The sequence below is a fragment of the Coenobita brevimanus genome, chromosome 21 (assembly GCF_032717465.1).
Source record: "Coenobita brevimanus isolate Jiangsu-jjx chromosome 21, ASM3271746v2, whole genome shotgun sequence".
NCBI lineage: Eukaryota > Metazoa > Arthropoda > Malacostraca > Decapoda > Coenobitidae > Coenobita > Coenobita brevimanus.
The window spans coordinates 30,311,503-30,383,591 of NC_136974.1; positions in this window are offsets into that span (position 1 = coordinate 30,311,503).

Consider the following 72,089-nt stretch of genomic DNA (forward strand, 5'->3'; position numbering starts at 1 on the left):
TTCTCACTAGTGCAATATTCTGGTGTTAATACAGTGTTACATCTCAGCATTCAATATGGAGAGATGGCAATTTTAAGCCGAGTTACACTAGTGCAATATTCTGGTGTTAATACAGTGTTACATCTCAGCATTCAATATGGAGAGATGGCAATTTTAAGCCGAGTTACAGGAGAGTACAGTTTGATGCTCTCAACACAGGTCACATGGCAACCCATGGAGGCGCAGGTCAGGGGCAGGGGATATTTTCTCTCCCTCTCTCTCTCTCTCTCTCTCTCTCTCTCTCTCTCTCTCTCTCTCTCTCTCTCTCTAATTAAAGAAAAGAGAAACCAGGAGAGATAATGTTCACTTTACGCGTCCTGAACAAAAACTGCTTTCCTGATGGGTAGGGTGAAGGGTAATTACGGTGGCAGTTGAGTCAGTGGTAAGCAAAAACAAGACTAGCAAGGTAACAGAGCTGTCAGGGGCGGGACGATATGGGGAAATGGAGTAGTGAAGGGGCAGGGGGAGAGGTGGGGAGGGCAGTGGGGAGAGGGGAAGGGAGGGGGAGGGGAGGGAAGAGGAGTTATAGTAAACAGACAAAAACTGAGCTACTGTATTCTTCTCTACCAAACCCCTTCAGCCCGATGACGTACCTGTGATTTCATTCTCCCCACCGCCAGACGATTTACTGGGGAGGTTAAATATAGTCTTCAATTTCCTCGTCACTACAAACCTCCCTCCTAAGCTGAATAAAATCGTCTGGAGGTAGCTAGAATGAAAAAATAAACATAAAACGTGTCATTTGATTGGAGGCATAAAACTGCTATCTCGCCATCTTAAATGCTGACCTATGAGAGAGAGAGAGAGAGAGAGAGAGAGAGAGAGAGATTAACACCTGATTATGTTGGGCTGGTAGTCACAAAGAATCGTTAAAGCCGATCTATGACAAAAGATTATAACCAGAGTAACTCGCTAGTCATAGAAAGTGTTATGGAAGGGATGTGGAGCCGTTGTACTATTTTATTCTGTCACTGAGCTACAAGGAATAAGAACAAAACGACGGATATACTCAGCCAAATTAACTCTCAGACACCTACGACACACCGTCAGCTGAATAAAATCGTCTGGCGTTAGCTGGAATGGAATAACAGAGTTGTCCCGAGCGTGAGGTTAACTTAGCCTAAAAATGCCATCTTCTATCTCGACTACTGAGCTACAACAAGACATCAGCATTTAAATATGGTGCTACTCAATCTCCTATCTTGACTACTGTGCTATAACAAGACAGCAACACTAAATATGGTGCCAATCAGTCTTCTATCTTGACTCCTGAGCTATAACATGGCTTTAACACTAAAATATGAAGCCAATCAGTCTTCTATCTTGACTACTGGGCTATAACATGGCTTTAACACTAAACTACGGTGCTAATCTCGATAAAGTACTAAAGAACGGATGTGTTGTCTAAGTACTGTCTTATTCTGCAAAGAGGCTACACGAAATAAGCAGCCAAACAATGAAAATCCAATGTAAATTAATCACCTCACTGGTTGGCACAACTCTAGTATCTTATCCCAGGTGACCCCAGGCGATTATAGTCAGCTAAGGGTGGGTCATAGGAGCCTGAGAGAGTTAAGGTGTACGGACCATATTCCAAATGCATCTACTTAACAATTATGGCATGGCCGTCACTTTCCTTCCTGTCGCATAATATCAAAGAGCACTATCTATGAGCAACAAATAAATAAATGAATAAATAAATAAAAACTTCATACCAAGTCTCTCTCAGCTTTGGAATACTGGCCAGCAGAGGAATGTGAGACGTAGAAGAGGTGAACTACTAGGCGAACTTTTGTGGCCGACTGTCGTAAGGTGTAGCGAGGTGGGCTGACAAAGACAAATGGGTTACAATTAAGAAGACCTAGAACAAGAATGGTGAAAGGGATTTTATTAACCCCCTCATGGTTGCGCCTTATCTTGTAATTATTCTAGCTAAGGGCAGGCAATTTTTTCCACCTGAGAGGGAATCATTTCTCGTCGGTATAGGAAACTCCCTAACACTTCTTCCTTACAGGTTTATTTTTGGATATGGGTGATTAGTATGTACGTCGTGTATGTAACGTGAGGTGGTACTGGAAGGATTTATGTAACATAGAAGAGGACACTAAGGTGTAATGAACAAAATAAATCGCTTAGGGAAAGGGGTTAGGGAACCTCCTTAACCTTCAAGAGTACGGGCCTTGGAGTGTTTTAAGAACTACAGAAGGGAGTGCTAAAAGGAACATTCAGGGTGGTCCATAAATAGCACTCTTGTATCTTATGTGTTGCGGGCACGGCTCAGTCTGCTGGTGGGAAGACAGACATTTAATGTGGAGTCACAGTTTTTAGTTTTATGTATTCTATTTATTTGTTTATTTATTTATTTATTGCAAACATGTTCGCCGTTTTAGCTACACGAAACTGCTAGCAATGCTCTGCGATCGTCACTAGCGTGTTTTGTTGTCACGCTGCCTAAACAACAAGGAAAGAAGGCAGAGATCATAATGGATACCAAAGTGGGAGAAACTGACATACTGTTTTGTGGTCTCCAATCGGTGTTGTACCTCTATCATCCAAATAATTAATACAGTACAGGTAGAAGATAAAAAAGTGGCCATGGTGAAATGTGTCTAAACGCTGTCTGCATCTGGTCAACGGAGTCCGATCAATGATTTTACACCACCAGAAAAAATCCAAAGTGATTAATACGCAAAAGACTTTCACTTTACTATAATCATATACATCATATTCTAAAGGATTTTTTTGTTTTCGCAGCTACAAAATTAATATTAAGTTCATTTCAGCACTAATCACAGCAACAAAGCTCACCCAGCCAACTGCTATCCGTTTCTCGCAGCAGGCCAACTCTCACTTCTCATAGGTCATTTTGGTTAACGTGTAGCAAAAGTGTTTAATATGCCTGCCGAAAGTGCTCAATGCATCGCCAAATTTAGACTGCAAAAGTGTGATTAATATGACAGGCAAAAGTGTTCAAAATATCGCCAAATTTAGACTGCAAAAGTAGTTAATATGTTTGCCAGAAGTGTCGAGCGTAACGCCAAATTTAGTTGTTTCTTAGGCAGTCTAGCCGAACAGCCCCGGGTCCCTAAGGAAGGCCACGGCCGAGACCGGGCTTTCCTACAGAGCTCTCAAGAAGTGTATGCTGTGTTGTTGGCGCAGGCGACTGTGTGCAATGCAGTCTTCCATAATGTGTTTGATAGTATGGGATGCTGTGTTGCATCCTGGACAGGCGTCAGCGACGGAGTCATCTAGCCTCTTCTGATAACTCAAGAGGGCTGGATGATGCCTACATCTCAGCCTGGCAAGGTGGACCCTGTCCTTATGAGGGAGGTAGGATTCAGAAGGGTGGATATCAGGAGGCCGTGCTTGCAGCTGTGTGTTGTCCTTAAGTGACTGAATGGAGCGGCGAGTGATATGAGTATGGATATGCTTCTGGAAGCTGGTTTGAGGCGGGCGAGGGGGAAGAGATGACAATATTTGTGTATGATATCGTGTGCTTGGTGTCGTTTTGATGTTCCCTGGTGTGTGTGAACGTGCTGCCGTGTAGTGTAGTGGATGGTGTTGGTTTGTGGTGGCTGCGGCAAGAATCTGTGTGCCCCTCACGTCTACTGTAGATGATCCTTGACTTTGAGGACTTTTGTTTTCTTGGTGTAGGTCGTCTGTGGGTGTAGTAGCTGTGCAGCCTGTGATTATTTTTAGGTCCTTGTTCTGTATGGTCTGCAGAGTGTTGTAGTGTGTTTTAGCGAGGTTAAGATCCCAAGCAGGGCTTGCATAATTCATTACTGAACGTATATATTGTTTGTATACTGTGGTGGTGGTTTCTTTGCTGTGTTCAAATGTTGTATGAGCAAGTGACCTTAAGGCGTTGAGTCTTGACGTTAGTTTATCTTTAATGTTTGTGATGTGTTGTTTAAATGATATCGATGTATTGTATGTTACACCAAGGATTTTGTGTGTGTGTGTGTGTGTGTGTGTGTGTGTGTGTGTGTGTGTGTGTGTGTGTGTGTGTGTGTGTGTGTGTGTGTGTGTGTGTGTGTGTGTGGTAGGGGAGTGTTGTTTATGGTGAGGTGTGCGATGAGACTGTTCTGCTGTCCAGTTTGAGAAGGGTCACTGTAGATTTTGCTGGGGCTATTCTGAGTCTGTTTGTGGTTAATGTGTTAGCCAAAAGTGTTCAATGTTTCGCCAAATTTAGAGTACAAAAGTGGTCGATATGTTAGCCAAAAGTGTTCCATGTCACGCAAATTAAGACTGCTTCGTGAAAATTCTAATCAAACAAGCAGTCTGCACACAAGAAGCAGACATTATGAAAAACTGAAACTATGGGAAGTAAAAAATGACGCAGGGTAGAATGCTGACCAAGTAATCCCCGTGACACAGAACCTGAGAAAAGTTATATATAGATCACCTTTTATATTAACTTCCCTGATTTTGACGGTCTTCAGTTCTTGCTACTTTCTGCTTAGGAAACGCCACTCGTACTGAAAGGGTTAATGAAGGCTACATCAAACCCATCCATTATCATTCACTCTCTCTCTCTCTCTCTCTCTCTCTCTCTCTCTCTCTCTCTCTCTCTCTCTCTCAGCCAAATAATACTGTCTGTCTGTCGAATATATATATATATATATATATATATATATATATATATATATATATATATATATATATATATATATATATATATGTCCATCTATCTATCTATCTATCTATATATCTATATATACAGCATATATATATATATATATATATATATATATATATATATATATATATATATGAATTCCTCGTACAGAAGGGGTTAATTCCATTCATTGGGATATACAGTAGTTAGTTTGTTTTAATGCTGCTTTCCCTTACGATTTTTCTTTTCTTTATTAATTTATTTTAGTTTCTTGCTAGGGAGACGGCATTCAACATAGAAGGGTTACTGTGTAGGTGCAGCCTTCACTACGAATTAAATAAAGCCTTCATTAACCCTCTCTGTGTGAGTTCTTTCTTCTGGTGGCACCAAGACTAACATGAGAGTCGTGTTCAGAGGCTTAACATCTTCAAGTTCGTCGTTTGTTTAGCTTAACCCCTTCAGTCCGATGGTGTATTCTTGCATTTTATTCTTGCCACCTCCTGACGATTTTACTCTACTTAGGAAAGACCTCCCGTTTTGATGGGCATTCACAAAGGCTTCATCTAACCCTTCCAGTTCTAAAAGTCTATCCTAAACTGAATAAACTCGTTAGGGGATGGCCAGAAAAATAAGAAGAAAACTAATAGCCTCCAGTTCGAAAATACGTAAAAAAAGATGATGACGATAATGATGATGATGATGATGATGAAAAGGAGGAAGAGGAGGAGGAGGAGGAGGAGGAGGAGGAGGAGGAGGAGATGAAGTCCCCGGGCTCAAAGAACTGATACTCCTACTACCATATCATCCTATTCAATTTCGGAAAGTGTAGATGAGTGTACTGTGCAGTCCACTACCTGAATCCCTCCCTATAACACTCCTCTTTTCCCACTGCTACACCTACCCCCACGACACCTTAGATACAACCAGGTGTTTCAAGAGTAGCACTGTTTACGGACAACCCTATGACAGTATGGTGACTACGGGAAGACGAGAGAGAGAGAGAGAGAGAGAGAGAGAGAGAGAGAGAGGGAGGCGTTACACAATGATGAGGGATGGTGGTATGTTGTGGGGTCGTTTAGCATGGACAAAGCTGCCTAATGATCGTTTTTGCCAGATAAACCCACTACAGGTAGAGAGAGAGAGAGAGAGAGAGAGAGAGAGACTTTTTCAGTCCCATGACGTACTTTTAATATTATTCATGCTCTCTCTCTCTCTCTCTCTCTCTCTCTCTCTCTCTCTCTTACTTGAGCAGTTAGATATAGCTTTTATCTGTTCTTCACTATGTGCTGTAAAGGGACGCCCTCATGTGGTGGCACCGATATATATGAGCGATGGAGCTGCCCGGTTACACAGTAAAAAGGTAATGCAGCTTCCTCCCCATGCCCCCGCAAGGAGGATGGTGTACTGCAGGCAAGAGGTAACAGAAGCCTGTGATTACTATTACTACTACTACTACTACTACGACTACTACTACTACACTACTACCACTACCACCACCACCATCAACACTACTATTACTACCACTACTACTAACACCATCACCATCATTATCAACACAACTACATCTGCTACTATCACTACTACCATTACTACTACCACTACCAACCCCACCACCACCACCACCACCACCACCACCACTACCACCACCACCACCACCAACACTACCACTACTACAAGAGGGCTTCCCAAAACCATAAAATCGTTTGGACAGGAAGAACGAAAAACAAAAATCTTATCCTCTGACTGAAGTACTTATTAACATACGATGGAACAGCGCGGTGTTATAGGCTGATTTTGTGGTAGTGAACGTGGTGCTAAAACGTATCCAAGACCAACCAAAACAAGGCTAACTGGCACTGAAGTCTTAACACCACTTCCTTACCGATTCAGTCTACACATTACACTTCAACATTCCTTCACCACTTCCTTACCGATTCAGTCTATGCATTACACATTAACATTCTTCTGTGTGTTATATTTATCGTTTTAACATCGGCATGGTTTCGATTTATAACAAGAATGGGGATGTTAAGATGTTATGCACAGAATGAATCGCCAAGGAAGAGCTGCTGAGACCTCGAAGGCCACTTACAGTACCAATATGTCGTTAATGCCCAAGGAAGACATAATTATCTTTTTTTAAGCCTCTTGAAGAAATCGTCCATCATCTTTACTAGGCATAAATTGTTGTCCTTCTGAAACTTATTTCATGTCGCTCACTGGCAGGATAAGACAATGCTACGGTTCTACATCCATTCCGTAGCAGTTCTTTGTGACCAGCACCATATTACAGTGCTAATCTCTTACTATTCCACAGCTTTTCTTCGTGACTAGCACCATATCACAGTGTTAATATCTTGTTACATCTCACCTTCCAGTTGGGTGAGATGACAGTTTTCCTCCAAGTTAAAGTGAACTCTAAGTTTGGTGAATACACTGCGACGCGTTAACTCTTTCAATATCCTGATGTAACTTTTGCTATTTATTCTTCAAACCACGGACCCAAGTCGTGGTTGTATTAAACTCCATGTACCCTAGTTATAAGGCAGAAATTACTGTTCTTTGTTACCTGAGTTCAATCGTCCTTCCAATCTGATTACACCTGGCCATAAAGCGATTCGAGAGGGTTTAAGGATCTCTGTAAAAAACACGTTCTAACATGGGGAAAACTGATGTAGAACGTAAATTATATCGCTGAACAAGAAGTGCTAAAGCGTTTTACTTTTTTTAAGCCCAAACCACTTCCAACTCACCTGACAGCCATAGTCTGACTGGAGGGGTGAGCTGACTACACTTGTTCTACTCTAACTTGGCCCAGATTTTCGTCCTTTTGTAGCTTGTTTTATGAAGCTTAGTGGGAGGAAAGGACAATACTATAGCTGTACATCATTTTCATAACACTTCTTCGTGACTAGCATCATATTCTAGAACAAAGCTATCATAACAACTGAGCACTGAAGACGGAGGGGATGGCAACTTTAGGGCAAGTTCGAGTAAAAAGGGTACAGTCGTCAAGAAAAACTTACTTCTACCACACACACACACACACACACACACACACACACACACACACACACACACACACACACACATATACACACACACACATATACACACACACACACACACACACACACACACACACACACACACACACACACGAGTTTCATTCAGCTATGACTTTGACTCGTATTCTCGTCGGGTAAGGAGGCTCCCTAGCAACTCTTCCTTAGCGATTTATTTTCCAAACTAACCATTAATATCATAGTTTTTGCTTCTTATATGTTTTTAATGTGGACAAAGATTTCATGAATAACACGCAAGAATATAGTAACGGGGCAGAATCAGAAATAAACCGGTAAGGAAGAGATGTTAGTAGAACCGCACCTGAATACCGACCATAATTACCATGTTGTTGGACTGACCCTATTTCGTCAGGTAAAAACAAGGTATATAACAATTTTTTGTTATTCTGGCTTCGTCAGTATTATTTAGATTTGATTACCGGTTGAAGAAACTCATCAAAAATCTTGTTTTATTATGGCTACAAGATTATTTTTATCAGAATATCAGCTGAATAAAATCATCAAAATACAGAATACATTAAATAATATAAGACATCATCGTACTGAAAGGGTATTAAACTGCACGAAGCGATACCATCTGAAACACGCAATGCAATACAGTACTCGTTTCATTTTTACTTGGCTTAAAATTGCCGCAGTCCCATCTTCAGTGCTGAGTTGCAGGAATGGTAACACTACGATATAAGCTAGTCACGGTTAAGTGCTATGGAAAGGATGTAGAGACGCAGTATTGTCTCTGCCACTAAGCTACGTGAAAGATACTAGAAAAAATCAAAGATGCTAGAACACGACAAAAAGAAAGATGCTAGAAAAAGACAAAAGGAAAGGAGCTAGAAAAAAAAGACAAAAGAAAAAGAACCTAGAAAAAGACAAAAAGATAGAAGCTAGAAAAAGACAAAAGGAAAGAAGGTAGACAAAGACAAAAAAGAAAGAAGCTAAAAAAAGACAGAAAGAAAGAAGCTAGAAAAAGACATAAAGATTAAAGCTAGAAAATGAAAAACAGACAGAAGGTAGAAAAAGAAAAAAAGAAAGTGGCAAAAAAAGATAAAAAGAAAGAAGCTAGAAAAACACAAAACTAAAAAGGCTAAGACAAAAAGAAGCTAGACAAAGACAAAAAAAAAAAGATGCATGAAAAAGAAAAAAAAAAAATCTGGGCCAAGTTAAGGTGAAAGAACTACAGACCTGCTATGCTTCGCTAAATAAATGTATGGTACTCTCTCGGCAGCTAGAACATGATGCAAGTCACGAAGAAGTGCTATGAAAAGAACACAGAGCCGAAGTATTGCCTTATTTTACCAATGAGCTACGAGAAGAAAAAAAATACTGAACAAGAACGAAAATCTCCAGCCAGTTAAGGTGAACACTATATAGCCGTAAAAAAAAAAAAAAGGAAAAAAAAAAAGACAAAAGCACTAGAAGATAGCCATGTTTCTATTATATATTAAAAAAAGAAAAAGCCATTAGCACAGATAACTAAACTCTCGCAACAGTCCCCCCTAAACTAATCAGAGGCGAGACAAGTAGCTCCATTGGCATTCCACGCTCGAAGGGGAAAATATTACGAAAACAGGAAGATCTCTAATTAACAGAGGGAGAAAGTGTTAAGGGGGTGGTAAGGCACCGCGTTCTGTAGTTCATAGTCTAAGTGGCCTAAAGGGTTTCGTAACACCTCTCCCTTAGCGACTTTTTTTTTTATTATTACACGTTAGTTGGACATACAATCAACAAGAGGTAAATTGTCAGATTCTTTCGTGTTATTAATTATATTATTATTATTATTATTATTATTATTATTATTATTACTATTATTATCATCATCATCCATATTTCGAGCGTAACTATTTTTTAACCTTTCGTCTAGTGGAACTGCGTGTTTAACCTGACAAAGACCCGGTAGCTCTCTAAGTCCTTTTCCTAAGCGATTTATTTTGCTTATTACACCTTCCTGTCCTCTTCTGTGTTACATAAATCCTTCAACACTCACTAAACTTTGCACTAACAGCGTATAAAAGGATATAAACCAACCACATCCAAAAAATATTTATCATTAAGGGGGAGGTGTTAGAATAAAAGCCAAAGATCCTTAACTCCTTTCAGCTTGGTTTATGACTAAGTGTATTCAGACTGGAGAATCGTTTTGACTAGCAACCAGGGAGACTCATTCCTACCACATAATTAGGGCTCATCGAATACCTGTGGTCCAGTTCCGTCGGATGAAAATCAAACCATAGTAAGAAATAACAGCCGTATTGTAGGTGACACAGGAGGTTTCATAGCCCCTCCTCCTGACTGATTTATTTTGCATCCTGTGCCTTTACATCCTCTTGCGCGGCTCTTACATGGCTTTTAATATAATCGAATATAAAAAGAGACTAAATGAATGCGCAGAATAAATCGCTGGGGAAGAGGTGTTACGATCCAAAGTCACTATCACTAAGAATACGACCCAATCAACCGTACTGAAGCGTCTCTCTCATATATATATATATATATATATATATATATATATATATATATATATATATATATATATATATATATATATACTGACTGAATGATTGATTATAAGAATTATACAGGTAAGATCTCGCGTCCTCAGACGGATAATATACTCTTTTTACTAACTTAGCCTAAAATTACCATCTCTCCATCTTGAATGCTGACCTGCAACAACAGATTAACACCAGAAGAACAAGAATAATAATCTATAAATAAATGAATGAATAAATAAAGAAAACGATGCCAAGACCATATCCTTGTTAACACAGAGAGCTTCGCATCCCCTCTTCATTATCACATTTCTGTATATATATGACACGTTGATATTCTCCTGTATGTTACCTATTCAATCTATGTCCGTATTAAATTGATAAAAAATAGCACAGATGAGAATACCGAAGTGTAATATTCAAAATAAATCGCTAAGACAAAGGTGAAAAGATACAAATAACACAAAGAGATTACTGAGGTGTAATACTGAATATAAATCGCTTAAACAAATGTGAAAAGATAGTAGTGAGGTGTAATATTCAAGACACATCGCTAAGGTGGAGGAGAAAAATACTGAGGTTTAATACTGCAAATAAATCGCTAACAGGGAGGTCTATCTATCTATCTATCTATTGCCAGACGCCTCAATCCCGTTTGGGGTGGCCACAAACAAATCGCCTCCAAGTCGCCCTGTCCCCCGCCATTTCACTCCCCTGCTCCCAACTCACACCCCCCTCTCTCATATACCTCTCCACCCCATCTCTCCATCTCATCCTCGGCCTCCCCCTCCCTCTTTCCCCCTCCACCTCACTCACATACACTCTCTTCGTCAGTCTTTCACCCTCCATCCTCTCCACATGGCCAAACCACCTCAGTGTGTTCCTCATAACGCTTCCTATCACATCCACATCAACACCACAACGCTCCTTTATATCCTCATTCGTCAGCCTGTCTCTCCATGTGACTCCACAGGCTCCTCTTAAATAACTCATTTCCACGGTTCTCACTCTTGACTTGTGTCCTTCCAACAACGTCCAAGCTTCACTTCCGTACGTTAGAGTTGGTATCACAATACTGTCATGCAGTAACTTTTTCACTTCCATGCTCACTTCCCTGTTTCTTATCACTGCTTTCAAAGAACCAGCAACCTTTCTTCCTTGCTGTACCCTTTCAAGCACTTCGCCCTCCAAACCTCCATCCTTACTCATCACACTACCCAAGTACTTAAACGTACTCACATTTTCCAATTCCTCACCATCCAACCTCGCTGTACATTCACTGACTTCACCACTCTCAAAGACCATCACTTTACTCTTCCCTACATTCACCTTTAGATTCCGTTTCTTACATACTCCCTCAAACTCATCCACCAAGCCTTGCAACTCCCCTTCGTCTTCACTCAACAACACAGTATCATCTGCAAACAACAGTACAGGGAGTTTCCAAACGCTATCCTCTCTCACCAGGGCCACTCCAACATCCACTACCCTACCTTGTACCTCTTTTATTACCCCATCCATGTACAGATTGAACAACCATGGAGACTTTCAACCCAACTTTCAAAGAGAAAAATTCACTTAGTTAGAGAGGTGAAAAGATATATATAGCACAAAGATAATACTGAGGCGTAATATTCCAGACAAATCCTTAACACACACACACACAGACACACACAAAGACAGAGACAGACGGACAGACAAATTGGTAGAGGGACAGATAGATAGAGATAGACAGATACTTTAATTAACCATTTCACTATCAGAGATCCTTCCAAGTTAAGTAAAATTGCCAGAACAAATGAAGACCAAGATAAGAAAACAAAACATTGCACTCAGGGGGAAAAAATAAAAATAAATTAAGATAAGGAGATAAGAAGAAAAAAAAAAGCGTTGACAAAAACACTGAGCCATATAGTTCATTCACCTTAACTTGACGGAGATTTTCGTCCTTCGGCAGCTATACGGTTCTATCTCCTTCCCATGGCACTTCTTCGTGACTAGCACCATACTCTTGTGTTATCTCTGGTTACAGCCTAGCGTTCCGTTTGGAGAGATGCCACTTTACGTCTACTTTGTGAGCAGGGTATAGGCAAGATGAATCGCCAAAGGTGAGGCATTACGACACGTTTGTTCTATCCTGACCAAGATACCTAACCCCTTTCAGCTCAGCAGATGGCCAAGTGTAGTCAGACTGGAGGATGGATTTGACTAGTAACCAAGGAGACTTATTCTCACCTCATAACAAAGGCTCGTCGAATTTCATGGAACCACGACTTTGGCCTTCTCCTCGGTTAAAGAAGCTCCCCAACACCTCTTCCTAAGCGATGCATTTTGCTCATTACACCTTACCGTCCTCTTTCCGTGCTACTTAAATAATTCTAACATCACCAAACACTGCATATATAACCTACAAAACAATATTGGCCGGACATATCCAAAAATAAATCGGTAAAGAGGATGTGTTAGACTCCCAAGCCGACGAAAATACGACCTTAACCCCTCCATCCATGTGACCATTTTTTTTATTTATTCTTCCTCCTCCCAGACGATTTTATTCAGCTTAGGCGAGAGAGAGAGAGAGAGAGAGACAGACAGACAGACAGACAGACACAGAAAGAGACAGAGACAGACAGATAGACAGACAGAAAGACAAACAGACAGACAGACACAGACAGAGACAGAGACAGAGGCAGACAGACAGACAGACAGAGACAGAGACAGAGGCAGACAGACAGACAGACGCCTTCATGTGGTGGCACCGAATAACCATGCGGCTCCACTGCCCGGTTATGCCAACGTCCCTCAACTTCCTCCCTATCCCCCGAGAGCAGGATGGTGAACTGCTGAATAAAATCGTCCGGAGATGGCAAAGAAATCCACTGAAAAATCGCCTTTCCCACGTCGTACAAAATCGTCCTGAGATTAAAACACACACACACACACACACACTGAAAAAATAAATCTATGCTAGGGTCGAGGTGCTTTTAAAAACACCTGTTCCCGCCCCTCCATTGCCAAAAATCGTCTGAAGCAGGAAGAAAAATCCGCTGAAAAAAATCCATGCTGGGTTTGAGGTACTGTAAACAAACACACACACACACACACACACACACACACACACACACACACACACACACACACACACACACACACCGCCCTGACCTACACCAACACCGTCAGCGTAATAAATCTGTACAGAGATTACAAAGAAATGCACTGAAAAAATCCATCCTCAAGGTTCTTACGTGTGTAAAGCGTCCGTTACAATACCTTCACTCACAAACGTCTAACCCAGGCTGAATAAAATCGTCCTGAGATGACACAAAAATCCACTGAAAAAAGATTAAAAAAAAAAAATCCATCCACGAGGCTCTGAAGGTGTGTAAAGCGTCTGTTACCGCCCCTCCTCTCACAAAAATCTAACCCAAGCTGAATAAAATCGTCCTGAGATGCCACAGAAATCCATTAAAAAAAAAAAATCCACCCAGGGACTCTAAATGCTGAAAATCACATCATTGTCTCTCCATTCCACAAAGTATCAACTAAGGAAATATCCAACCCAGGCTGAATAAAATCGTCCTGAGATGCCACCAAACCCCCTGAGAAACGCCATGCCGGGGTCGAGATGCTGTTAAAAGCCTCTGTTGCCGATTAAACACAATAATCCAGGAAAAAATGTAACCCAGGCTGAATAAAATCGTCCTGAGGTGCCACAAAACCCCCTGAGAAAAGCCATGGTTGGGTCAAGATGATGTTAAGAGCGTCTGGTGCCGACTAAATAAAATACTCCATGAAAAATCTAACCCAAGCTGAATAAAATCGTCCTGAGATGCCACCAAATCCACTGAAAAACGCCATTACGGGGTCGAGATGCTGTTAAAAGCGTCTGTTGCCGACTAAATAAAATACTCCATGAAAAATCTAACCCAAGCTGAATAAAATCGTCCTGAGATGCCACCAAATCCCCTGAAAAACGCCATTACGGGGTCGAGATGCTGTTAAAAGCGTCTGTTGCCGACTAAATAAAATACTCCATGAAAAAGCCAACCCTAGCTGAATAAAATCGTCCTGAGATACCACCAAACCCCCTGAGAAATGCCATGCTGTAAAAAGCGTCTGTTGCCGACTCGGACCAGCCCCGCCCTGACCTACATCAACACCTCCCACATTGCCCTGCCCTGCGCACCCACGAGACTCTATTCTCCACACCCTACCTATCCTCCCCCAATTATCCCTTCATTCCTTTTTGCTGGCTGTTTATTCATTTTGTATTCTCTCTCACTACCACTTCTTCCTTAACTCTTTTCTGCAGGCTGTTTATTTTGTACTCTACCACTTCTCCCTTAACTCTTTTCTGCAGGCTGTTTGTTCACATTGTTCTCTACCCTTCTTCCTTAACTCTTTTCTGTAGATTGTTTATTAATTCTGTACTCTCTCTCTCTCTCTCTCTCTCTCTCTCTCTCTCTCTCTCTCCCCTTCTTCTTCTTCTTCTTCTTCCTTAACTCTTTCCTTGAGGCTGTTTATTAAGTTCGTTCTCTCTCTACCACTTATCCCTTAACTCTTTTCTGCAAGCTGTTTATTAACTTCTTACTCTGTTGCTATTTATATATTTTAATAGCGATAATGATTCTATACCTAGCCTACCTGGGAATATTACTATGCCATATGGAGAAAGAAACTAGTAAGAAGACATTACGCTTTCTAGCACCCTTTTTCTAACTATTTTTGCAGGATGTCTATTAATATTCTAAGCTATTTCTGTCTTTCTAATAGCTATATAGATTGGATATATAGCACACAGGGAAATACCAGCGAGTCATAAGGAAGACTAAACCGGTAAGGAGAAGGTGCTAGGGTTTCTGGCAACTCTTCGCTTTCCGCAGGCTACCCATGAATATTCTACTCTGTTGCTATTTTTGTCTTCTTAATAGCGATATAGATTAGATAAATGGCGTACAAGGGAATATTACTACGCCATAGGGAGAAATAAACAAAGTATGGTGTTCGGCTCTGGCACTTTTTCCTTTGTTTTTTGTTTTTTCAGACTACCTATTTTCTGCTCTGTGCTGTATTGATTGGAAAAATAGGAGAGAGAGGAATAATAACGTGTCATGTGGCAAATAAACCAGTAAGGAGAATGTGTTAGGGTTTCCGCACTTCATCCGTCTTTTTGCTGACTATCTATTACAGTGCTATGCCTTTTTCTTGCTATAGTCCTCTTCCTTAATAGCAATAATGATTACTAAACTATACTATTTTTCGTACTGCCATCTCTCCATCTTGAATGCTGAGTCGTAGCAATAATTTAACTAGTGTATGCTGCTAGTCACGAAGAAGCGCTATGGCATGAATGTAGAGACTTAGAATTACATTTTTCTGCTACTGAGTCACGTGAAAAAAAGAACATCTCAGCCAAGTTAAGGTGGAAAGAATATAGAATACAAGATAACATTAAACGAGCCATATGCAAAAATAAACCGGCAAGGAAGAGGTATTAAGGAGCTTTCTTAACCGAGGACATTATGCTAGGACGCTGGTGTTTTTTTTTTTACTGGTACTGGAGACGGAAGCCTTCACGTGGTGGCACCGATATAACTGGGCGATGGAGCTGCCCGGTTATACAAACGTCCTTCAACTCCCTCCCTTATCCCCCCAGGCAGGAGGATGGTGGACTGCAGGAGGGGAAACTTCAGCATGCATCTAATTAAGTTCACATTTGGATGAACCTAGTCTATAACTACTACTACTACTACTACTACTACTACTACTGTCACTACTACGACTACTACTACAACTACTACAACTATCACTGCTGCTACTACTACTACTACCTCTGCTACTGTACTGCTACCCATCACTTCACTTCAAGGACGTAACTTGCTTAGGCTACTCTTGCTATAACCAGACTATTTCATTCAGTTCAAGAGAGACCCCTACTAGATAAATTAATTAATGAAGGCTGTGTGTGTGTGTGTGTGTGTGTGTGTGTGTGTGTGTGTGTGTGTGTGTGTGTGTGTGTAATTCACCGGGTCGGTCAGGATCACTTGATGGTCGTGATGGTCAGCTTTTACCCTCCCGGAAGGGAGCTGAGAGCTCATATAGTCCGATCTAAGGGCAAGGCTGTGACCTTCACACACGCACACACCCGTCCCCTTGCTCAAGGGGGACAGTAACCACCCACTTCGTCAGTGAAACTTTTCGCAACCTGAGCAAGGCGCGAACTCCCGTCCACCAGTTGTGTGTGTGTGTGTGTGTGTGTGTGTGTGTGTGTGTGTGTGTGTGTGTGTGTGTGTGTGTGTGTGTGTGTGTGTGTGTGTGTGCGCGCGCGCGAATCGCCTGGTGGTGGCATGAACAAAAGATTTTCACAGGGTTAGGAGAGGAGCAGAGTGAGGAGTACAGTGAGCAGGGCAAGTTTCTCAGCCACCATAATGACCTGCGCCAAGACTACCCATCCTGCCCTGTCCTGCACACCCATCCCAACCAATCCCATCCCGAGGCAAGGAAGGGAGAGTAAACTATATAAATGCGTCTGGTGGTAGCAAGAATAAAACATAGTAAAAAGAAAAAAAACAAGAGTAAAAGTGTCCCTCGGCTTCGGTACTGACCTACGCCGACATTGCCCATCCTGCCCTGTCCTGCACACCCGTCCCAACCCGTCCCGTCTCGAGGCCAGGCCGGAACGGTAAGACAGATATGTTTTGGTGATGATAAAAATAAACCAGTTCTCAGGAGAATATCAGGGACAATACTTACGCCTTACAAAAAAAAAAAATGAAATTGAACACAACCGTCTGACAATATAATGCTGCTGCTGATGTTGTTGTTGTTGTTGTTGTTGTTGATGTTGTTGTTGTTGTTGTTGTTACCTCAGGCTCATCTGGACTTGAGCCTAATGGAATGCAAGAAACCCACCTCTTCAAAGGGGCATTCCAGGTTTTTATTTATATATTTATTTATTTAATTTTCAAGATGGTGCAGTGCTGTTAAAGTACAGAGCATGAGGTGACTAAGTGCATTACGGTGCGGGGTATGCATTACTGTGCGGGCACCGTAAACTGTGTGCAAGTTGTATTTTGTGTTGGTACTGAAGCAAGGAAGGGTAATGGCTACACAGGACTCTGAGGTGAGATCCACAGAGATATTTACAATCACCCTCTCTGTCGTAACTAAGATAAGGAGAGTGTGAAATATCTCAGCAATCCCCCCTTTCTTCAACGCCAAATCTAAGGTACGAGAGGGAAATTTTCGTGAGATGCTTCCTGTTTTTGCAGGAATGACAGGGAAGCGAGGCAGCAAAAACTTCCCATATCTCTTGGTCTTCCTCCAAAGCAAAATCTGAGTTAAGAGAGAGAGTTGACTGTAAATATGTTCGCGAATATTACTCTCTGGGAAAGGCAGTTTCTGAGGAAGGGATGTCTGGTGAGGGTTAGTGTAGGATGGGGTTTGACTGGAGGCTTTGGAGGACTGGGGTGGCTGTGTGTTTGTTTGTATGTTTCTGAAGAGTAATGTTGGGTGGTGGAGGAGCATGTTACTGAGGGATTTTGTGTAGTGTGTGTGTGTGTGTGTGTGTGTGTGTGTGTGTGTGTGTGTGTGTGTGTGTGTGTGTGTGTGTGTGTGTGTGTGTGTGTGTGTGTGTGTGTGTGTGTGTGTGTGTGTGTGTGTGTGTGTGTGTGTGTGTGTGTGTGTGTGTGTGTGTGTGTGTTTTAGGTGGTGAGAGCACAACATAAGCTAAATGGGTGAGATGGATCCTATGATGAAGCAATGAACAGCGTACTACTCATGTACATGTGGTCCTTGGCTGGGAATATTTTGTCTCGATGCAAATGACATACAGTAAATATGTGGTCTAATGTACATCCTGTTATAATTCTTACCAGATTTTTTTTTCCATGTCTGTGAGTGTTGTGATGGCACGAGTAATTTATTTCTGTCCTAATGAAATGTTGATATACTGCTGTTGTCGGTGCTTCTCTCTGCTGTGCCAGTGTTATGCCTGTGAATGTTTACAAGGCAACGAGGTCACGAGATGTCCTTGCATTAGTGTTGCTTGTGTGATGAGAAAAAGTTAAATGTGTACCCAGGCAGTCCAGGAACTTTGGAATATCTCTGCAATGGACGTGATTGGCTGAGAGAGAGAGAGAGAGAGAGAGAGAGAGATAAGGGTATTTTGAAACTCGTGCCTGTCTGGAGTGAAGAGTGATATCTGATTAGGTTGGTGAAGCAGTCATTCTACTTTCAGTAGACCATGGTACTGATAGGAACAGGTATATTTTGTTGATGTGAACTACTCCACAATGGCTAAAAATTTCCACCAAAGATAAACGTCGAGGGAGAAAAAAGAAAAAAAAACAACTTCTTCGGAAGTAATACCAACTTACTCCTTGAAGAGGCATTAGGGCAGACAACCAAATTTTCTAGGGTCAAAACATCCTCTTGAATACGACAGCCAACTATCGAAATTACATTCAGAGCGAACGGGGGCAGGCAGGAAACAAGCTTAACTTCGTCCATGAGTCTGACCAGCTCGAAAATCTGACTCAAGGTCTTCCAGTTGGAAGATGAATATGCTAACACTGCACCACCAGCTCCCCTTACATGTATCCTTATCACCTTACGGGGTCTCTCTTGTATTTTTTTCTTTGGGGGGCGATTAATTCACCATACTACGCCATACTGTTTTCTTTCTTTCTTTCTTACTTTTTCTTTCTATTTTATACTCTGTCTTCTCAATATATTACAAAAACAACATGCAGTACAATATCAATACATTATTTACAAAAATATACTATACTCCTTTCACCTTTATTTGGCCCATAATTTTGTCCTTTTGCAGTGTATTTCACGTACCTCAGTGGCAGACAAAAACAATGCTACAGTCCTGCATCCTTTCCATTGCATTTCTTCGTGACTAGCATCATATTTTAGCGTTACTCTATTTCCATAACTCAGGGTTCAAGATGGAGAGATGGCAATTTTAGGCCAAGTTAAAGTAAAAAGGGTACAGGAAGCAAGAGGTGGTGGGGTGACTCTTTTAGCCAAATTTCAGGTCGCCCAGACTTCGTAACGACTCTTCCTTAGCGATTTAATCACCCTATTACACCTTTTTATCCTTTCTACATGCCACTGAAAGGGGTTATGTCGATATCAAAAACTCCTTATATAATATGTGAGAAAATCGCGTTGTAATACACATAATAAATCGTTAAGAATATTCTGTTACGAAGCCTACTGTGCCGCTCAGAATACAAAGTCGAATTCTACGTGGTACTGCAAGCCCAGCAGCATATTTTATCCAGTGATTTATGCCGTATATTACACCCGTATATCTTCTTGCACGTTTATTGATTCAGATGTATGTCAGTCCGTAATAGTCGTAAACAGCATAAAAGAGGATGTTCATGTGTAATACGCAAAATAAGTCGCTTACGAAGTGGTGCTACGAAACCTCCTGTGCAACTCAGGACTGTATTCTAAGTGTTTTTTGTGGGATTTCGTAGCTCCTTTTTCTCAGCGATTTACTCAGCACGTTACGCCTCAGTACCACCGTGTATGATATTGAAGCAGACTATGTCGATACTAAAGACGTATATTTAACATATATGAGAATGTTATGGCGTAATAAGTAAATTAAATCGCAAAGGAAGAGGTGCTACGATGCCTCCTATACCTTAAGGTGTAATAGGCAAAATAAATCGCTCAAGAAGAGGTGCTACGGTGCCTCCTATACCTTTAGGTGTAATAGGCAACATAAATCGCTAAACAAGAGGAGCTACTATGCCACTTATGCTACTTGCAATACGGGACTGACCTGACCTTACAGTGTAAAGTGCAAAATAAACCGCTAAAAAAGAAGCGCTACCATGCCTCCTATGCCACATAAAATACGGAACTGACCTAGCCTTAAGGTGTAATATGCAAACCGCTAAAGAAGAAGTGCTACGATGAGACTGACCTGCGCCAACACTGCCCACTTTGCCCTGCCCTGCGCACGCGTCCCCAGACCCGTCCCGGCCCGAGGTCAAGACGGCGAGATTCTTGAAGATGTTTACGATCAATTCTCTATCGTAACTTAAGATGTGATTTTGTAGAAAGAACTAGAGACACGAAGAACTAGAAACACATACATACATACATGCATACAAATATACAAACATATGTACAGGAATATACATGCTTACATATATTACACACACACACACACACACACACACACACACACACACACACACACACACACACACACACACACACACATACAGCATATACAGTATACTGTATATATATATATATATATATATATATATATATATATATATATATATATGAGAGAGAGAGTACGATATTTTTTCCTCTTGTAACTAATATTATTATTTTGTTAGAGGAACAAGAGATATGGAATGGTTCTATAATCTAGTTTCCTTGTCCTTCCTATTAACAAAAATACAATTGGTAATTCACTGTACGCTTGTTTGTGAATCCAGGTAATAGTAGGAAGCTGGCTTCAAGTCAGTGCAACAACACTGAAGCACTGCTGGCTTGCAGACTAAGCCCCATCTGGGTGGGTGAAGTCTTAAGACGGATTATAGGAAAATGCATCATGGTGATGGTGAATGATAATGTGAAGCAAGCAGTTGGTAACCTCCATGTGTGTGCAGGCCAGCAGGCAGGAGGTGAGGCAGCAGTTCACTCCATGTGGAAAACGTATGAGGAAGAGGACTGTCAGGCAGTATTATTAGTTTATGCCTCAAACGCACTTAATTCCATCAACTGAGAGGCAACGCTGCACAACGTCAAGGTTAAATGTCCAGCATTTGCCTCATATGTGAAAAACACCCACAAAGAACCAGCAGACCTCTACATTGCGGATAAAACAGCTGCTCATGTTGTCGGTGTAATCCAGTCCACAGAAGGAACTACCCAGGGAGACCCCGTTGCCATGGCTATGTACTGTCCGCCCTGGCTATGACAGTGCTGCAACAACAGATCAAATACGAAGCCACCAATGTAAAACAAGTAGCCTGTGCAGATGATCTCGCACGGGCTGGCAAGGTGGAAGATGCGAGGCAATGGTCAGACCTTGTAACATCTCATGGTCCTGAAATCGGTAAGTACTCGTAAGTCCATCTTGATCGTGAAACCAGCTTACTATGAAGATGCACAGACAGCCTTCTGAGACACAAATGTGATAGTGACAAACGAAGGTCAGAGGCATCTACGTGCAGTGATTGAAACTAAGAAATTCAAAGAAAATACGTGAGTGATACGGTAAAGACATGAGTTGAAGAAATACATTTACTATCCAGCCACGCAAAAACAGAACCCCACACAGAATACACAGCATTTACATATGGTTTAAATCAGAAAAGGATCTTCGTGATACGGACCATCCCCGACACAAAGTTGCTGCTACAGCCATTGGATTATGCCATCAGGGAATCTTTCCTCCCATCACTGAACTATGGCCACATCCCCGCGCCAGAAGAGCGTGAGGACGCTCCTCTCCAGCACCACGATCATAAGAAAACAGATCACAAAGAGGTTACCAGAGGAGATTTTACTCCTTAACCTCTTTCATCCGATGGCGCCTTCCACCAGTTTATTCCTCGTTGCTTCCAGACGATTTTCTTCAACTGCAGGAGCCTTCTCATAGTGAATGGGTTAATGGAGATACCTAACCCCTCTAACCCCTCCTAAACCGCATACAATCGTCTAGCACCATAACACACTGGAATACGATGGACAGATTATTCCACATGAAATAAAAAAATCATAAGCCGTACGTATGGAATCATGGAAAAATAATTAACCTTTCTCTCTCTCTCTCTCTCTCTCTCTCTCTCTCTCTCTCTCTCTCTCTCTCTCTCTCTCTCTCTCTCTCTCTCTCTCTCTCTCTCTCTCATCTGTATTTAAGTATCAGGAACAATGGCGGACACACTAAGCTTGACCTATAAATAAAGGCTTTTGTACTGCCCTTTTTTTTTTTTTTTTAACTGGAGAGGGGCGCCTTCACGTGGTGGCATAGATATAACTGGGCTGTGAAGTTGTGCGGTTATACAAACGACCCTTAACTCCCTCCCTGTCCCCCAAAAGGATGGTGAACTGCATGAGGAGGACAATTTATGCCTAGAGTCCACGATGTACATTACAAAAGAAGTTGTGACCACCAGCATCTACAACAACAACAACAACAACTACTACTGCTACTACTGCTCCTTAATACCACTACTTACTATAACAACAACAACAACCACTCCTCCTCCTACTACTACTACTACTGCTACCACTATTACTACCACTTATACAACTACTTCTACTAATACCACCGCTGTTACTAGTACTACTTCTACTACTACTACTGCCACTACTACCAACCATGTTTCCTACGATCCCAGACTTACGGAGCAGCCTGTAAATTCGCCTATATCCATTCTTCCATCTGTACATTGCATGGACTGACCTGCGGCAACACTACCCACCCTGCCCTTCTCTGCCCTGCTCTACCCTGCCCTGCCCTGCCTTGCTTATTCCCAGACAATCCCGTCCCAAGGCTAGGACCGTCCCAGAGGGGCTTCTTGTGGCTTACGTAAACACACCCCGCACCCGCCAGTCACCCTGCCCCCCCCCTCCCCAGCACTCAGACACAAAGACGCACACACACACACACACACACACACACACACACACACACAAAACCAGACTCCCTTCCCCCTTTCCCTTCCCTTTGTAGCTTGCCGCCTCTCTCCTTACCTCCTCCTTACTCTCGGTTATTTTAAGCGGCCAAGGAGATTGCGCAACACCTTTTCCTTAGCGATTTACTTAGCACATTGCATCTCATTATCCTCCTGTAAGTAAGTGATGGAAATTATGTCGATATTAAAACGATATGAACAGCATACGGTACGAAAAAATGTTAAGATGTACTATGCAAAATGAATCGCAAAGTAAAAGGGTGATACGAAGTCTCCCGTCGGTTAAGGAGGCAAGCTAGCACATATTTGTTGCCAGGTTATTTCTGTATTTTGTAATGTTATTCATGCAATATATGTCGATATAGGAGAGACATAATTAACACAGAGGAGAATACTTTCATGTGGGCTAATATGGAAGCTAAGTCGCTATGGAAGATGTGCTACGAAATCTCCAAATCCCTTGAGAATGCGACTCCGAGATGCACAACAATATTTGCCATTATTTTCGTGTCTTTATGCTGCAGTCCTACTAATAGTCCATATGAAAGACTTAAATTAAAAGAAGGTCAAAGTCGGGCAGATACTGTTGCATCTTCTCACTAAACACAACTTTCACGTGTGGCGCCTGGTGGTCTAGTGGTTTCAGCGCCCTAGCCCAAGTAAAAGCCTTGGATACGGGTGGTTCGATCCCTAGACGTGGCTGAAGGTTCTTGGAATACGTAACAATTAATGGAAGTAGTCTGGCCATATATGTGTTCCCTTGAATGTACTGGACCGCGATAACCTATGCTGTTTTTACTCTCTCTCTCTCTCTCTCTCTCTCTCTCTCTCTCTCTCTAAGTTGGCCCAGATTTTCGTTCTCCTGCAACTTTTACATAGTTCACTGGCAGAAATAGATGATACCACAGCTCTACATCCTTTTCATAGCACTCCTTCTTGACTAGCAGCATTTTCAAACGTTAATCTATTGCTACCACTCAGCATTCAGGGTGGAGAGAGGTCAATTTTAGATCAAGTCAGAATAAAAAGGGTACATTTTGGCTCCCTCACATCTCGAAACCTGAATGAAAGGCTGGATATAGTATGTATTTGTTTTTAACCATTTACATCCACTCTTGCTTGGCCTTCCGCGACGACGTTCCCCTGTGCGTTGAGGTCTGTACTGAGGAATATTATTATAATCTCATCAAAATATAATGCACGGTAACTCTTCCATAATCAAAGTCATTTTTTTTCTTACTCTGAGGTGAGATTAACCCCTTCAGTCAGGTGATATACTCCTAATTTCTTCAAAGTTAAGAAAATCGTCTAGATGTATGAGGAATAAAGTAAAAGTCACTGGATTCAAGGGCCTGGCAAATCACCATCATCATCATCGTCATCGTCATCATCATCATCATCATTATCACCATCATCATAATCATCATCATCCGAAAAGCAGGAACAGGAAAGCACAAGAGCTGAAGTTACGATAAAATTTTCTCCTACGCTGGACTGAGATACTAACTTAACAGATATCTTGCTTCTTCCCCTGGGCTGAGAGTGTCAACATTATCCCCAATACATAACCCCCTCACGATTAGGACAATTCAAGTAATTTAGTCTGGATAGTGTTACATTATTCCTCTGAGTGGGTCACAGAAGCCTCACTGGTAATACTGTGAATAATAGTCCTCTCATGGTTGTAATAAGTCTAGTGTAATTATGATAAGTCTTGTAGTATGACAAGTCTAGTAGTATGATAAGTCTAGCAGTAGGATAAGTCTAGCGGTACAAGTCTAGTAGTATGATAAATCTAATGGTATAAGTCTAGTAGTATGGTAAGTCTAGTAGTATGATAAATCTAGTAGTTTGATAAGTCTAGTGGTGTAAGTCTAGTAGTATGATGTCTAGTGGTATAAGTCTATAGTATGATAAGTCTAGTAGTATGATAAGTCTAGTAATATGATAAGTCTAGTGGTATGTCTACCGTAGTAGTCCGATAAGTCCAGTCGTATGATATGTCTATTATATAAGTCTAGTAGTTTGATAACTCTAATAGTATGATAAGTCTAGTATTATTATGATTTGTGTTCAGCTGAGTGAGTGACAGGAGCGTGAGCAATGAATAGGTCACCATCAGCCATCTCACACCGAATCAGCTCTAATACTGTACACTATTTTATCCCAGCTAACGCCAGATGGTTTTATTCAGCTGTGAGTGAGCAAAGGCGCCTGGAAGTGTAAACAGTGACATACCTTTATATTCAGTCCACATGGAGACACCTCGTAGTGAAAGGGTGACTTAGATAATGTGTTGCCTCTGATTTTTTTCGTGGCAGCGTTCAAAGATGTGTAGTAGTGTAAGTGTCATGGTCCTTTTTGCGTTGATGTATTTTCAGTTTTATTCTCACTACCACCAAACGATTTCACTTCACCTTTGAGTAGTGTTAGTGTTATTCAGATCCACATTATTTAACCGTGCACATGATGGGGTGGCTTCCTTATGGTGGTGGTTGTTAGGGTTGGTATTTATGGTCGGTACACAGACAGGTAAATACGCAAGTACCACCGATAATGAGGGGTTGAAACCAAATGACCTCTCTAACCCTTCACCAAAAAAAAAAAAAGGCCACCTGCTACCGGTACACACATACTGAAAGATTTTGAATGCAAGATGAGTTTGCTTTTTTTTTTTCTTTTTCTATCTACCTTTCTATCTATCTATCTTTCTTTTTTCTTCTTTTCATTGTTATTATTATTACTACTATTATTATTATTATTATTATTATTATTATTATTATTATTATTATTATTATTATGGCTCAGTTGGTTAAAGCGCTCCGCTCTGACCGAAGGGTCGGAGGATCGAATCCACCCAAGAGTCATTGATAGACATCAGGAAGGGCATCCGGTCATAATATGCTACACGCTCCAAACCAAAGTCCTCTACCCAGGGGCAACGCCTTAGCCTTCATCCAAAAAGGGGGACTTGGCGTAAAAAAAAAAAAAAAAAAAAAAAAAAAAAAAAAAAAACATTATTTAGGAATTCTACATTAAACCATCATCATTCTTACTCATACCGGCACACTTACAATGCCCATCTACGCCAGTCGTGAATCAGACAGCCTTTTCATGTATTCAGTATGGACGGTGGTTATTAGCACCCAAGTGATGACATGTAAAGATGGAGGGGTCCAGTCAGACAGGTAAGCGCGCGGGCGCACACACACACGCGCACACACACACACACACACACACACACACACACACAAAACGCCCACTCCCATTCTCTCTCTCTCTCTCTCTCTCTCTCTCTCTCTCTCTCTCTCTCTCTCTCACACACACACACACACACACACACACACACACACACAAACACACAAAAAAAGGCATCTTCTTAGCCCAGCCCTACCCCAATGCCCACCACCACCATTCCAGCACGCTCCACCGACTCACTCCTCTCCACCCACTTCATCATCCCTGTCCTGCTCCTCCTCCCCCACACGCCTCCTCTTCTTAATAGCACCCTCACGACATCAACAGCGTCCCTCATACAACAAACACCTTCAAGGTCTAAGCTCTACCCACCTTGCCTCACCACCCACTGCAGTGTTAGGTCATCCCACCACGATCCCGTCCATCCCACTCACCATAACCTCATCTCCACCTACCCCACAGAGCCTCCACCCACCCCACAAATTTTTCAGCTACCCATCCCACCCACTCCCAACCCACACTCCACCTACCTGTTCCACTCTCCACTTACCCGAGTCACCCTCCACCCACCACAAAATTTCTCCAAACACCCACCTACCAACTCTCCACCCGTCCTACCCATTCTCCATCCAACCCACCCTTCCACCCTCCACCCACCCGCTCCATGCATATCTTGCTTCCTCCTCCCTGTCCATTTATGTCTAGCACCTTATCGTTCTACCTCCAGCATCCATCACCAGAGAATATATTTACGTTTTTGTGAGTTTTATACAGCTTTGTCATGGTATTTCATCTTCGCCCACCATATAAACAGCATAGGACACGGTGTATATAAAGTTCCAGTCTATTTCACTTAACTGTTTATTTATACTCATTTTTGTTGCAAACCCTGCGAATAAGAAAGGGAAAGAAGGTGAAAATGAAAGTGCAAGAACGTGATAACTAATGTGCAAGAACGTGAAAATGAATGTGCAATAAAGTGAAAATGAATGGGCAAGAACGTGAAAATGAATGTGCAAGAAAGTGAAAATGAATGGGCAAGAAAGTGAAAATGAATGGGCAAGAAAGTGAAAATGAATGGGCAAGAACGTGAAAATTAATGGGCAAGAAAGTGAAAATGAATGCGCAAGAACGTGCAAATGAATGCGCAAGAAAATGAAAATGAATGCGCAAGAACGTGCAATTGAAAGTGCAAGAACGTGTGATGGTGGTAACGCTGCGGATGAAGAAAAAAAAAGAATTGCCAAGATTTAAGAGGGAAGTTTGTCCGCATCAGTGACGGGGACGTGAGAGCAACAGGTTCTGGGGGGCTGAATCTCCACATCTAAAGCCTTTGTGTCCTCTCAATGGGGCTTTATCACATCACTCGGCTATCACGCGAGGGCCAGAGATCTGTAAGTGCTCGGTATACGGCCTTGTAACTGCAGATATACAGACTGAGCCACCCAGGACCTGCCGCCCCCACGTCCAACCCACTGATGTCTACAAAATTCCCTCTGATTTCTTGCCCTTCTTTCAGTCATCCGTTGTGTTACCATCATGTGTCCTTGCACACTCGTTTCCATGGGGTTCTGCAAGACATCAGTATGAATCGTTAACTCACTGAAATGGATAAAGATTTTAAAAACATCCTGTATATGACTTCTCTGAATTATAATCCTGTTGTAAATAAACCCATCTATCTATCCACCTACCTAGTGAGACAGATAGATATTTGTCCCCGCTCCCTCACACCCCTCCACCCCCCACCATCCCTACCCATATTTCTTACTGCTATTCCTACCGCACTGATTCCTAATCTGAAAGGGCGACTGTCATAAAAACGGCTGCCTTGAATACAACCACACTTGCAAGGCTCATATTCACAGGGTATACTCACCCCGTCGCGTCAACACCGTCACAGTCCATCCTGCTCGGTCTCCGCACTACATCACTCAGTTCTGAAAGACAAGAATCCACATCTTAACTCCTTAACTCTCATGACGTATTTTATCCTTTGTTTTTGCTACTGTCAGACGATTTTGTTAACTATGGCGAAACTATTTGTACTGGCGGGATTAAAAACACTTCATTAACCCATTCACATCCTAATATCCCTCCCTAAGCTGGGTAAAATCGTCTGGAAGCAGCAAGAGTTAAATATTTAAAAAAAATGCTATTGACCTGAAAGAATTTAAGCCACAACATTGCTGAGTGTGACTTTTGACACAGTCCTCCTAAGTCACGACCTGAAACGATCTGTGGGGACCTGGATAGACCTGACCGACGTAAGGGGATCTGAATGTCCCTGTTTTTGTTGTTGCTGTGTGGCCGTTCGTTCGTTCGCTTAAAGATTCAGTCTTATCTGAAACATAAACCTTGCGGACTGCAGGGAAGGGTCTGTAACCCCTCCCCCCCCCTCTTTTTTCCCAACCCCGCCCGGGTTTTTTACAATGAAAGTAGAGTAAAACCCGGTTGTTTTGCTTTACAATTTTCAAGTTTTATACATTACATATTCTTATTTCTCCATTCATTATTTTCACACATTTTAGTTTAAAAAATTTATCGTACAGTATAGTACTGTAATGCTATTTATTTTAGTGCTGTACTACACGTTGAAACATGCAGTACGAAGATGATGAAACCTAGGATGAATACATTCATGCTGATAGCTGTTAATAATAATAATAATAATAATAATAATAATAATAATAATAATAATGTACAGTATTAAAAGTAGTCGGTTCTTTTTAGGCACAGTATAGTAAAGGATGTATTGCACAGTACCATAATTTATAGTAGGCCTATACTGTGTGTTGTACAATATTATGTATTATTGTTATATCAAAGATATATCTAACCATAGTGTAAATAAGCATGTTGAGATATGTTGTGCAAAAGATGATGAAATCCAGGCTGTTTAGCCTATAGACACACTGATGCTGTGACCTGGATAAACAACGAAGCATAAATAATCCATTCAGGACTGCACGATTGAACAGTCTTTCTTGGTCAATAGTCAGTGACTGATCTGTACAGCACAGTGCATCATGGCGAGTATAGACAGGTACAAAGCTGTAGAATGGAGGGAGTTTGATGGCACTAATTATGAAAAGGGAAGCAAGCAAGAAAGTGTGGACACTGTAGTGAAAAAATAACTTCTATGGTAGATGGGCTGCGACAACACCTGTAGAGATGCCCCCCCCCCCCTCCTTTTTTTTTAATAACCCGCCCAGGATTTTTAAACTAAAAAACCTGGCTCGGGTGGGTACGTGGGCAGCTATCCGAGCAGCTACCAACGACGACCCTGCTGCCATTCTCCTACAGTTTACTTCCCTCCTATCAAGAGATAAGGAAGTAGTTGAGGGACCACTGTATAGCTTGGCAGTTGAGCATCCCAGCTACATCGGTGCCACAACCTGAAGGCGTCCCTCTCTAACACTGAATAAATAAATAAATAAATAAATAAATAAATGACCGGAATGAACTGATTTATGCCTCAACAGATTTAAGGTAACGTCGGTGGAATTCTCATATTTACGACCTACATTTGTTTTACACAGGAAGATATAGAGACACGGGAATATTCTGTAGTTTCCTTTCCTTGTTATTCCTGTTAATAAAACAAAATACATCCCACGATAATCATCCCCTTCCAAAATTTCCTTTTTCTAAGGGGGAATGGGACACTTGGAAAAACTCTACGGTACACTATCCTTTCCTTGTCCATCCTGGCAGAAGAAATCAGAGTTGGATATGGAACAGATCCTAAGGGCGGTATGCTAGTACGGTTAGGACACTTACTAACACCTCTTCCTTACCGATTTATTTCTGATTCTGCTCCGTTACCATACTCTTGTGTGTCATTCATGCAATCTATGTCGATATTGAAAAGACACATGAAGCAAACCAGATGATATTATGAGTAATTTGGAAAATAAATCGTTGAGGATGAGGCGTTAGGGAGCCTCCTTGCAAGACGAGAATACGAGCCAAAGTCTGTGAATGTGACCCAGGAACCACAGCTGATTTTTACCTGGATAGACGAAATTGGACTTTCATCTCTCTGACTTGTTCTCAATATGGTTAATATCGCCCCGAAAATGGAATATGAAGGGGCAGTCCTAAAGATAAATAAATAAATAAAATAAATAAATAAATAAATAATCACAAAGGTGCAATCCTAAAAATAAATAAATGACTAAAAATATATAACTAAACGAAGCACCACGCCACTGGGTTCTATATAAGAACAAATCTTTCAAATCCAAATGTGGCTCTATTATGTTGGTGTCTCTTAAGTACATAGCATCCTTTATGGTGACGTTTTATTTATTTATTTATTGGTTTAGCTATCTGAGTACTACTAAACATCGAGGAAAGCACTTGCACTATTATCACTGGGGGACTCGAATATCAAAACGCTCCGTCCACGTTTCAAAATACTAAGAATTTACATGGCGCGTTATTGTTGTTGTTTTTTAGGGTCATACAGTCAGGAGCAAAAATTGGCCAACACTTTGCCTGCTATGGAAAGAAGGAATTTCATGAACTATGCGCATGTGACAGCAATATAAAGCACACAACAAAACAGTATGAGAAGGAAGGACACACTCTTATTTGGCATGGAATATAAAAATACTGAAGGCAGGATACGCTTTCATTTGGGAAGGAATAAAATAAATGATGAAGGAAGGACACACTCATTTTGGGAGGAATAAAAAGTACTGAAAGAAGGACACAATTCTGGCAGCGGATTGTCGACGAGTTTTTGACTGTATCTGACGCAGCCTAAACTGACCACCTAATCGACCTGTTCTCATTAGCTGTGTATATGGGCTTGACGAAGGCTTAAGACAGGGTGGATTGGTAAAGTATATGGAATTTGTTAGACGTATAGGGCGAAGAAGGAAGTTTGTAGAGGGCGACGATTTCCTTTTATGAGGGTAGCAAAGAATGTGTGTGAAGACAGAGAAGTACCTTGGGGATTATATTAGTATTAATGAAGGTATAAGACAAAGGCTGTATTCTCGTTCCTAGCATCTCTTCCTTAACGATTTATTTTCCAGACTACCAATTAGTGTCCTCTTTTTTTGTTTCTCATATCTTATTAATGTCGACATAGATTGCATGAGTAACAGGGAGCAGAATCAGTAATGATGCAGAATCAGAAATAAATCGCCAAGGAAGAGGTGTTAGTAAGCTTCCTAACCACACGAGAATACCGTCCAAGGATCTGCTATGGTGCCTTGGCAGTTCAGTACTTATATGGATGGGGTGGTCAGAGGTGAAAGTGACGTTAGCAGGTATAAGATTGAAAACTGAAGACAAATAATGATAATGTGATGTATCTGTTAACTTACTGACGATGCTGTCTTGATGGCGGAGAGTGAGAGTGATTTGCAAAAGGTAGTGAATTAATTTTCCTTTTTATGCTGAGGAAGAAAAAGGGAATGTGACACAAAAAATAATGAAGTATGAAAGGAAAGAATATGACTCATGTGATTATGGATGCTGTACAGGGAAGAGAGAGATGGATGATGGTTTTGGAGACTGAGTTTTGATTATCTGAAAGTGAGCTGTTTAAACTTGATAAAATGGAGTAAGAGGCCAATGACAAAATATCGCTTAAGGGGAAAAGCTTAACTGAAGAACTTAAGCTGCATTTTGAAAGGCAGGATGGTTAGTATGGGGGTTAAGAGGACTCTGCGATAAAATGTTTTACTATCAATACTCTCGTGTGAAAGGGAAACCTGGCCAACTAGTAACAGAAACATTCTTTGGTTTCAGGCTGTAGAAATTAGAATGGATAGCAGAATGGATGGTGTAGGGATTAGAAAACTTACCGGTATGAATATTCTGAAAAAAAAAAAAAAAAAGGGAGGGGGGGGGGATAAGAGTGAGACGTGAAATAACTGCATGGGTGAAAAAAAAAAAAAATAAGATGAAATGTGGATTTGTATCAATGAATGTACACACACGGGCTACCAAACAGCTTCTGAAAGTAACACCAAGAATACTGTTGGAGGAAGAAGATTATAAATTATGTAGCATGGAAGAAGACAGTGGAGTATATGTTTTTGAGAGAGAGAGAGAGAGAGAGAGAGAGAGAGAGAGAGAGAGAGAGAGAGACGGGAAATAAAACAGATAACCTCTATTACAAGCTACTGGACTTAACCCCTTCCATCCGGTGACGTATTTTTATTATTATTCATTTTATTTTCTATTATCATTCTTGCTATCTCCAGACGATTTTATTCAGCTTTGTTTTTTTTTTCTAACAGGGGGGGTTAGATATAGCCTTCATTAACAACTTCACTATTAGAAATATTTCCTTCGTTGAATAAACTCTCTCACTCTCTTACTCTCTCTCTCTCTCTCTCTCTCTCTGGCCATAGGAGGAAATGAGAAAGAGAGAGAGAGAGAGAGAGAGTCGGGCTATGAACATGACAGATATTTCGTGATACAGGTGTGAAGGGGATAATTACAGGTAAAAAAGGTGGTTAATCTATCTAAACAGGTGGCAATGTAGGCCTTAAGAGACTCCGTAACACGCCTTCTTTAGTGATTTATGCAAGGTGGCCCTGGATTTCGAGAGCGGCTCAATTTTGAGCAACAACATCAGCATGTGTCCAAATCCTATCAATATAATAATTCGCTGGCATCCAATCCCTTCACTTTCTCTTCTTTGGTATCCAGTCCCTTAATATTCTCCCTTGGCATCCAGTCCCTTCACTTATTCTCCCTTGGTATCCTGTCTTTTCACTTATTCTCCCTTGGCATCCAGTCCCTTCACTTATTCTCCCTTGGCATCCAGTCCCTTCACTTATTCTCCCTTGGCATCCAGTCCCTTCACTTATTCTCCCTTGGTATCCAGTCCCTTCACTTATTCTCCCTTGGCATCCAGTCCCTTCACTTATTCTCCCTTGGCATCCAGTCCCTTCACTTATTCTCCCTTGGCATCCAGTCCCTTCACTTATTCTCCCTTGGTATCCAGTCCCTTCACTTATTCTCCCTTGGCATCCAGTCCCTTCACTTATTCTCCCTTGGTATCCTGTCCTTTCACTTATTCTCCCTTGGCATCCAGTCCCTTCACTTATTCTCCCTTGGCATCCAGTCCCTTCACTTATTCTCCCTTAGTATCCAGTCCCTTCACTTATTCTCCCTTGGTATCCTGTTCATTCTTCTCCCACCCAACCACTTCAGCCCAAAGGTGTAGTTTTTATTCCACTCTTGCTACCTTCAGACGATTTTTTTCACGTCAAGATTGGTTTCTGGAACTGGAGGGGTTGCATACAGCCTTCAGTAACCCCTTGACTGCACGACGTCCCTCTCAGCTGAATAAAATCGTCTAGTGGCAACAATAGAGAAAAAAATAAAAAGTCCAAGTATGAAAGGGTTAATCTTGTTTCTCTCTCTCTCTCTCTCTCTCTCTCTCTCTCTCTCTTTCTCTCAGGCCATATCCCGTCCATCTGACTGTCTATCTTCGTCGACGTATCCTTTCAGGCCAAGGACGTCGTTTGCAATAAATTCCTGCCAGCTACACACACCAGATTATTTTATTCACGTCAAAGGAGATTTTCTGAACTTGAGGAGACTAACTAGGAGAGCGTATGTGAGTGAGGTGGAGGGGGGGAAAGGGAGGGGTAGACCGAGAATGAGATGCAAAGATGAAATGGAGAGATATGAGAGGGAAGTGTAAGCTGTGGGTAAGGCAGAGAAATGGGGTGGTAACGGCGACATGGAGGAGATTTGTTTGTGGTCACCCCTCACAGGAGTAAGGTGTCTGGCTACAAAGAAATAGACTGAGGAGTTGGATAAAGACATCATTAACACCTTCACTGCATGTCAATCCTCTCAGCTGAATAAAATCATCTTGTAGTAGCAGCAACATTACTACGATGACGTGCTATGGTTCTTTCACCTTAACTTGGCCCAGATTTTCGTCCTTTTGCAGCTTTTTTCACACAGTTCTATGGCAGAATAAGACTACGGCTCTACGTCCTTTCCACAGCACTTCTTCATGACTAGCATCATCTTCTAGCGTTAACCTAGTGTTCCAGATCAGCATTCAAGATCGAGAGATGAGAATTATGGGACGATTTAAACAGATATCGCACTGAAGAGGTTAATTCACAATACACGGACTACAAAATATACAATAGGTTTTTCTACATATTATCCTGTCCCTTCTCATATTTTTTTATCTCGTCTGTTCAGGAAGCTCCCTAACGCCTTTTTCTAAGCAATTTATAACGTTCTTACACCTTACTGTCCTTCTGTGTGATTCATAAATCCTTCCAATATCCCTACACTCTGCACAAACAACGTACAAAAGGATATTAACCATCCACATCCAAAAATAAATGGCTAAGGAAGAGGTGTTAGGGAGTTTACTTAAAATACGGGCCTTTATCACTTCCATCAACACCATTAGTCTACGTCGACCCACCAACACTATCTTTTTTTTTTTTTTACCACCGTTCCTTATATCGCTTCACCTCATTAATATACAGTGGTTCGTTTCTTGTATTTCCCAGTCTTGTGCGGTCCAGGTACGGTTCAGTCTGCTGGTGTGGGGTGCAAGGACATTTTTGCGTGTTTCATGATATTGATACTATTTACTTTAACTTGGGCCAGATTTTCCTCCTTTTGTAGCTTCATATATCCCAGTGGCAGGAAAAGACAATGTTGCAGCTTTCTATCCTTCTCATACATTTCTTTGTGACTAGCATCATATTCCAGTGTTCATCTGTTGTTATACCTCAAATTTAAGATGAAGGGATGGCAATGTTAGATCAAGACAAAGTGAACAGAAAATAATCCACACAATCAATGAAAAATAAATAAATAAATAGATAGACAAATAAATAAATAAATACTATATAATGAGAATGACACGTAAAAATGAAAAGGGTAAACACTGATAAAAGTGAGTCAGCCATTCCTTTAAGATATGAGAATTTGGATGCGTATTAAATGAATCATCCTACATTATCAAAATGACTGTATTCGAGAGAGAGAGAGAGAGAGAGAGAGAGAGAGAGAGAGAGAGAGAGAGAGAGAGGTACCTTGGCATCCTGGGGTATCAATTATTCTTCCCATTATGGAACATCACGACTATCATCATCATCAATCTATGTCCATCCAACACCTTTTCAGAATAAAAGGGTTTTTCATTTCAGTAAACCTCTCTCTCTCTCTCTCTCTCTCTCTCTCTCTCTCTCCACACACACACATGAGCCTGAGGTTCCAACTACTACTGCTACCATTAGTAATAATAATAATAATAATAATAATAATAATGATAATAATAATTAAATAACACCACCATCGCCATCAAATATACCTCTAACACTAAACAAAATGTGTGGTGGAGGTGGCAAGAAAGAAAAAATAATAAATTCTAGTGTTAACCCCTTCATGAAGCTGACGTCCTTTTCATATTAACTGGGCTTTCACCTACTATATATTTTTTGCAAACTTATGAAAAATCTTAAGTAATAAAGAGGGTTCATTATTGCACTATCTTCTATTGGTTGATAAATACCTGCTTAATAAAATCGTCTGAAAGGAATATACCGATAAAAGACATCCTGATACTAAAGGCGAAATCAAGTTAGAATCCCCCTTCGTAGGACCTTTTCTTCTTCTTCCTCTTCTCGTTTTTCTTGTCTTTTTTTTTTTTTTTTTTTTTTACAAGGAAAAGGTTCAACACATACATCACTTCGGACACGCTCACTCCTCTACTTTACCTCCGACGCCCATGTTCAGCTTCCCGTTCTCCTCTTGGTTAACAACTTCATTTTCGTGGAACCCTTATTTAACTCTACTCGAGACCTTACCTAACGTACACACACACACATCATCATCATCATCATCATCATCATCATCATCATCATCATCATCATCTGGCAGTAATAACAAGGAAATATAACAGACGTCCTGCCATGGCTATCTTCATTCTTGAGCAACACTTCCCTTTAACTGGAGATATTTCCTGACCTATATTAAAAAAAAAAATGTCTGGCTGTATGAAAAAATAAATACAACAGACGTCTTACTATCCCTGTCTTCCCTCATCGACCAGCTAGTTTCTACATGGATAATTTTAAACCATAATACATTTTCGTCATGCTTTTATTCTCTTCTCGCCTCCCAATGCCACTGTGATGCGTTTGCTCCAACCTGACAGTGACCCTTCACCCCTTTCAGCTCAGTTAATGACCAAGCGTAACCAGATTGGAGGGTCGGTTTGACTAGTAACCAAGGAGATTTGCCACTACCTCATAAGTACGGGTCTTCAAATTCCACTTAACCATGGCTTTGTATTCAAGTGGTAAGTGGCACAGTTCCATCCGGTGAAAGCAAATTAACTAGACATGTTTCATTTTACGTCCCAAATAGCCGCTCTGTTCTAGCCTCACTCTGTATAACACTTCTCTAACCCCTTCACTGCCAGAGGCCTTTCCTAAGCTCAAAAAAATTATCTATCGTTATACAGAATGAAACGCAGAGGCGCACTGAAAAAAAAAAAAAAAAAAAAAGTCGAGGAGTACATATACCACTTCAAAAAAAAAAAAAAATCTTCAAGAACCTAGCAATTTGAAGAGTGGACTAAGCAATGCGATACATGAGCCACCCTGTAATGGCAGTGTATTTATTATTCTCGGTATTTGTAGAATTATAAAAAAAAGCATAAAAAGACTCAGTTAAGAAACGTTACATAGCCTGGGGTACAAAAGTAATAGGTCCATTTGCATCTGGGGAATTTACTTGTTTCCAGTGGAACGATACTTTTTTCTTTTTAGGGGTGTACGAAAAAATATGCCATCAGAAACGGAAGAATGCCTGTTGGTGTGTAATACGATGGAGTTTCCTTGAGACATTTCAAAAGCCATCATACCAACCCTGCGTCATAGTTTGTTAAACGCAATACTGTATGTCTTGACATCTCGAAATAAAACGGTCTTAAATCTGGCTTTATCTTTGTTTTGCTTTCCTCGAAAAAAAAAAAAATGCAGGTTCTACGCCTTGGGTTCTTTATTTTTGCATTAAAAAAAAAAAAAAAAACGGAAACGACGCCTAGCCCAAGCACCACACCGCTCCTACGACCTAGTATATCCTTTTGTGGCGGCGGGAAGTTAGGTTTTACAGCCACATGCACTTAACACCCAACTGTTATATCCCTGGGCTCCGGCCGTCAGTGTTTAGTACCGCATCTACAGGCAGTTCTCACCGGGTGTCAGGGACGTTTGGCACAACATTTACACTGTTTGCATTTACTAGTCTGGAATTTACACTGCGCATTTACTAGTTTGGAATCTACACTGTTTGCATTTAACTGTTTGGAATTTACACTGTTTGCATTTAACTGTTTGGAATTTACAGTTTGCATTTGTTAGTTTGGAATTTAAACTGTTTTCATTTACTAGTTTGGAATTTGCACGATTTGCATTTACTTGTTTGGAATTTACAGTTTGCATTTACTAGTTTGGAATTTACACTGTTAGCATTTACCAGTTTTGCTTCAGTTACATTCCGTTGCGTTAGCAGTTAGTATTATTTAAAGTCATCCGTCACTATTAGCCGGCGATGCGATCCAAAATATTGCAGTTTTTAGAGGCAGGAATATCTCTCAGAGCGATCCGGTCCGTCTGTCACGCCTAAGGATTATCACACGCAAGGTGGTTCACTCTAGCAAAACCCCGTATGATTATGCTCCACTCTAGCGATGCCCGATATGATCCCGCATCCACTTAGTACTTTATTTTTCATACGACAAGCAGAAAACTCCTCCTGCGGGCATAATATCACCTCTCTCTCTCTCTCTCTCTCTCTCTCTCTCTCTCTCTCTCTCTCTCTCTCTCTCTCTCTCTCTCTCTCTCTCTCTCTCTCTCTCTCTCTCTCATTCACACACACACACTCCAGTATCAGCATTATCTACAAACTGTTCCACTGAGTCAGGGATGTGTTGCTTTACCATTACGTGCACTTGAAGGCTGCATTGTAATCCGTGAGCTCTGGTTGTTATAGTGTGTGTGTGTGTGTGTGTGTGTGTGTGTGTGTGTGTGTGTGTGTGTGTGTGTGTGTGTGTGTGTGTGTGTTTTAATCTCCAGGCTGTCCTCTTTTTATGCCACGTTCAAAACATCCCTAAACACAACTTTCAGCTCGGTTGATGGCCAAGTGTACCCAAACTGGCGGGTAGATTTAACTAGTAATCAAGGAGACTCGTTCCTGCCTCATAGCCAAGGCAAATGAAAACAACCGACTATATTCAGGGAAGTAGCCCAAAATATCGCAACTATTTCTATATCTGTGGCAGAAAATTTATAAGGTACTGTTTACACTCATACTTTCATCCAGCTGCTAAGTTTTATCATCTCCCAAATATACCCTTTAAAACTAGTCTGGTATACCCTTTAAAACTAGTCTGGTATACCCTTTAAAACTAGTCTGGTATACCCTTTAAATAGTCTGGTATACCCTTTAAAAATTATTTGGAATACCTTTTAAAGTTTGGTATAGCTACCCTTTAAAAATAGCCAGGTATACCTTTTAAAAATTTTGGTATACCCTTTAAAAATTTTGGTATACCCTTTCCACTACTTGGCCTTAAATTCCAGTCTCTCCATTTTGAATACTGAATGGTAACACGAGATTAAAGCAAGAGAGGGATGCTAGTCACGAAGAAGTGCTATGGAGGGGACGCACAGAGCAGAAGCAGTGTCATTTTCTCCCAGTGACTGACCCGCGTGATATGAGATGCAATAGGACGAACATCTGGGCCAAGTTAAGGTGAATGGAGTATAGCAGAGAGAACGAACTGGAAAATAAATCAGTGGAACGTCAAAAAAATGGGGGCTTTTTTACACTTACACTTACACCCACTTCAACACATCCACCTTCGGCAAGTATAATAAATTCGTGCTCTATTAAGATGATTTTATTTAATCTTAAGACGGTTTCTCTAATACTGAAAGGATCACTGAAGGTTGTTTTATAAATCCCTCCTGTTCAAACAAGGCTTTCCTAAACTCTCCTAAATTGTAATAAATAAATAAATAAATGCGATAAACAAATAAAGTGGGAATGAAAGTACTTAACTGTGGGTACTAAACTATGGTAGTCTAGTCTCGTGTTCAAACATTCCCAAGGTGGTAAAAATGTGTGTGTGTGTGTGTGTGTGTGTGTGTGTGTGTGTGTGTGTGTGTGTGTGTGTGTGTGTGTGTGTGTGTGTGTGTGTGTGTTGAGGAGATTGGATAGGATAGGATACACAGTAGTGGAAATTGGACTGTTGATGAGTGTGTGTGTGTGTGTGTGTGTGTGTGTGTGTGTGTGTGTGTGTGTGTGTGTGTGTGTGTGTGTGTGTGTGTGTGTGTGTGTGTGTGTGTGTGTGTGTGTGTGTGTGTGTGTGTGTGTGTGTGGTGCGGAAATTGGATTGGACAGGAAACACAATGTATATAGTGGAAATGGTACTGTTAATGAATGTGTGTGTGTGTGTGTGTGTGTGTGTGTGTGTGTGTGTGTGTGTGTGTGTGTGTGTGTGTGCATTAAGTGAAACTCCTTTGGGGGCCCTGGTTCAGTATCTTCAAACATTCATGACCTTAACCACTTCAGACCCGTGACACATTTCATCTTATCCCTACTCACACCAGACGATTTTTACTCAATTTAAGATCACTGGTGGCGAAGAGATTAGGTACTATTTATCTAACTTATCTAACATGAAAATTCTCTCCTTTAACATTCACAATAATTTGAGGATATTATAAAAAAAAAAAAAGTCCTCGAAATGAAGAAGTTACGCTGCAAAAAAAGATTACTCGCTTTTTATTTTTTCGCTCACAAAAGAACGATGCATTTAAGCGTCAAAACAGCGTGAATATTAACGTGGAAAAATAAAGACAACCAAATGATCTGCCATAACAGTGAACGGCTATGGAGAGCGAGAGAGAGAGAGAGAGAGAGAGTAATTTTTGGCCAGGTTTAAGTGGACAAAGCATGGGCACTCTTCCATGGTAAGGTATGGAGCTGACTAATGACTCCAAGGTAAAAATATCCTACTACTTTGCCTGTTAATGGTTCGTGCACTCAACATCATCTTCATCAACATCATCACCATCAACATCATCGCCAAAGATTAGTACGGACGCTTGACATCTTAGTTCCTTCAATACTGTGACATATTCTTCTATCTTATTTTTTAATCTTCATCATCAACATCATCATCAGCATCATCATCGCCTAAGATTACTACGGACGTTCGACATTTTACTTTCTTCTACTCGGAAACATATTTTGCTATTTTATTTTTGCTAGATCTAAATGACTTCTTTTCTACAGTAAAGAGTGTATTAATTCTGTAGTTATCCCCTCTAGATTGAAATGTATCCTCAAAGCTGAAGAAAATCGTCCAGAGATTGCAAATTAAAAAAAAAAATGTAAATAAATAAATATATAAACAAACTTAAGTATGTCATCGAAGTGAAACACCGACAAAAACTGAGTGGAAGCGACCTCTGAAACAGATGCTGACCTCTCTCTCTCTCTCTTCGAATCAGACACACATCAAGGCAGAAATTAAATCCTCAGCTAAGTAAACAAGTCTAATTTCAAAGACACAGATTAAAATTAAAACCTTACCTACTTCACTAACCTTCAAACCAAACAATATAATGGATACAGTTCTTTCACGTTAACTTGGCCCAAATCCTCGTCTTTTGTTGCTTAGTGGCAGAAACTAGCATTATTACGGCTCTACAATGCTTATTGCACTTTTTCGCGACCAGCACTATATTCTAACGTTAATCCGTTTTTACAACTCAGTATTCAAGATGGAGAGATGGCAATTGTAAGCCAAGTTAGAGTAATAATAGTATAGTGCTGAGCGTACCCCAGAACGACCGCAAAAAAAGTGATGTTCCTTCCTACGCGCATAGTAATTTTCAACCATGTACTGTACCTCAAGTTGTTCATTTGCACCAATCGTCAAATTTAATCTAATTGGACAAAAACTGGCTGCAGTATTTTGCAAGACTAACTATTTCTCGTCTACTCGTGTGTGTGTGTGTGTGTGTGTGTGTGTGTGTGTGTGTGTGTGTGTGTGTGTGTGTGTGTGTGTGGAGAGAGAGAGAGAGAGAGAGAGAGAGAGAGATTTGTATGTGCTTAAGTAGGTACGTATGTTGTTGTATTCATGTGCATATATATGACTGAGTATATAATTTTATATATGTTAAGGGGAATTTGTGTAACCAGTGATTTTATGAAATCCCTAGGGAATTCCTGAAATGAATTTAAATTAGAATCGGTTAGGTTAGGTTAATTTAGGCTGTGACTAAGTTAGGCTGGGATAATCTTGGTTAAGTTTAGGTCAGGTTAGGTTACTTTACTTAAGTTAGGTTAGGTTAATTTTGATGAACGCTTAACATAACTTAGCATTCATCAAAACTGATCTAACCTAATCTAACCTAACCTAAACTTAGCCTAGATTATCCCAGCCTAACCTAACCGCAGCCTAAAGTAACCTAACCTTAATTAACCCATCATAATTTAAACTCATTTCTCGAATTCCCTAGAGATTTCATGAAATCACTGGTTACACAAATTCCTTCTAACATACAGTACACATAGTTTCTTACATGCTCTCATTAATCGGTCTTCCTGTAGCTATAATACATCTGCATGTGTTTAGTGGCATTATATATATCGATATACATAGATAGATAGATACAGATGTGGATATACATGTAAATACGTGACTGTCTATAAAGCATGGCTAGGTCTTTCATTTATTTCGTTAGCTAAATAAGAGAGAGAGAGAGAGAGAGAGAGAGAGAGAGAGAGAGAGACAGACAGACAGACAGACAGACAGACAGACAGACAGAGAAAGAGATTAGATAATCGCTTTCATGTACCCTTCAATAAAAAAGCAGAGGGAGGGGCTCCTGTACCCTAAATAAAATCGTCCGTGTGTGTGTGTGTGTGTGTGTGTGTGTGTGTGTGTGTGTGTGTGTGTGTGTGTGTGTGTGTGTGTGTGAGAGAGAGAGAGAGAGAGAGAGAGAGAGAGAGAGAGAGGGAGAGAACCGCTTTGGAGCCCTGGTAACTGCTTCACATCCTGCTATCAACGGCCGTAAATCTCACACACACAAATCCTGAACGCGTTTATAGTCTCCCGTCCCTTTAAAAGTAAAAAATACCCAAGTTAATGTGCGTTAATCATACCATCTCTACCGTAACCAAAAAACAACACAACATAATCTAAAGTAACACATTCTCTTCTAAGCTATCCTAATTTTAACTAACCTATTGTATCCTATGCTAACCTCATCTAACTATCCCAGAGTAACCAAACCTAACTATAATATTTTTCGAGACACAAATGAAAATGATAATAATCTAAAACTGAAAGCCTGCAGAGTCTGTCCCTTCCAAAGTTAATTCCTCAAAATGAAAGCCAAATTTAATATTTGTTTCTCGAGATACATACACACACACACACGCACACACACACACACACACACACACAGGGCATACGCGGTGAAGAAAAACAGACTAAGGAAGATAGCTGCAGAGTTTACCAGTTGCATACCGCACATGAAAGACTGCAATTACCGGTCAGAGTATCGATAAAGCCTTTCACTGGAGAGCTGGACGGAAAAGAGGCGTGAGTGTTTTGCTAGACGGGTGCTGAGTGGTCGATGTAGTTGGACAGAATGCTAGTGGTGAATTAAAAAGATTAGTGACCATAACAGTGGGGATACTCAGAGAGGAAGAGGTGCAACCCTGCTGTAAAGAGAGAGAGAGAGAGAGAGAGAGAGAGAGAGAGAGAGAGAGAGAGAGAGAGAGAGAGAGAGCATGATCGGGGTCACTGGCGAGAAAAGTCGATGAAATGAAAATGCTTTGACTCCACCCTGTTTAGAAGTGCCGAATGAAGCGATACCCCAACACACATGAGAACTCAACTCCACACAGGGGCTAATTTGGCCTCCGAAAATGACAGGGTTTATACATTTCACGGAGTCGGTGCAGCACAACTAACCTGTGAGAATCAATTCTAAAGATACTGAGAGGCTGATAAAGCACTGAGCTGTGTTGTTCTTGCTAAGGAAGGCATACGTCTTTCACCTTGACCTGGCCTTGATTTTCGTCCTTAGTCTTAATTCACGTAGGTTAAAGGAAGAAAAAGCCAATGCTACGGCTCTACATCCTGTCTAGCACCATACCCTGTTGCTAATCCATTGTTACAACTCAACAACGAAAATGAAGAGATGGTAATTTTTGGCCAAGTAGGAGTAAAAAGAGTATAGTAATGTAGAAGACTGCGTTCTGTTGAGAGACGGAGGGACTGAGTATTTGGGGCTTTAATTATGTTACTTTTTTTTTTTTAAGCCCAGTCAGAAATAAAAGACAAATCATATATCATATGTATCAAATATATCTGTCATATCCTACCCAATTCGTTGTTAAATACCTACCCTGACAATTACCCTACGCTACCCTAACCTAATCTGCTTTGCCCTACCCTACCCTACCCTACCCTACCATACCTTACCCTACCCTATCGTACTTGAACCAAACTAACCATACCGTACCATATCCTAACTTAACCCACCCTAACTGAACTTAAACTCTTCTACTTTACCCTACCCTACTAACTTACCAAAACCTAGCCTGCCCTACCCTACCCTAACCTAGTATGCTCTACCTATGCTTAATACCTAACCCACCCTACTCTACCTTATCACACCCTACCCTACCCTCCTGCACGGTAATAAACTTGATATAATCTCTCTTTCTTTACCTAAATGGAAATGCCTAATACTTGCTAAAAAAGGAGGGGCAGGAAAGATAAGGGTAAGTATTAGTCTCCGATACGTAACCCTGACGTAAACCAACCCTGCCCTAAGCTAACCTAATCCCAAAAAATCTAATAATCTAATCTAACTAACATCCTAACTTATGCCGTCTAGCCTACCGTAATCCAACCTAGCCAGTCAGCACCCTATCCGCTCTAAGGTGTGTGTGTGTGTGTGTGTGTGTGTGTGTGTGTGTGTGTGTGTGTGTGTGTGTGTGTGTGTGTGTGTGTGTGTGTGTGTGAGAGAGAGAGATTCTCGTGACTGTAGTGATGAAATCATTATTGATTACCAAAAATAGTATCAACACCTCCTGGCTGTCAACAGGCCAGTGTCCAGTTAGGCAAAAATCCCCCACAATATTTACATCAAACAAAGCCAACAGTTTGCAAATACTGTATTGTGTGTGTCTACCTATCAATCAGTCAATGTGTCTATAGTACATCAATCTATATATCAACTAGTGAGAGAGAGAGAGAGAGAGAGAGAGAGAGAGAGAGAGAGAGAGACCTCAGTAATTCATAACACCGCGGAGCCCCTGGGATCTCGTTGACACCTGCACGTCAATAGGAAAAGACCTTGACCTACCGCAACATAGCCTACCTTAGCCCTCTTACCCTACGCTGCTCTACCCTTGCCTCACCTAACCTAACTCAACCTCACTTGCCCTATGCTACCCTACCCTACACTACCCTACTTTACTCTACCCTACCCTACCCTACCATACCATACCATACTCTACCTCTACTTCACCTAACCTAACTCACCCTCACTTGCCCTAGGATCCTACCCTACCCTACCCTACCATAACCTACCCTGCCCAACCTTGTCTCACCCTACCCTACCATACCATACCATAACCAACCTTACCCAACCTTATCTCACCCTACCCTACCCTACCCTACCCTACCCTACCCTACCCTACCCTACCCTACCTTAACTGTCCCTTTCTCGTTAACTGTCACCTTTCAAGCCGACAAGCCCAACATTTTAACCTCTCTCTCTCTCTCTCTCTCTCTCTCTCTCTCTCTCTCTCTCTCTCTCTCTCTCTCTCTCTCTCTCTCTCTCTCTCTTAACGTTTCTCTTCAAATTAAAAAGGCATCTCACAGTGCAATTGACATAAGCAATTTCCATTCTGTTTTTGCCATCTCCAGACGATTTTGCCCAACGGCCTCTCAACCTGGGGGGTTTAGGAACAAATACCTCCTCTACTCTTTCAACCTCTGGACGATTTTGTTCAGGCTTGGGAAGGCGCCTCACACTGAAAGGGTTAGAAGCCATCTCTGTTCTATCATATTACCTTCAGACGATTTTCCTCAACTCAATAAAGGACTTTCACACCAAGGGCAAGGTTACGAACAATGTCTACTGAGTCCTTTGCTACCAGTGGTCTTTCCTAAGCTGAATACAATCGTCCTGGCAGTGGCATGAATTAAATTATAAACACAATGCACTAAAATGATTGCCGGCTACATCTAGATACGCTACATTAGCCATTTCAGCACGAGAGGCCATTCCTAAAGTGAATAAAAATCGTCTGTCGGTAGCAAGAGTGAAACAGGTAAATCGTCATCGTCCTGAAGGGGATAACAGCTACAAGTTAATTACCTGCACCAAACAAACAGCTTCAACAACAACAAACTCTTCCCCAAGCTGAATAAAATCGTCTGGAGGTAGAAAGAATAATCAATGAGTCATCGTACTGAAGGGGTAATGAACTGAGACTTTTCTACAGCTCTGACCTAAGTCGCATAAAAGCATCTGGCGGGAAAAAATAAATAAATAAATAAAACTAAAACTAATGGTACTGACAAGGTTACTAAGGGCTGTTTCGGGTATAAAAGACATCGCTCTAAAAGTTTTAATCTCTTCCCTGTGATAACCCCCTTCCCTTTAGTCTTGCCGTGTTTCAATTTACTTCAGGCTCCGACTTTTCGATCGCTTGGAGGTGGGATTATATACAGCAGGTTATTAAAGTCTTCAATAATCCCTCCAGACAATATAATGTAGTTTTATAAATCTACTTAGAGGGGTTATAATGTAGTCTTTATTAACCCCATTCAGCCTATATAATTCATTTTTAGACTTATCAATATAGTGTGGACATCTATAGTTTCCATTAGCCGCTTCAGTCTATCTAACGCATCCTTTAGATTTTTAGATTTAGAAGGATTTTAATATATAGCCTACGTTTACTCCTTCAGTCAATTTAATTCATTCTTAGTCTCAAATATCTGAAGGAGTTACATGTAGTCCTCAGTAAACCCTTCGCAACGAGGTGGGATCCCCTTAGCTGATACAAGAAATCTCATAAAGGTAGAAAGAATGCAATGAAAGAACGTTAGTGAGAATTAAACCCTTCATTCTGATAACGTATCTTATTTTTATCTATTGCTTTTATTCTTACAATGTTACCTTTAGGCCATGTGATAAGGACGGAGTATGAGAGGCTAGGGGACTACAAGAGATCGAGCTGGCTGGATGAATATTGTGAGGAGACGCGCATGATCAGGGATTTGGCACCGATTTTTAAAGAGACAGCGTCCGGATTGGCTCTATCGGATACGTTTATGTGAAGCTACAGAATGTGGTGAATGTTTTTAGCGTATCAGATAGAGCCAGGATTCCGGGAGCTTGAATGATGAGTGAATGGAATCGTGACCCATTGGAGTGGGCAAATTTGGGTTGTCCGGACATTGCTACTCCTCACCCTGCCCTAGGGCGGGAAAGGAGGTCCGGATGATGATGATGATGACTAGCGAATGACAAGGACAGTGTATGGGAAGGAGGAGGAGAGAGAAGAGGGAGGGGAAGACCGAGGAGGAGATGGAGGGATGGGGTGGAGAGGTTTAGGGGGAAGGAGACACCGAGGAAGAGATGGAGGGATAGGGTGCAGAGGAAGAGAGGGAAGGAGAAACCAAGGATGAGATGGAGGGATGGGGTGCAGAGGAAGAGGGTGAGGAGGAGACCGGTGATAAGATGGGGGGATAGGGTGCAGAGGTAAAAGAGAAGGGGGGGGGGTGCGGGAATGAGAGGAGGAGAGGGGGAGGGAGAGACCGAGGATGAGATGGTGGGGATAGGGTGGAGAGATATTTGATAAAGGGGTGTGTGAGTTGAGGTGAAAGAGAGTCAGACCGTAAAAGACAGGGTGATGTGATGTAGAAGCGAGTCGTTTGTGGCAACCTCTTACAAGATCAAGGCGTCTGAAGGTAAATAAACAGGCTAGATCTCACCTTTGGCTAGAATTTAAGATTTCATCACCTTAGAGAAGTGGAGGAGCTACATACTGTACATCACCAACTAACTCTTCAGCCACGGGACGTCATTTTATTTTCGTTTTAGCTACTCCCATGCTGTTTTATTCTGCTTTATTCAGCTTAGGAGACAATGTTCAGACTGTCAGATTCAGTCTTCATTAAGCCTCTAACTATAGTAGGTTTTCATCTGACGGAACTGCCCCACTCACATGATGAAAAGGCTTCAAGGGGGCTCCACCTAACAGAATAACTTTAACTGAGCAAAACAAAACAAATGAAAAAATAAAACAGAAAATAAAACAAACACTATCACACTACAGGATTTACGTTCTAATACCGATGACGTACTTATTCGCTTTATTTTTCCTTCTGACAGACCTTCTTATTCATATTCTGATACACTTTTTTTATTAAAGGGGGAAGATGTATCCTTTTATTAATTTTCCTCAGCTAGGAAGCTTTTCTTAAATGATCAAAATCTCCGGTACTGACCACAGTAAAACTAAAACACACACACACACACACACACACACACACAATCATATTACAGAATCAACCCTTTGAACTCGATAACCTAATATTGAAACATATTTCTTTTCCAACATTCAGACAATTATTGTGCACATCAGAAGACAATTTTCCAACAGGAGTGGTTAGATATAGCCTTCATTCACTTCGCAACAAGGGAGCTCTGCAGAACCCACTAAACAAGACTACAAACGGAATGCTATCTGAAACTACCAGTCTAAGGGCTTGTCGACTAACCATTCAGCAAGAGGCCTAATGATATCTAGGGACTGTTTTTGCTATTTATGGGTAACTGATGGCCTCGTTAGCATCACAAATGGACCTTTAACTCCTTCACTATGGCTCGTCTATTCTTATCTGACCAACTTACCTAACCCCCTTCAGCACGGTTCATGGCCAGGTGTTGTCAGATTAGAGGCCTGGTTTTACTAGTTACCAATGAGACTCGATATTTCAGTTCTCGGTTCATGGACATGTCTGATTAGAGGGTTGGTTCTACTAGTTACCAAGGAGACTCAATATTTCTGCTCAGCTGATGGCCAAGTGTAGGAAAACTGAGGCCTTGATTTTGTTAGTTACCATGGAGACTCACTTATTTTGCACAGCTGATGGCTAAGAGTTGACAGAATGGAGGACTTTATTTTGCTAGTTACTAAGGAGACTCACTGTTTCTACTCAGGCGATGGCAAAGTGGAGTGTGAATGGGAGCACTGATTTTACTACTAACCAAGGAGACTCCCTTTTTCCGCTCAGTTGATGGCCAAATGCAGACAGAATGGAAACCTTTATTCTACTAGTTACCAAGGAGACATTTTCAGCCCAGTTTCTGGTCAAGAAGACAGAATGGAGGCCTTGATATCACTAGTTACCAAGGAGACTCTTTTTTTTTTTTTTTTTTAGCTAAGTGATGGCCAAGTTTTGTTAGACAGTTTCCATCGACAACCTGCAAAGGGATACTCAGGTTTAATGTGCAGAATGAGTCGCTAAGGGACAGGTACGTGTGTGTGTGTGTGTGTGTGTGTGTGTGTGTGTGTGTGTGTGTGTGTGTGTGTGTGTGTGTGTGTGTGTGTGTGTGTGTGTGTTCTTACCTTCTTACCTAATTGTATCTTTACAGGAATGAGTCAAGCTCGTACTGTCCCGTGTCTTAAACCATATTTATCGTACATATCCTTAAATTTGTGAATTGTTTTGGCACACACTATTTCATTCGGTAGTGCATTCCATTGATCAATTGCTCTGTTTGGGAAACTGAATTTCCTTACGTCTTTATCACCTCTCTTCTTATGCAGTTTTTTGCAGTGTCCTCTTGCTGATGCTTCTCCATATGTTAAGTAATCATTTATGCCTATGTGTGTGTGTGTGTGTGTGTGTGTGTGTGTGTGTGTGTGTGTGTGTGTGTGTGTGTGTGTGTGTGTGTGTGTGTGTGTGTGTGTGTGTGTGTGTGTGTGTGTGTGTGTGTGTGTGTGTGTGTGTGTGTGTGTGTGTGTGTGATTTGATGTCTAAGCCTATAAAACCTCCAAAAAGGCCTTAATCCATAAAATTTAAAAGGGTGTCTGGAGTTATCTGCCCAAGTAACGACTGCGCAAAGTTTAAAGCGAATTAAAGACAAAGGATGGCACCAAACTGGTTGTTTTGTTTGTGGCTCTGCTAATTTTGTAACACATTTTCTTTGGCGATTATAAACTTATTTACATTTAATATTACTAGCTTTTATTATCATTATGCACGTCAGTGGTTCATACTATGTCGGTATGAAGCTCATCACTTAGAGGGTGACAGTTGAGTTTATTGGCCTTCCCCCCCCCCCGCTCACTCTCTCTCTCTCTCTCTCTCTCTCTCTCTCTCTGGCAGGAAGTGTACCGTATATTTTGACATTAACTTCACCTCATCTGACCAGACCTGAAGAAATTACAACATACACAGATCGCAGTACTTCGTCATGAGCAATAACAATGGCACCACATACTGTATTCTCTACCAAAACACCTTGTCACCTTTAAAATAGACAGGTGTCTTTTGCGGGGACAGATAAGGTTAGTTTAATTTCTGAAAATAAGCAGATAAATAAATAAAACTTTCCGACCAATTGCAGTATCACAGAAACCTACAGACGGGAAAAATAAGCATGAAAAAGAAAACAAAAAAAAAAGGTCGCTGAAAAAGGGACGTCAGTAAAGTAAATATTTCCCACCTGAGAATAACAAGGTGAAATAAAACTGTTACATACTCCGTGCCACTCAGTTTGTCAATAGAATCACACCTTGCAGTAATCGCCTCTATTGACTAAGGTTATTTTCTTCCTACTGATAAAATGATAACCTGTGTCAAATACGTCCAGCAAATTCATACGGTTTCACGCTGACCTTCCACAAAACATCCCGGTGGGTGGTTGAGAGGGTGTGGCTTTGAGGACAAGTTGACTGGCGGAGAGTATAGGCTATTCAGGAAACCGCACATGCATCACTATACTGCTTTTATTCTAACTTGGCCTGAAATTGCCATCTCGACAATTTGAAGGCTGAACTGTTGCAACATTTTAACACTCGACTGTCCTAGTCACGACGAAGTGGTATAGAAAGGTTGTAGAGCGTAGATGCGTAGTACTGTCTTTTTCTTCCATGCAAATAATATGTAGAAGGACGAAAATCTGGGCCAGGTTAAGGTAAAAAAAAAAAAAAAAAAGTATAACCCCTTCAGTCTGGTGATACACAAGGAGGTCCATAAATAGCGCTCCACTAGCAACTTACTTGAAGGTATATATTATGTGTTTCTGAGACGTTATTAAGTGCTCTGAGACGGCTCAGTTTGGTGGTATGGGCGTGGGTGTGGCAGTGTGTGTGGGAAATGAATAAATGATGCTGGATGGACACTGATAACGCTGAGTTAGTCTAGCAGTCCCGGCAACAAATGAGAAATAGTCCGTTGGAATGGAAGGTGAGCGTTATATACGGACCACCCTGCATTTACCCCTTTGTCGCGATATCTTCTGATGATCTGACTCAGTTTTCTGGAAGACTTTTTGGAGCTAGAGAAGTTACTGTACATAAAAGCCTTCATTACTAGAGGTGTATCCCAAGTAGAACTGAATGTCGAGTGATAGCTATTCTATCTATTTATCCATTGCCAGACGCCTTAATCCCGCAAAGGGTGGCCACAAACAAAACGCCTCCATGTAGCCCTGTCCCCCGCCATTTCACTGATCTCCCCTCAGCTCACATCCCCCACTCTCATATACCTCTCCACTCCATCCCTCCATCTCATCTTCGGCATCCCCCTCCCGCTCCCCCCCCTCCACCTCACTCACATTCACACTCCTCGTCAGTTTCTCGCTCTCCATCCTCTCCACACGGCCAAACCACCTCAGTGTATTTATCCTAACGCTTTCTATCACATCCACATCCACACTGCAACTATCCTTCACTTCCTCATTTGTCCGTCTGTCTCTCCCATTAACTCCACATGCTCCTTTCAACTTATTTCCATTGCTCTCACTCTTGACTTGTGTCCCTCCAACAAGGTCCAAGCTTCACTTCCATATGTTAGAGTTGGTATCACAATGCTATCATGCAGCGACATTTCTACTTCCATGCTCACTTCCCAATTTCTTATCATTGCTTACAAAGAACCAACAACCTTTCTTCCTTGTTGTACCCCTTCAAGCACTTCCACCCTCAAAACTTCCATCCTTACACATCACACTACCCAAAGTATTCAAATGCACTCACAATTTCCATTTCCTCATCATCCAACTTCACCGTGACTTCATTCCGTGACTTTATTTCTCTCGAAGACCATAACTTTACTCTTCCCTACGTAGATTCACCTTCAGATTCCGTTTCTTACACACTCTCCCAAACTCAATCACCAAGCCTCGCAGTTCCCCGTCGTCTTCACTTTAATACAGCATCCTATGCAAACCACAATACAGGAAATTTCCAAACTCTGCCCTCTTTCATTATGACCACTCCAACATCCATTGCTCTACCTTGTATCTTTTTTATGACCCCATCCATATGCAGATTGAACAACCATGGAGACAAAATTAAATACATCATCGGAATGAAGAGGTTTAACTATACAGACGATAATAAGGGGCAAAAAAAAAAAAAAAAGAGGAAACTACGTTATGCAATCTAACCCAGCGAGAACAGGACACAAGAGAAGTCATCGGAGGGATGGGGCTACTACCGACATACTAAGCATCAGTGACATACCAGAGAACAATAAGGTGTAGTAGTAAAATGAATAAATCGCTGAGAAAGGGGTGTTCCGCAACCTCCTAAAGTCCTAACCATAAACAAGAATGCCGCTCACATTCCCGCAATTCTTCCAGCAGCTGTGCAATGTACAGTCACTCATAAAAGAAAAGACCCCCCCTGCGTTTGAGGCAATATAACTCGGGGTATTCAGTGTTGGTAACAGTGTATTTGACGTCAGCCATATGGGGGGATGAGGAGGGGTGTTTGAGAGGAGGGCGGAGTTAATCTGCACGAAACACTGCTATAATCCACATTTCTAGTCAAACATACATTATATCTGACTTGTTATCAAGACATATGAATGTGACCCATCACATTTGAAAAAGTTTATCATTAGCTGGATAAAATCGTCAGCCGGTGGCAGGAATAAGATGCAAATGAAACCCCCGGCCTCAAGGGTTAAATGAATGGGCTCGACACACTTAGAATGAACTTTGAATGAACTTCCCCCAAACGCAGCTTCACACCCCCACACCTGACGTCATTTACAGTGTTACCAGGACCGATATCATATTGGTTGAAAGGTGTCTTGGCCGAGGGGGTCGTTTCTTTTATGAGTGACTGTACGTATTGTAAATGGATTTAGAGAGTTCGCAACACTTCCTCCTTACCGATTTATTTTGCACATTACACCCCAATATCCTTTTATGGTATTGACGCAAACTATGGCGATATTAAAATGGTATTATTACAAACAGGAGAATTGTGACGCGTCCTATGCAAAAATGAATCGCTAACGAACAGGTGCTACGAGGCCTCCTATGTCACCAGGAATGCGAATCCCAGGTGAAGCTATAGTTTTTTCATCCAACTTGGTCCAAATTTTCGTCATTCAGCAGCTCTACATCCTTTACACAGAACTTCTTAGTGAATAGGATCAAATTGTTGTCCTGATCTGGTGCTAGAATTCAGCATCTAAGATAAAGAGATGGCAATTTTAAACCAAATTAAAATAAAGACGAGTACAGTAGTCAAAATAATTCGCTAAGGGAATGATGTTACACAATCTTCTTAAAGGCCAACAAAGAGCATGAGGCCGCTCCTCCTGCAGCTATAGTATGTTTGCTTTAAATTGGCAAAGATTCCTAACCCCATTCAGCTCAGTGTATGTCCAAGAGTAGTCAGAGTGGAGAACTGACCGAAGGACACTCATTCATGCCTCGTGGGTACAGGGACCAGTTCCGTCAGGTGAAAGCAAAACGACTATAAGCACACAGGGTCTTTTTTTTTTTTTTGTGCGTGTGTGTGTGTGTGTGTGTGTCAGAGAGAGAAATAGAGAGAGAGAGAGAGAGAGAGAGAGAGAGAGAGAGACAGATAGAGACGCGTCCTCGGGCTGAGTGAGTTAAGATGCTAGCCACCAAACACTCATTCCTGCTTTTGCATTTTTTTTTTTGCTTGGCGTTGTTGTTTTTACTCTTACTTAGACCAGATTTTGTCTCACGTAGCCCAGTGGCAGTAAAAGGACAATACTACAGCTCTACAGCCTTTCCACAGCTCTTCTTCGTGACTAGCATCGTATTCTAAAGTTAATCTACTGTCACAACTCGACATTGAAGGTGGAGAGAGGGCAATTTTTGGCCAAGTTAGAGTAAAAGGAATATACCGAAGTCTCAAGCCATACTACAACTCTACATCCTTTTCACAGCACTTCTTCGTGACTAGCATCGTATTCAAGAAGGAGATACGGAAAGTTTTAAGCCAAGCTAGAGTAAAACGAGTATGATCAAATCTCAAGGCACAAACCTAACCATTATATAACAACGCTGTCCGAATCATGACCGTGAAAACCGATCTTAGTTACGCAATCTCGTAAACCAGCAACAATAGAGTCTGTGGTGCCGTAATTAAGAAGGCGGCCACAAGGTTTGCATCAGACAGGGGTTAAAATACTGTATAGGTAGATGGATGGGAAGATAGATAGATAGATAGACAGATAGACAGACCACATACACACACACACACACACACACACACACACACACACACACACAGGTAGGCATAAAGTTTGCATCAGGAAGTGGTTAAACTATAGATGGAGATAGACAGACAGTCACACAGACAGACATAAAACACACACATACACATACACACACACACACACACACACACACACACACACACACACACACACACACACACACACACACACACGCACACACAATGGCCAAAATAACTTGCTGGGGATGAGGCTTTACGTAATCTCCTAATTAGTGGTGCTCAGTGCTCGGGCCCATGCAGCAGCTCGAGGTAGGCCTATAGTATGCATCAGTAATACGGAAAAATTATCAAAAGGTGTAGTTGCCGAAATTATGTCACGAGGGAAGAGGTGTTACCCAATGTCCTACACACACACACACACACACACACACACACACACACACACACACACACACACACACACACACACACACACAAAACACTCCCAGCACTACGCACGTATCCAGTGACTGTCCCGAGCCCCTTCAGCACCATGAGACGCAAAACCAAAATCAAAAGAAATGTTACTCCCTCGGGGGCCAAATTCATTAACATCAAATGGTTGGTAAAAATGATGCCAACTTCCCACCTTACTTTCCAGCAGTATTTACGTTGGTAATAGTAACAAAAGGGGGTGATAACTACAGTGAGGAGGAGATGGGATGGTAACGGGATGGTAACTTTGATGGATCTGGTCAGTAACGTTACCAACTACTACGGTAATTACGTTGATGATTTTGGCTGCTGGGGGGTAAAGCCCCTGTCACACACAAACGACTCAAGGGCCCACCGAGGCGCGACTCAAGGTTGTAACGCATTTTTTCATCGATCGTCCCTTGATTCGCCAACAAAGCCCAGACTCTTTAGGGCGCTCGTGAGCCGCTGGGACAACTCTTCGGGCCTCACGACTTGCCAAAAGTCGTGTCACAGTTGTGTTGCAGTCGGGAGTGTCGTACATCAATCGTGAAGCAGTCTTAGCTTAATTGGATGCGTCGTGATGCGGTCGTTGTGTGTCGTGATGCTGTCGCCGACAAAAAAAAACGTTATGACTGCATGTCCCTCATCAACTGAATAGACACAGGAGAGGTCCATGATGATGCTCTGGGTGTCATTGGTGGTCCAGGTGTGATGCCCCGCCCCACACTGAGTGTCACTGGTGGTTCAGGTGTGATGCCCCACCCCATGGATCGGTCATGGGGGGAACGTGGGGGTGTTGTGGGGGGTTCGGGGTGCATTCCCCAAACGCGTCATGCAGTCGTCTTGTGTTCAAGGTCGTGGCTGACAAAAATTCGTTAAATTTCAAATTTGAAGACTTGTAGCTCCATCGCCTTGCGGTCACCTCGTGATCTTGTCAAGTTCTTGAGGACATCACGACCGGTCGTGCAGCAGTGCTGACGCGGTCGTTAGGCAGTCATGAGCAAAGCAGTTTCGGGACCAGTCGGGAGGCGTGGGAGCCAACTAGGACTCGACCTTGAGTTGCGCCGTGGTCGGCCCTTGAGTCGCGTATGTGTGACAGGGGCTTAAAGTTTCTTTGGATCAGGGGGTAACATTTCTTTGGATCAGGGGGGTAATGTTTCTCTGGATCAGGGAGGATAACGTCTCCTTGGATCAGGGAGGAAACGTTTCTTTGGATCAGGGGGGGTAACGTTTCATGGATTAGAGCGGTAACGTTTCTCTGGATCAAGCTAGTCTTTTAATACTACTCTTCTTACACTCAAGCAATTTCACTAACTTCGGGGAATTTTCATACCACAGAGGTTAGGCAATATACAAGCTTTACTAACTCCTTCAGCAAAAGTCTTTCCAGTATGGTGAAATAAGCGATTTGACCAGGAAGAAAGAAACAAAGGCTGAATGGGTTAGAGGGGTGTATTTTCAAGGTTGGGTATCTAAGTCGTTTCTCAACAGACGAGTACCTTCGACATCAAAATGAGAGAGAGAGAGAGAGAGAGAGAGAGAGTGTTTTCTACTCATCTTGACACAACATCTTTACTCTTCCTCGTCTTTCCTCTCGCTTTATAAAAGTTTTGGAAGCTGAAGTCACTGATGAGCTACTGACGCCATGATCAAACAACTCTGCCTATTACAAGTGACGCCATTGTGACGCTGTTTGTGACGTCATGCAGCGGTGCGCCTCTTGGTCGGCCCCAGTATCGTTAGGAAGGTCGCCAACACAAAACCATAGTCCAGCGTCACGGGTGTGTTTCAGAATGTCACAGCTTTTCTTCAGGTCTTATTTTGGGGGAAGACTGGGACTCAGCATGTACCGACTGTGCCTTAATGACTCTCATGCGACCGACGGGTATAAATCTTAAGCCTTCTCTTTCCTGCCATCCATACAATCAGTACAGTACTATAAATTGGGTATAACTAATTGTAGTATTGGTGATGGCTGCAACACCATGATCGCCTGAATGTGAACCCAGGGGACTGCAGGTTGAAGTTACTTTTCTCCTGTAGTCCACTATCTTCATTTGGGGGGTCAGGGACGTATCGGTGCCACCACGTGAAGGTGTCACTCCAACACCAAAATTTTTTTAGTGTATCAGCTTTATAAGTGCCAATGGAACTTTCATACGATATTTTTTGTAACTTGCCCCAGATTATTTTCCTTTTCCAGATTACTCCAAGTGGTCAATGACAGGATAAGACAATGCCATGGCTCTACGTCCTTTTCAACGCACTCCTTAGCGACTAGCATCATTATCTAGTGTGAGTCTATTGTTATATGTCAGTATTTGATGTGAAGAGATGGCGATTTTACGCCAAATTAGAGTGAAAAGAGTTGGCGATTTTAGGTCAAGTTAGAGTGAAAAGAGATGTCGATTTAGGCCAAGTCAAAGTGAAATGAGTTGGCGATTTTAGGCCAAGTTAGAGTGAAAATGGATGGCGATTTTAGGCCAAGGTAGAGTGAAAAGAGATGACGATTTTGTCAAGTTACAGTGAAAAGAGCTGGCTATTTTTCGGCAAAGTTAGAGTGAAAAGAGATGATGACTTTAGGCCAAGTTTGAGAGAAAAGGCATGGCGATTTTAGGCCAAGGTAGAGTGAAAAAAGATAGCAATTTTTGGCCAAGTTAGAGTGAAAAGGGTATAGCAATTTTCTTCTTGTTGGAGTGACGAGAAGGAGGAGAAGGCAGAACAATTCCTTCGACTCCTCTTCCTCGCCTTGAAAATATATCTTAGTTACGAGAAGGAGAAATATCGTAAGTTAAGTATCGTAAGTTACTATGTGATTCTCGGTACCGGGAGTGTAGGTTAAGCCTTGTCGACCATCTACCCGCTGCATTTAATGTCTCCCGTACCCAAACTCTTCCAAGAATCGCTATGCACACACACACACACACACACACACAGCGAGAGAGAGAGAGAACCACCACTCGTTTTTCCCTCCCCTATACGCTTCTAAGAAATTCAGGCCATAAAAATTTCAAGTTTTTTACGAGCCAACCCTACAATATTCTTCAAGGGTGGTGCAAAAGTAGGTTCATAATTTCTCTGGGGACCCAACCACTTCACTCCCACGGTTTTTCTTTTTCTTTCTTTCTTTTCTTTCTTTCTTTTTTTTTTTTGCTACCTTCTAACGAATTATTCAGCTTAGGAGAGACTTTTCATAGTGGAGAGGTTAAATGCAGTCTTCATTAACCCATTCAGCATGAGAGGTTTTTCAAAAGTTTAATATAATTGTGTGGTGATAGCAGAGAAGGCAGCATAGAATTCGACATGTATGTGAAGGAATTACACTCCCTCGCAAGTCGATATTAGAAAAGGTTAAAAATAAAAGAAAACAGTGTGGTGTAACATGCAATTTTTTTTTTGAAATAGGTGTTGGCAACCTTCTCAATATTATGATAAAGAATTCACACACCCTTGCATGTCGATACTGCAAAGGCTTAACATATATATAAGAAAACGGTACTAAGTAATATGCCAGATCAGAGCACGACTTTTAACCATACCATAATATCACATCAGAATGTAGGATGGTGTAAGATAAAACTAAAACACTAAGGAAGAGTAGTTACAGTTCGTTCATCTTAACTTGGCTGAGATATTCGTTGTTTTGTAGCTATTTCACATAGCTTACTTGTAGAATAATACAGTGCTAAGGGCTAACATCCTTTACATAGCACTTCATCTTGGCTAAAGCCATATTCAAGTATCAGTGTCTCGTTACAACTTAGCATTCAAGGTGGAGACTCGACAAGTTATTGCTAAGTTAAAATGAAAAGAACATACTACCAATTTCTACCTTTAGTTTCATGTTATAGACCAAGTTTTAACTGAGCTTGCAATATACGAAACTTCCCATCATCTTCTGAGAGGATTGTCACAGCTGCCCTCATAACATCAGGGGTCTTTATGAATCACAGTCTAAGAGTTAATACTGATATAGTTCGCATCAACAACATACAAGATGATAATGAGGTGTAGTTTACTTTTAAAAATCGCAAGGGAAGAAATGTTTAGATATGTCCAAAAACATCCCCCATAACCATCCCAGCACATCTTCCCTTCTCCACACCTACAAAAAAAGGAAGCCATAAACTATAACTAGTAGAGGAAAACAGAAGCCTGCAAAATGGTAACATTAATACACTACATTGGGAACCAGAAAAATCATCAACACAAAAAGGTGCGGCGTACCATAAAACAGTAATTGGTGGGATAAAAACGAGTACTCAAAAGGTAAAAGCTCTACCATAAATCTACTCCTATCAGTTAATGGTGGCAATACTACAACCACGAAAGGGTAAGCAGGTCAATACGGTTTCTCTTTCACTGGTGATGGAGAGGGACACCTTCACGCGATGGCGCAGGTAATTGCCAGGTGGCTCCATTACCCAGTTTTGTAAAAGTCCCTGAGCTCCCTCCCTATCCGCTGAAAGGGGGATGGTGGACTACAAGTACAGGACCAGTTCAGCCTTCCGTCCAATAGTTTCATGTTCAGATGCGCCTGGTGCAACAACAACAACAACAACAACAACGGCAACAACAGCAATAATGATAACAACAACCCTTTCATTGCGTTTGGTGGACTTACATGCAGTATTTTATCGTGCAACCATATTAATAGGCTTTTTTGAACTTAAGCTGTTTATAATATCACTTAGTTACACTTCAATTTTAACTCCTGCAACTGTTAAACACTTCAAATTCTAGTTAGAAAGAACATTAAAGAAAAGAAAGGCCAAAAAAGTTTATTTCTGACAGGAAGGGAAGGGAATGGAAGGGGAGAGGATGGAAGAAGGAAGAATTAAAGGGAGAGAATTGGAGTAAGAGTGGAGTCAGCGGGAAAGGAGAAAGGGGAGGGGGAGTAAGAGTGAAAGGAAAGGAAGCGGATGGACGGGAGTGAGGATGAAAGTATAATTCACTTTTAATGAGACGCCATTATCGAGAAAATTGCCGGTCTGCCCCTGGAACGGAGAAATATTCCAGACGTTACAGCTTTCACAACGGGTCTCGGGTAATTTTTGTCCACTACTGGTACATCCATTAATTATATTTAGACTAACACCTGATGATTTTGTTCACCTGAAAGAAATTATACCAATCAAAGGTGTAACCCCTTAAATCCGATGGCGTAAACTAGACTCTGTGCTGTTACTGCTACCACCGGACGATTTTGTTTAACGCTGGAGAAAATTTTCGAACGAGAGAACTTAGGTTTCCGTCCATAACCAGACACCTCAGGCTTAATCCCGGAAGGGGAAGCCACAAACGAATCGCCTCTATGTCATCCAGTCCTCAGTCATCAGGTTGCCCTTTCCCCAGTTCACTCCCCTCTCTCACGTACTTCTTCATCCCTGACCCCAATTTTGTCCTCGGTATCCCCTTGCCTCTCCCACCCCGTCTACTTCAATCACCTCCACTCTCCTAGTCAGTCTCTCTTTCCACATGACCAAATCACCTCAAGGCACTTCTCATGGTTTCAAACAAATCCACAAAGCTCCTGCATTAATCCCTTCATTGCTAGAGGCCTGCCTACAGTTAAATACAATAGTTTTGTGGTAGAAAGAATAAGCTAAGTTGTAAGTCACCAGATTGAAGGGGTAATAACACCTGGCCTAGAGGGAAGCCTACAGCCCTACATTATCCTTCTCTTTATCTCAGCTAGGTTACCATGAAAATGAAAATATTCTCTCTCTCTCCTAAGTATATTTCTGCGTAGCGACTGGTAACCCCCTGAAGTCACTGAGAAGTCTATACCACCACATTCTACCGGTACTTACAGCCAAACAATTTTACTAAACTTGTAGTCGCTTTATCGTCATCTAAGACTAAAAATAAACCTCCTTTTGGGCATGAGAAGCCAAGCGTTTTATTCTTGTTACAGCCAGGCGATTTATTCAGCTTAAGGGGCTGTTTTACCGCCCTCTAATGGTAAACAAAAAATAAAAAGTGTCCGCTAGTTACCCCTCCAGGATCTAGTACACCGTTTTTGCTGATGCCAGACTATGATATTCAAGTTAGGAGTGGCAAACCGCCTAACTGTGGTGACGCCTTCTTCATCACGCACCCACCAAACGCGTTTATTCAGTTTCAGTAGAATCTATACGGGTGATGAGGTTAATGGAGGTTCTATCTATTTTGTCTTTCTTTTAGTAGAGTTTCTCAGTGGAAGCTCTATCTATTTTTTTTTTCTTTAATTAGAGTCTCTCAATGGTGCCTCAATCTACTCTTTCTTTTAGTAGTCTCTCAATGGAGGCCCTATCTATTTCTTATTTATTTTAATAGTCTCTTTATACATGTCTAAACACTTTTTGAGGAACTTAGTCACTGAGGGCAAGGCAGAAAATAAACGGTACTAAATACTGTAAAATACAAGAGAAAAAAAATCGTCGTTAAATGGGATGACGTATATAGAAAATGGCTTTCAGATCCATATAGTCACTTTCACATTAACCTGGTCCTGATTTTTGTCCTTTTGTGGCTTATTTCTCGCACTGCAGTGACAGAAAGACAAAAATACGAGTGTACATCGTTTTTGTGGAATTTTTCGTGACTACCATGAAATTCTAGTGTCAATATCTTGTTACAGTTCAGCATTCAAACATGGGATGTAGCAATTTTAGGCCAAGTTAAGAGTAAGAGGAGTATAGTAAAGAGGATTTTGATTTGTTTTCATTACACAAATATCAAAAATGACGATGACTTGAATACTAAGACAGAGGATATGAATAATGAGTAACAATGATCAACACAGTGAAGTACTATACATGAAACAAGAATGCTTTTTCAATGTGTGTGTGTGTGTGTGTGTGTGTGTGTGTGTGTGTGTGTGTGTGTGTGTGTGTAAAGCGTTGGCCTTTACGGGACGGGAGTCTGGGGGAAGAAAGCGGTGTGTGTGCGTGTGTGTGTTGAAGGGGGAGAGGGTGGAGATATATGAATTAAATGATGATTGAAATAGTAGAATAATCAAATTTTTTCGCACCATGGAAACGACCATTGGAAGACAACGACAAACAAGATGAATTATTAAAAAAAAAAAAAAACAACAACACAGCAGTCCCATATGTACGGAATATATTTTTACAAGTATGCACGAGGGAGGGAGGAAAAAAAAAAAAAAATAAAATAAAAAGCTTTAGACCAAAAAAGTACCGGCTCACATTTCACGCGAAAGAATGTGACACAAGAGACGATGGATACTGCAAAATACCCAATATTGTTCGATGGTGACATTTTCCATCGTATGCGTAGTGGTAAATCAGCCGTAGCGTGTATTCAGTATAAGCGAAGGAGGTTGGAGCGAAGTGGCGACATGTGAAAAGTATGTAATATGTAGGAAGAATGTGCATGGCCTCAGGGAACAGGCTGTGAAGTTTATGTCCTGACACGAACATGTAAAAAAAAAAAAAAAGGATGGTAATTATGTAACTCCTGTGACAATACATTAATCTTACCCAACTACCAAGACTGTATTGATCATTAAGGATGTTATGGGATCTCTTCCGTACGCTGTTTATTATTATTATTATTATTAAAGAGGGCTGCCTACGCGTGCCATGGAACCAAGGACTAAGGACATCAGGACACAAAATGATGAATGTAGCCAAAATAACAGGAATATCTATAAAATACTAGCATAACTTGTAAATAAGTAAGCCAGGGGATCTAAAGGTGAATAAATACTGATACAAGCTTGCAATAATAAGGCAGGGGGGCCAAAGGGGACTATACTTGGGCTGATTCACAATACGAATGTAGAGCGTGGCGGTCCCCTGGCGTCTATTAGGTCATTCTTGCTGCTATATATTTTTTACTGCAAGACAGAAGACACCAAAAGCTAGAAGGAAGTAAAATTATTCCAGTCCCCAAGGCCTATGAGAGAGAGAGAGAGAGAGAGAAAGAGAGAGAGAGAAATGGTGGAGGAGGGAGGAGGCGGAGGAAAAAGCTATCTCTGTAACCCTCTTTCTGCGATGGTTGAACTCGGCTTTTTTATTCTTATCAACCACTTCACTCTGACGACATCTTATTCCTGATAGCTCCAGACGATTTCATTAAGCTTAGGGGAGACTTTCTGAATTGGAGGGGTTAAGCACATCCTTCAATACCCCTTCAGTATGAGAGGCCTTTTATAACTTGAGTAAAAATAAGGAAATGCCAAGAATTAAAAGAAAAGGTCACCGGATTTAAGGGGCTGCCAGACGATTTTATTCAGCTGAGAGTTCCTGTGCAGTGAACCTTTTTAAGCCGAGGACGTCTTCTTTCATTCCTGTTATCTCCAGACGATTTCCTTCAGCCTAGGAGAGTCCCATATATACAATGTCGATGGATAATGACACATATGGCATGAAAGAGAATATCAGTTCTTATATGCAAAATAAATCGCTAAAGACGAGACACTAGACGTTGCATATAAGCAAAATCGATATTAAAGTGGTAAATGTAACGTGGAAGAAGATATCAAGGTGTAATATGCAAGAATAAATCGCTAAGGAAAAGACACTAGACTCTGCATATAAGCAATGTCGATATTAACACGGTACTTATGAAGGTGTATAAAAGCAAATTAAATCGCTTTGGAAAAGGTACACCCGTCTTCACACCAACCTGACCTAAAAATGCCAACTCTCCATCTTGCACGCTGAGGTGTAATCATTAAAATATGATTGTTATACTCCGTTCATTCTAACTTGCCCTATAACTCCACATCTCTCCAGCTTGAAATCTGAGTAATTCTACGCCACGTCTTTCTACCTTTAACGAAATTCTACTCCATCTTTTTCTACCTTTGATGAAATTCAACTCCATCTTTTTTCTACCTCTGACGAAATTCTACCCCATCGTTTTCCACCTTTGACGAAATTCTGCTGCATCTTTTTCGACCTCTGACAAAATTCTGCTCCAATTTAAGGTGAAGAACAATGGAAGTCCTTCTATAGAAATGAGACTGACCATTTTCATTGCAGTAATTTAGGTGACGTCTTCCGTCGCCATTTATTTTTATTATAATTTTACTTAATTTGTTTTTCCTTCCTCTGTTAAAAAAAAATATAGGTCGGATATACATAAGTCCCTCAGTCCCCTCCCTATCCCCCAAAAGGAGTATGATGGAGTGAGGAAGAATGGAAAACTCAACCTGCAGTCCACGGAGTGCAAGTTCAGAGGATCCTGGGTTTGCAAACTACTACTATTACACCTTAGCATTCTCCTGTGTGCTATTTACTTTAACACCAACATTTTTTGCATCGGTTGCCATACTCTCGGTACCATTGGAGGCTTCGTTGTACCTTTTCCTTTGCGATTTATTTTAGCATATTAAACCTTAGCATAATTATGTGCATTATATCACTTTAATATCGACACAGTTTGCGTTAATTTCCCTTATTACTGGTGGCATAAGTAGCTTCGTGGCACTTTTCTATGTAACATTTTATTTTTGCATATTACACTTTAACATTCTCTCATACGCCTGTGAATCCAGCACTGGTTGTGAAAGTGTGTATAGAGAAAAACAACAAGAGCAGAACAGCGGCCCAGGTTATTCAAGGTCGAATCAACTTTGCCCCTGTTCTCCAATTGGTGTTTTTTCCATATATTCTCTCGTAAGTTATTTTTATCGTTTAGTATCGACACAGTCTGTACCAATTTGCAGTATTCTAGATGATACTGGAGGACACCTAGGAAGGGTTAACCACAAACACACAGAAAATAATAATAATAATAATAATAATAATAATATCAATAATAATAATAATAATAATAATAATAATAACATTGCAACCATTAGCACACAATAAAATAAAGTAGAAGAAATTGAATTTAAAAAATAAATAAAATAAAATACACCATTGCACAACACCCAGCTACACGTTCCTTACATTCACAGTCCCACATCCCAGTTGATAGGGACAGCAATAAAAGCCAGTCACACAGATAGGTCGTATCTAGAATCCTACATAAGCCTTTTTTTTAACTATTTCGCTCCCAAGACGTGTTTTCTTTTTCATCTTATTTTTCCTATATCCTAACACTATCATTCAGCTAGGGAGATTTTTCGAACTGGGAAGATTAGGTACAACTCTCAGTAACACTTCTTTTCTGTTGTCTTGTTATCCATTCATTAAGACTTTTTTTTTTATCTTATTCTTGCTGTCTCCTAATACTTTCACTCAGCTAGGGAGATTTTTCGAACTGACAGGATTAGGTATAGCTTTTTTTAACCACTTCAGTACGAGCGATCCCAGTTAGAGTCTAATAAGAGTGTCTTGTGGTTGCTTGAAAAAAAAAAAATCGGAGTGCAAAGGTTCACCACTTACTCCAAAGACGTGTTTATTTTATATTATCGCTCATGAACAGGTGATTACAGAATATTTTAAAGTGAGAGAGAGAGAGAGAGAGAGAGAGAGAGAGAGAGAGAGACCGTAACTCAGGAAGGCCGTCTAGTACTCAAAGGGATAATGAAGGCTGCATCTAACCCCTCCAAAGTGACCCTCTTCTAGCCAGCATATAATCACCTGCAGATGGTTGAAGAATAAAATAATTAAATGTCACCGGATTCAAGGGGTTTTCTCTTCAGTCACCTTCCCTTTCATCAGAGTTCCTCCGTGCTGTGTCGGACGCCTTCATGTGGTGGAAGAAATATACCCGGGCTGCTCGACTGCCTGGGTATACAAACGTCCCTCAACACCCCACCTCCCTGTCTCATGAAGTTAGGTTGGTGGACTGAAGGAGGGTAACTTCAGCCTGCAGTCCACCGGGTTCACGTGTCCGATGATCCTGGGGCCACAACAACAACAACCATACTACTACTACCACTACTACTACTACTACAACCGGTCCCACAGCCAGGGTAATAAAACTAGCATTAAAAAGGGTTCCTGGTAGCACAGGGCTATCGTGAATCTACCTAAGTTTCCTTTTAGCAAACTCTCCCATTCAGATCACGGGAGGCCATAAAAGAACCCTCGCATTCCACCTCGTCAACCCTAACCACGTTCGCCTTGCCTTAGTCCTTGTAACCTATCCTATTTTGCTGTCCCGTTCGTCATCATCATCTTTTTCTCTTCCTGTTTATAGTTCCAGTGGTCAGCCTCTCACTCTCTTCTAAACTGCTTCCTCACCGTTTTATTCTTCATCCCTCAGTATTCTTGTTTATCATCATCATCATCATCATCAACTTTTTCTCCTCCTGTTTATACTTGGTGGTCTCCCTCTCACTCTCTTCTCAGTTTCTTCATCACTGTCTTATGCTTCATCCTTCAGTAATTTTGGTCATCATCATCATCATCATTATCATCATCATCATCATTCTCATTTACTCTTTCCAATTTGGGGGATCTGCCTCTTATCCTCCTCTAACCTGTTTTATCACCGTTTTATGGTCATTCTTTCAACCACTTCAGCATTCCTGTTCACCACAACCACCACCACCACCACCACCACCTTTCAGTATGCTGTTTATAAGCCTGTCTCTCGTTTCCTTTCGTCTGTCTGATCACCGCCAGTTACCCCGTGTTCATCATCATTCATCAATCGCCATCAATCATTGTCATCATCATCATTATCATCAATCATCAGTCATCGTCATCACCATCAATCATCATCAACGTCAATCATCATCATGAAAATTTTAGAGCTGTGGTTCTCAACTGGTGATCCATGGTGACTTTTTGGATGGTCCATGGCACGTTCACTATATTGGGTAATAAACTGGAGATTGGCACATGTATTTTTAAATATACTGAAAATGCAGTACGAAAAATTTTATCAAAATAAATAATTGGCCATTCATCAGAAATCTTTCATCAGGAATCCATGCCCAACAGTTGTTCATAGTGTTCCAGAGGATCTGCAGGAGGAATTGTTGGATCTGAAAAATGATTTGGCGTCTCAAGATGTGTACCAGCGGTATACCATGGAAAAATTTGGGGCCAGTATGATTGGTACTTATCCAAATCTGTCAACACATGCAGTCAGACGTCTTTTGCCATTTGCATCAACTTACATGTGTGAGAGAGGATTTTCATGTTTGTTGCTCATTATTAAGTCCAAACAGAGAAACTGGCTTGCAGTGGAAAGCGATATTCATTGTGCATTATCAAGCACCACTCCTAACATCGAAAAGCTTGTCATTGAGAAGAGAATCCGAAAGTCTGATTGCAAAGAAAAATGAATTAATCAAATTTCAAAGAAAAATGTTAGTTATATACTCCTCCTACATAATTTCAAAATTCTGTTTGTTAGCAATAAATTTCACAGCAAAATGTTAGATAAGAATTCATGTATTTCCTGGAAATTATGTTTGTAAGAAATATATTTCAGACCAAAATGTCAGCTGTCTACTATTTTATATCATTTCTCGAAATTCTGTTTGTAGGAAATAAACTTCAAACCAAAATGTTTGTTGTCTATGCTTTATTTATCATTATTAAAAAACGAAATGGTCCACGATATTTTTTTTTATTAGGCTGGTGGTCCGTGGCCTGGAACTAGTTGAGAACCACTGTTTTAGAGTTCTGACACATCTTGGAACGCTCTCGGGCAATGATCGAGTTAAAGAAGACTGTAAGCATCCTCTTTAGTCAGAAAAAATCTGTCTTGAAGTGCAAAATTATATGGAGATGACAAAACTGAAATAAAAACTAAGCCACCAGATCAAGGCATTAACAGATACAGGGTCGAATAAGTGGGTCTGGAGATTTCGTAACACCTCTTCAATAGCGATTTATTCTGCATATTACACCTCAGTAACCTCGTATGTCATGAAAAGTATGTCGATATTAAAAAGGTGTAAGTACGAGAGCGTTAGGGTGCAATACACAAAATAGATCGCTAAGGATGAGGTGTTACAAAGCCTGATAAGCTGACGAGAACAGGTAGGGGCGCAACCAGGAGCTTTTTTTTTGGGGGGGGACTAAATTTTGGTTATCATTACTTTTGAAATACAGCAGTCTGGAAAGAATTATAATAGTATACATATTACAAGGAACTGTATCTAGTGTTAAATAATAAAGTATGCAACCAAAAATTTAATCATGAATACCTGAATATATAAGTATAAATATAAATGAATAAGTGACTGCTACTCGGTACATCTTATTTAGTTAGTGAGAGGGGTAACCTGTCCCCTAGAAACCCCCCCCCCCTTGGCTGCGCCCATAGGATTTTTTTTTTTTTTTTAAGATTATCTGCACGAAAATAGACAGAAAAACACCTCAGGGCCAGTTCCACCCACATTACGGCTGACACCTCTCTCTCTCTCTCTCTCTCTCTCTCTCTCTCTCTCTCTCTCTCTCTCTCTCTCTCTCTCTCTCTCTCTCTCGTATCAAGGTCGTAAATTTGTCAGACAGGCACTTTTTTTTTTTCTTTTCTTTCGCGCGAGTGCCTAGGCTAGGTTACAGTAAGTTACGTTGGGTTAGGCTTGGTTAGGACGGGTTAGAGTAGGTTAGATGGGGTTAGGCTAGGCTATGTTGTTCAAGCTAGGTTCAATTGAGCTTGGTTACATTAGGTTAGATTAGGTTAGGCTGTTAGAGTTAGTGAGTTGGGTAGGGTAGGGTAGGGTAGGTTAGGTTAGGTTAGGTTAGGTTAGGTTAGGTTCGTTTAGGTTAGGTTAGGTTAGGTTAGGCTAGGATACATAAAGTTAGGCTGAGGTTTGGAGGCAAGGTCGTTCGAGTTAGCTTAAGTTAGGAAGCTCCCTAACTCCTCTCCCTTACCGATTTATTTTTTAATATGGATGGTTAATATCTTTTTGTATGTTATTTATGAAGAGTATGGTGATATTGGAAGGATCTGTGGAAGGTGTAATGAACAAAATAAATCGTGTAGGAAACGGTGTTAGGGAGCTTCCTTAATCGACGAGAATACCGGCATCAGTTCCATCTCACAACAAAAACTCATCAGTTTTCAAGTAACAGTGATATCTTATTCGAGTGACCCAGTTCCGTCGGGTGAAGACAAACCGACTTCACCAGGCGATTGGATGCAGCTCGGGAGGGATCCATTAGTGAAGGGAATAGTCAAGTCCACGTCTACCCTCTCCACCAAAAAAAAAAAAAAGGAAAAGGAAAAGAAAAAACGCTAACCTAATTGGATACTTCTGGAGGGAAAAAAAACTGAAGAGAATAAATTGCTCTGGTAACGAATAAACATATTAGTAATACATTCTCGCTACTAGCAAGCGTATTCTCTCTCTCTCTCTCTCTCTCTCTCTCTCTCTCTCTCTCTCTCTCTCTCTCCCCAGACACGCCTGCAAAAACCACCCTGTACTAATTAAAACTGCAGCCCAGGTTGTTTCTCCTTATCATCCAAAAAATATAGTGCACGTTTTTCCTGGTCGATCAATTTTGCAACAGTGAACGATACTTAAATGCAGAGCTAATGAAAGTGTGGCGGAATTTAATTGGGTAGACTTTTGACAGCTCTCCCCTCATCAGATTTCTTTTTCCTCTCTGGACCCTACCATCAACCCACCCTTAGGCAGGAAAAGCCGAGGAGGAGGAGGAGGAGGAGGAAAATGAGGTGGAAGAGAAGAAGGAGGAGGAGGAGGAGGAGGAGGAGGGTCATGATGAACAACTCGCTCTCTGAATTTTCTTTTTTTTTAAATGGCTTATAAAATCGTCTTTAGTTTTTCCTTTCCTGTTCAAATCAGTGAATAATTACACACCTTCGAACTACCCACCTTCCCCCTGCCCTGTTTTCCATATATAAACTCCTTGAATCCAATAATGCATTTACTCACTTTATTCATGCTTTTTACAGACAGTAATAAGATTTGGGGGGGACACCTGGCTCTGAGAGGGTTAATGAAGGCTATAGCAGCTAACCCCTCCAGCCAGAAGTCTCCCCTCAGCTGAATAAAATCGTCTGGAGATAATAAGCATAAAATAATGTGTCTTCGGATACATGGGGTTATTTATATACTTCACTTTTTTTTGGAGGGAGGGGATGAAACCGTCTCCTAGGTGTGTGTGTGTGTGTGTGTGTGTGTGTGTGTGTGTGTGTGTGTGTGTGTGTGTGTGTGTGTGTGTGTGTGTGTGTGTGTGTGTGTGTGTGTGTGTGTGTGTGTGTGTGTGTGTGTGTAAGTTGAAAAACCGTGCAACACTGAACTATATACATGTCCGAACTCCCGAAAAATTTCCATAATTAACTCCTACACTCGGCTGACATATTTTTTCTTTATTAGGGCTGATCAAAGCGCCTAAAATAATAGCCTTTTTTTCTCACCCACAAAGGCGTCCAAATTCCAATCCAGTGTGTGTTCCTATTTGTATCGCTCACTGAAGCCTTGTCACTATTGAGTAGGGTCCACACCTTATAGGGGTGGAGGAGAGGGGAGGACGTTGTTAAGGGCATCGGTGGTGTGTCTGGGGTGCGTCTGGGGTGTATCTGAGGGGCGGGTAGTGTGTATATCTGGTAGACAGTGTACCTGCGTCAGAACAGCCGTGAATATGACACAGAAGGGCAAGGCAGAGCACCAGGATGTGTGTCTGGGGTGTATTTGGAGTGGGTCTGCGGTGCGTGTGGTGTGTGTGTCTGGGGTGTATCTGGGGTGCGTCTGAGGTAGGTCTGGGGTGTATCTGTGGTAAGTCTGAGGTGCGTGGGATTGTGTATCTGTGCTGTATCTGAGGAGGGTCTGCGCTGCATGGTGTGTGTCTGGGGTGTATCTGGAGTGTGTATTGGGAGTATCTGGGATGGGTCTGGGATGTAGGCTATCTAAGGTGGGTTTGCGGTGCGTGTATTGCGCATATATTCGATCATGTAGTCTACCTGTGTCAAGCCAGCATATGACACAGGGGAACAGGGGCACAACACTGGATATTTAGCTGTACTGAGACGGCCTGTGAGCCATATGGATGTCATTAAGTTCACCGCTAAGCAATTCTTTCTTTACCCTTAAAATACTGCAGGGGAGGGTGCGCCTATCAATCTCGTCCTTTGTTTTGGTGCCCTGCTGGAAAATTTTTAACAACAGTGAATGATACACACCTCCCAACACCCAAACCATTGCCATCCATCAGTACCTTTGCACTCTCTCTCTCTCTCTCTCTCTCTCTAAATTATTCGTGGCTTATTCCTATTCCTTTTTTGTAACAGTAAGCGACATACATATGCAAATTCGCCCTCTTTTTTTTTTTTTTTTTATAAATCAACTCCCTGACTATCCTAGTTTTTTTTTTTTTTTTTTTTTTACAACCAACTGACCATTTTATTACTTTAACGAGAGACTTTTCAAACCGGAGGATGTTAGACGAAGCCTTCATTAATCCCTTCAGTTCGTCCTCTTTTAAAAATTGTCTGATGGCAGCAAGAAAAAAGAAATTAATGTCATACGGCCCGAATGGCTTACTCTTTCCCTCAGATTCCTTCTCTCTCTCTCTCTCTCTCTCTCTCTCTCTCTCTCTCTCTCTCTCTCTCTCTCTTTCACACACACACACACACACACACACACACACACACACACACAAATGAAGATACCTTTTTTTCAACTTAATCCTTTCATGGTCGGGGGAATTCTGATATTGTACACCACCTATCGACAAACAATTTTATTCATCTGGAAGTTACTCATGGCAGCCTAAAAAAAAAAAATGGTAAAATGAGGACTCTTATTTAACTCCTCCAGTTCGAAAAATCTCCCTTAAATTGAAGAAAATCGTCTTAAGATGGCAAGAATAAATATATAAAAAATCAGGCCTCGGATTAAAGTGCTAAAGACATGGTAGTTCAGTATATGGGAAAGTCAAGGCCTTGGATTGAGAAGAAAGCTTTGATCAATGCCTATGGACTGCACTTGGGATCATTAAGGTAGACGTTCAACTTTTGCCTAAGCCCCAGTCTTCCCCCAAACTACGACACGCAACCATCAAATGTACCATCTAGGTCCCTACTTCAGTTTTAACTTGGGTACTAACAAGCCAAGCGTACGGTGGATACGACCAACTTTATGTGTGTAATGAGTGTTATATAATGAGTGTAATGTACACCCATGAATTTCCAGGTATTTCCACAGATCATCCCTTCACTACAATGACTTATTTTTCATTTTACTTAAGCTACTCTCAGATGTTCTTATTCAAGTTATGATGACCCTGCAGTATATCTGACAAGAGGTTAATGAGGGGTATATCTAACCCACGCAATAATCGTCTCTTCTACATCCAATAAAGCAGTCTTGATAGCAAAAATAAAATCAAAAGCATGTCACCGGAGTGAAGAGATTAAGGTAAGGAACGTTTAGGGTCAAAAATTGGTCTACTAATCAACTACACATTTTAGACATGTCGGTCTCTCCCTAATGCATGCTATGGAAGAGGATCATCTATGGACGAAGAAACATACCAAACCTCCATCGGCTTAGGATAATCAGCCAGCAGAAGAAAATGAAAAGCAAAAAAAAAGTGAAATGTAGAAGTGGTGAAATACTGGGCGACATATCAAGCCTCTATCAGCTTAGGAAAATCAGTCAGTAGGGGAAACTGAGAAGCAAAAAAGATGAAATGTAGAAGTGGTGAAATACTGAGTCTCTTATGTCCCCGACTTTACGACCAGCCTCAGCATGGGCAAAACCTTGGGTGTTTACGGTTAGCCCCTTTACCTGACAATTATCTCTTTTGCATTGCATTTTGCCCGATGTCAGACGATTTTACTATACTCAAGAGAAACATAAGGC